The sequence below is a fragment of the Eumetopias jubatus genome, unplaced genomic scaffold (assembly GCF_037043125.1).
Source record: "Eumetopias jubatus isolate StellerSeaLion01/CBP00866 unplaced genomic scaffold, mEumJub1_p1.0 scaffold_4, whole genome shotgun sequence".
Taxonomy (NCBI): domain Eukaryota; kingdom Metazoa; phylum Chordata; class Mammalia; order Carnivora; family Otariidae; genus Eumetopias; species Eumetopias jubatus.
Genome location: NW_028274810.1, coordinates 2,987,286 through 3,048,233, shown reverse-complemented (window position 1 = coordinate 3,048,233; position 60,948 = coordinate 2,987,286). Strand labels below are relative to the sequence as shown.

Here is a 60,948-nt window from a genome sequence, read left to right as displayed (position 1 = left end):
TTTAAATAAATCTAACCTCCCCACACCTACTGTACTTTTAGCCACTTGTCCAGTTCTCTGGGCTTCAAAAGCATTTGGTGACAGTGACAGAAACCTTTCTTTATATATTTTACCCTCTTAAATTTCTCTTTTTTACCTCTGGCATCTTTACTTCTTAGGTGCAGGGAAATTTTGTGAAGAGCTAAGATTTTGAGGTATATGTTGATCCTGATGACAAGTGGAAATGTACTTTACCTTCAGTGGAGAGCGTTCTTACATACAGTTTAGGAATATAAAAATAATACCTGTTCAACCAAAGCTTTAGCTAACTTGTGATGTTTATTCTAAAGGTAGAGTAAAGCTGAGGATTTCCCAAAGTGTGACCAATGGTCTAGCATACCCTTAACTGAGGATTGCCTTTTCTCTGGACTTCTCTGAAATCTGCTGGCATGATTTCCTAAACACTTAATTTTCCTTAACTTTGGTTAGAGAAAATCTTTTCTTGGCTTTTTATGAGACCCCTCCTTTCACCCTATATTAAAGGACTCTTTGGCCCTACAAGTGATGTACCCTGCAGAGAAAACGGGAACTCTGCTACCAAACATGATGCATTAGGACTATTCTGGTTGCTGAAAGGCAGCATGGCATAACAGGCTTTGGATTCAGATGGGCTAGGGCTTGACTTCTCTGAGGATCATTTTCCATGTTTTAAAGGGAGCATAAGAAGAGCTATTACTTGTCAGGGTTGTTCTTGGAATTAAATAAGATAGGGCGTAGCATTTGGCACATAGCAGGTGTTTGGTGATATTCTGGGTGGAAGGTAAGAGCAGTTTTAGGGATTGATGATTCCCAGACAGACTAATGGGTTAAAATTCCCTGAGGCTGAGACATGGTAGTCACAAATCAGAAATTGTAGAACTAGTGATAAATGTATCGGCCCTCACTGGCTTGCTCTTCTTTGCTTGCTGGCTGGCTTGTTTCCAACAAGAAGAATAACTCCTGACACTCTTTCCTTCCTCCACTGCAACACAAGTTACAGAGGTGATGATGTAGTCGTTGATTGATGGGCATCCCATGAGCCCTCAGTCCAATGCATTGCACAAAGTAAGTCAGTACATGTTTGAGGGATGAGTGCAGGGACCTGCCGTAACAGTGTAGCCTGTTTATTCTACAATCCCTCTACTATCCTAAAAGAGGACAAGGTAGAATGATTAAAGAATGTATGTGTCAGTAAATGTATCCTTTGGAGTTTTAAGTCAATACAGTGATACATTCTGAATTCAATAATTATTGAGAACCTATCATTTTGTTACCTGTAATATAACCTTCCCATCCCTTTTGGTGCAAAGCCATGGGAAAAGTTCTGCCTGTTGTCACACTTTCTGAATATCATTTTTAAATCCTGTCTGCCTTTTTCCAACCCTCCAGACCACCCCTCCCACACACAAGTAATTTTCCTCTTCCACAGTCTTGTCTATTTATTTTTGTATTTCAGGGTGTCAGGAGATGGAACCAAGATCCGGAGTGGTGCCTGTGATTCAAGTCAACGGCTGCCTGCCCCAGAAAGAACCTCTGGCCTCTGGAAGCCTAGATTAAACAGCTTTCTCTGACAGCGCTTCCTCCACAATCCTTGATTCCACTACCATTGGAAACTTGAGAACCATCTCTTACCATCCCCATCCCCAGGTGAGGGGACGAAGGGGAGTTACTGAGAACCTTACAGCTGCCGCCAAGTCCATTTCTTCTCATACTTTACCACAAATGTGACCGTGTTTCAATTTTTACTATGTAAAAATAAATCAAATATACCTAGTCCTCTGTCCTAGATAATTCAGGGAGTGGGAAGAGAAGAGCTGAAGGAAGTGGAGAGCTGGGATGGGAATGAGAGAGGCAAGGTCTTGTGTAGGAAGCAGACGGCTAAGATTCTAGGGTCAGGCACCTCTTTCTGAAGTGATGGGGGAGTATATTGGAAGTAAACTCTTGCTAGAGAAAGCATGGTGTGATAGGAGAGTGTAAGACTTGGATTCAAAATCTAGCATCAGCACTTACTGTTTTACCTTAAGTCACTAATATTATCCTACCTTGAATTCTTCCATGTGTAAGATTAAGAGGTCTCTAAGGTCTCTCTTAAGCACTAGACTATGAAGAGATTCCATGAAGTGCCCTCTGCAGATTTTTTGCTCCAGCCTCAACGCTGTTAAATTCATTTATTCCAACAGCTTGTCGCCATTGTAGCGCATTACCCGTGTACCACGCACGATTTACATGAAATTAACTTCAACAACTGGGAGTGTTGCTAGTATTATTCCCATTTTATAGATGAAAAAATTGAAGCTTAGCAGAAGTTAAGTAATTTACCTAAAATTACACAGTGAGTGGGAGATAGATGCAGGATTTACGCTGTTTCCAAAGACTATGCTCTTACCTGCCGGTAAAGACTGTGTAAAAGAAAACCTATGGTTAAAAGGAAATGACTATTTCCTGTCCGTTTTTCTCCCACTCTCATTTCTCAAGAGTTTTCCTGCCCCAGCCCTCAAAGCTACAAGATAGGTTATTGCTACTTTGGGCTGAAACTTCAGGTCTCGGGATTGCGGGTGTGTGTAACAGTTTAGGTCTTCCGCTCACCCGGAACCACCCACACCGCTGCTCGTGCTGTGTGGGGCGTACCTCTTCGGAGTTCCTGGGGGTGGTCCCAGGCTAGAGTGGCAGCTACAGGAACCAGTAGGCATGGGAGTTGTTGGGCCGGAAGCCAATGAGGAATCCGGTGAAGGAGAAGCGACGGTAATTTGTTTAAGGATGTAGGCACGGGTTTGAAGGAACATGGGGTTTTATCAGAGGTGGCGGCAGCTGCGGTTCCCAGGCTTGCAAACCTGCGGGCTACACACGGTGCGTGAGGTACCCAAAAGTTAGGAACCGCGTCGGACCCAGTCCAGCTGAGGTCCAGGGTGTAGGCTCTCAACCGAGCCTGACACCCCAAACCGTAGCTGCCGTGAGTCCCTGGACCCGGCTACCCTAAGCCCTTAGTTGCAGCCATCTTTTTCCTAGGGTCAACAGACTGGGCAGTATAGGACTCCCAGCCCAGTATCACCCAGTCCTCTTACAGACCTAGGGTTAGGACCAAGATCCCTTCCATATTCTCACCTCCCACCAGTCCCAATCTCAGAAAGGAATGATGGGACCCGTGTTTCCTCCTAACCTCTTTCCCTCCAGGCAGCTGTGCCGACCCCTCCACACTGGTTGGCAGAGCGGTTTGGCCTTTTTGAGGAGCTATGGACTGCTCAAGCAAAGAGGTTAGCAAGCATGGCACAGAAGGAACACCGGACTATTAAGATATCACTCCCTGGAGGCCAGAAAGTGGAGGCTGTGGCATGGAACACAACCCCTTACCAACTAGCCCAGCAGATCAGGTACCAGACCCATTTTATACCTGCCAGGATTATCCTTCTTCCTCTGTACTTCGCAGGACTTGAACAGGGAATGAAAATTCTGCTTGCTTCTATTCCATCCCTATCAAGACTGCCTTTTCCTGAGGATTCATTTTTATCTGCATTAGTTTCCGTGTCTACCCTTCATTTATTATCCATCGGGAAAAGAAATGATAGGTTTTATTGCTCTGGTGACACCTTTCCCCATTTTCAAGTTTGGAGGTGTTGAGAGATTAGTCCCTCTCTTCCCCTGTGGATTGTACCCATGTCTTTTTCTTTATCCTCACCCCTCCCCTCACCCAGTTCAACACTGGCAGATACTGCAGTGGCTGCTCAGGTGAATGGAGAACTTTATGATCTGGAGCGGCCCTTGGAGACAGATTCTGACCTCAGGTTTCTGACATTCAATTCTGCAGAGGGCAAAGCAGTAAGTTTCTTCCTTTTCAGGAATACCGTGGGAACTAAACTAAGGGATATGTATATATTTTTTTAATATTTAAAAAGATTTTTATTTATTTGAAAGAGAGTGAGCGAGAGAGAGGAGTGGGAGGGGTAGAGGGAGAAGCAGCCTCCCTGCTGAGCTCGATCCTGGGATCATGATCTGAGCCAAAGGCAAGACGCTCAACTGACTGATCCACCCGGGCGCCCCTATACATATATATATATATATATGTATATATATATATATTTTTTTTTTTTAAGATTTATTTACTTATTTTAGAGAGAGTGGGGGGGGGGCTGTGGAGGGGCAGAGGGAGAGAGAGAGAGAAACCCAGCAGTCTCTGTGCAGAGCGTAACACAGGCCTCCATCTCAGGACCCTGGGTTACAACCTGAGCCGAAACCAAGAATCGGACACTTAACCAACTGCACCACCGAGGCGCTCCTAAACTAAGTGGGCATATTTCTAGTATTTCTTTTGCCTCAGTTTTTCCATTTGCAGTTGAGAGAGAGACATACCACAGACTGCTTGTCTTAACCAGCCCTGGCTAAGCTAGAACCTCATGATGAAAGTTTTCAGCCTAGGTCTATTAAGTAGACATCATTTGCCCTAGTAAAAAGAGATCATAAGCTGAAAATAGAAAAATAATATGCCAGTTCAGGGATGCCCGGGTGGCTCAGTTGGTTAAGCGTCTGCCTTCCGCTCAGGTCATGATCCCAGGGCCCTGGGATCGAGCCCCACATCGGGCTCCTTGCTCTGTGGGGAACCTGCTTCTCCCTCTGCCTCTGCTGCTCCCCTTGCTTGTGCTCGCTCTCTCTCGCTCTCTGACAAATAAATAATAAATCTTAAAAGAAAAAAAAATGAAAGCAAGATAATATGCCAGTTCAGTCCCTCAACTCTACAGACATTATAAGTCATCTGTAGCATATACTTTTTAATTCTTTTTGTTAAAGATTATTTATTTTTTTGAGAGAGAGATATAGCGAGAGAGAGCACGAGCAGGGGGAGAGAGAGAAGCAGGCTCCCTGCTGAGCTGGGAACCAGACATGGGGCTCGATCCTAGGACCCCAGGATCATGACCTGAGCCAAAGGTAGATGCTTACCCAGCTGAGCCACCCAGATGCCCCTATATTTTTTAATCCTAACTTGACTTACACAGCTGAGCACACAACTGGCCTCCTTCCCACTTTGTCTTCTTCATGTCAGCTTAGGTAATATGGACCTCATCTATTAGGAGCCAGAAAAATGGAATTTTGTCACCTCTGTATAAATGGTGACCAAATCCTAGAGGAGGGGTTGCAGCACACTAGATTCCTGGGATAGAAGAAAATAGAACTAAAAGACCAAACAGAGCCCTTAGGAACTACCATCTTAAGTAGGTAGTTTACTCTGAAGCCCTAAAAGGGGATGTTATAAGAGCAATAAAAGAAGACTGGGCTCCTGCTTCTATGCTCTAGGACTGGGAAGCACCGAGGAGTAGGGCTCGGGGCTACTCTCATCCGTGCATTGCTTGTACTAGCTTTTGTTTTCTATTCAGTTTTTGTTTTTTTCTTTTACTATTTAATGTTAACCCCCAAGGTCAGGTTCCCCATTTTGTGGTAGTTATTTGTAGAAGAACCAAACTGGTTTCACACCAGCTTCTCTGAGGAGAGGATTGGAGAGTGAGGGGTTAAAGGAGAAGGTTATGAACTCCTTTCTTGTGAACCCAGGTGTTCTGGCACTCCAGCACCCATGTCCTGGGGGCAGCAGCTGAACAACTCCTTGGTGCCGTCCTCTGCCGAGGTCCAAGTACAGAATGTGGCTTCTACCATGATTTCTTCCTGGGAAAGGAGCGGTGAGTAGTGCAAGGAAAGAGAATGATTCTGGGGTGCTTTCCTTTTTAGATATTTCACCATATTTTATTTCATTTTTCAACTTTTTGGAGTATAATTGACAAAGTAACATATTTAAAGTGTACAGTGCTCGCTTCGGCAGCACATATACTAAAGTGTACAATGTGAGGGGGCCCTGGCTGGCTCAGTCAGAAGAGCATGCGACTCTTCATCTTAGGGTCGTGAGTTCAAGCCCCATGCTGGGTGTAGAAATGACGTGAATAAATAAACTTTTAAAAATAAAAAAGCGTACAACTTGGTAATTTGGTGTTTGTATACATTGTGAAAGGATCCGCACAATTGAGTTCATTAACACATTCATCACCTCACTTCCTCGTTTTGTGTGTATGTGAACACTTAAGGTTTGCTCTTACAAATTTCAATATATATACAATATGGAATTATCAACTGTAGTCACCATGCTATACATTAGCTCGTCAAACCTAATTCATTTTATAACTGAGTGTGTACCCTTTTACTAGGGTGGTTTCTGCCCCCTTTTTCTGGGGCATCAGGCATGTTCAATTTGGAGGAGAAAGTTTGGGGAAGGGCCTCTCCAGGCCTCAATTGTGATATCGGTGCCATTTTCTCCACTAGTCCATGTCTTTCCTTTTCTGATTCAGCTTGAAACTTCTCTAGTCTTTGTGAATTAACTTTTTACTTCATCTTTCATTACTAGTGCTCTAATTTTTTCCATCCATGTTGCCTGAATCCAACTTTTAATTTCATACATAGAGCTTTTGCTCCTGCTGGAAAATTTATACCTGATTTCCTAATTATGTTTTCTCTCAGTTTGTCTGTCTTTGCCAGTAATTCTAGATGTCTCTGGAGAGCAGGATTTCACCCCCTAGCCAACAGGTTTGGCACCCAGGTCATGCTTCTCAGCAGACGCAAGCCAGCCAACTCTCATCTTTCCAGGACAGTCCGGGGCTCAGAGCTGCCTGCTTTGGAGCGGATTTGCCAGGAACTTGCAGCTGCTGCTCAACCCTTCCGGAGGTTAGAGGTGTCTCAGGATCAGCTTCGCCAGCTATTCAAGGTGGGGTGGAGGTGCACACATTTAGGAGGAAGACCCAGAAGCATGAGGGAAGGGGTAGCTCTCTCCCAGGACATCTGTATAGGAATAAAGACTTACCCTCACTCTCCTTCCAGGATAACCCCTTTAAGCTTCGCCTGATTGAGGAGAAAGTGACAGGTCCAACAGCAACAGTATATGGGTGAGAGCTGTCAAAATGGAGGGAAAGAGGGAGAGGTGGGATGCACCAAAGAAGGCCAGAAATGGAATGAGGGAAAGAAGGTAGAAGGTAATCTGTTGCTCCGGAAAAGGAATAGGACCAGGAAATAGTTTTATCTCCCATTGCTTTTGCTCTCTCTGTAGAACAGTTCTTCATTGTTTTTCTGTCTGCTGAAGGCCATGAGAGGGAGAACACTAGAAGCTCAAGGATTTGGAAACCACTAAGTGGCCTCTTCTTTCTCCCAGGTGTGGCATGCTGGTTGATCTTTGCCGGGGCCCCCATCTTCGGCATACTGGACAGATTGGAGGACTGAAGCTGCTAACGGTCAGTTGTAAGGGCAAAGTTAGGTTGAGACTCCTGTGTTCACTGTGATGAGCGGGGGAATGGGAAGATGATCTCTGTCAGCCCTTTCTCTCCTCTGATAGCTGAGCGGGGAATCCAGGAGAAAGATTTTTAGTTCCTCTCTTCTGCAAACTCCCAGTCTGATGGCAGATGCTGGGCACCCTGCCAGGGTCCAGAAGCCAATTCACATTCTGTAGTTGAACTTCAGTGGTAGGGAGATGGAGAGGGAGCGTGTGAACAGGTTGGACAGGGTCACATGGGGGAGGCTCCTGTGGAGAGAGGGTGTGTAGAACACCATTTGAAGGTACAGGAAGAATACGATAAGTCAAAGGTGTGCCTTTTATGAAAATACTGTTCCTGGGCCAGGTGAGTTATTATTAGGTGGAATGGGAGCAGGGAGCTGGGGGAGAGGCAGGTATACACAGCCAAAAGCGCTGAACTGAAAACCCAGCCATTTGTGTTTAGTCCTAGCTCTGCCATCAGTGAAGTATGTGGCCTTGGGTAAATCTTCTTTACCCACTTTCCCCATCTATAAAAGAAGGTTGTTGTTAATTCCTGTCCTGCCAGTAAATCCCCATCACAGAGACAAAGTCAGCTAACACAGGAGAAAGTGAGGAAAAACTAAAAGTGCTATAAAACATGGGCTATTTCTTGTTAAATCGTTCAAGAGAAGAGCAAGCAGAGGCATTTGAATTTCATGTGGCCAGGAGTGGGAGATTGATAAGTGGATGGGTAGACTGACATTTGACCAGAGCCTAAGGTTAACTCGGGTGAGCCATCATTGATTAGAAGTGGGGGCGGGGAGGTCCTAAGTACACGGGTGCCTGTGGGAGAATGGGTAGAAAAAGAGGTGGCAGGATAAAGTTAGGCTGGACACAAGTGGGGATTAGGAGTCTGGGCGTCTCTGAGTCTATAAATGTGGCAGGGGGCCTGGGGGGATAGTGGAATCGTGCTGGTGGAGGCAGTGGGAGACAGGATGAGCGTGAGGTGGGACACTGGGGGGCTTAAGCTCAGTATCAGATAAGCATCACTGAAGGATAGCTTAGGTACCTGCAGTCCCCCCATCTTCTCTCTGGCTCCCTGTGTCCTCCCATAGAACTCCTCATCCCTGTGGAGGTCCTCGGGTGCCTCAGAGACACTGCAGCGAGTATCAGGGATCTCCTTCCCCACAGCAAAGGAGCTGAGGGCCTGGGAAGAATGGAAGGAGGAAGCGGAGTTACGGGACCACCGGCGCATTGGGAAGGTACAGAGATTGGGAGAAGGGGAATGGATGTGAAGGAACCTGATGGTGAAGTTGGGAGCAGATTATGAATCCAAGAGATTGAGCATCTCCATCAGTTGTTTCTTCTGGGTCCCAAAGTCCCCACTTTGTTCCTTGAGTGATGTTGCCATTCCTGTACAGGCACAGGAGCTCTTCTTCTTCCATGAACTGAGCCCTGGAAGCTGCTTCTTCCTGCCTCGAGGGACAAGGGTGTATAACGCACTGGTGGCTTTTATCAGGGTAAGGGGGACCCAAATCGAGAGGAAGGAAGACCAGGGAGGAAATCAGGGCCCAGAAGATGCCAAGTGTTAAAAGAGGGGGATTAAACATAAACATTGTGAAGTGCTGGTGACCTTTAACAAGGTCCTAGGAATGTCTGGTTCACAGGGTCGGGGTGTAGAGAGAGAACATGGTACTTAACAGATTGTGGCTGACATCAGCATAACCTGAGGTCTCGGGAGAATCACACGCCTGCCACCTCTCCCCCAGTCCCTCTGACATTCTATGTCGGTACCCTCCTCTTCAGGCCGAGTACACCCGCCGTGGTTTCTCAGAAGTGAAGAGCCCCACGCTGTTTTCTACGAAACTTTGGGAGCTGTCAGGACACTGGGAACATTATCAGGAAGACATGTTTGCCCTACAGCCCCCAGGCTCTGACGGGCCCACCAGCTCCCCGAGTGACCACTCTACCAGCCATCCCACAGATACACTTGCCCTCAAGCCCATGAACTGCCCTGCGCACTGGTGAGCTAGGAGCCTGGAGTCCTGGGTCCTCCCAGGGCTGGGGGTGGGCAACCAGGTTGCCCAGTATGAAGTAATAGAAAGGACCTTGGCAGAGCACTGGGACACCTGATTTGAGTCTTGAATCTGCCCTCCAGCTAACCTGTGAATTTGGCGAAACCATCTACCTCTCTAAGCCTTAGTCTCCTTGTGTAGCATCAAGGGTTTGGAGTTGCTGTCCAAAGTTCCTCTTTCACCTCAGAACACAGAATAGGGGCGCAGTACATGCGCTGTTGTTCCTAAGAAATGTACTTTCGGTCAGGTGGGGCCTCAGTGGGAGGGCAGGCTAAGGCTGGACAGGGTGCTAGCTGATGGCACAGAGAAAATAAGCAAGCACATTGGCTAGAGGAGCAGTCTGCAGGGGCTACTTTTCCCTGTGGCCCTGACCTTTCCGTACCCCATCCTCAGCCTGATGTTCGCTCACCGGCCCAGATCCTGGCGAGAGCTGCCCCTGCGACTGGCAGACTTTGGGGCCCTGCACCGGGCCGAGGCCTCTGGCAGTCTGGGGGGACTGACCCGGCTGCGGTGTTTCCAGCAGGATGACGCGCACATCTTCTGTGCACCGGACCAGGTGGCTCTTCCCCAACTCCGCCAAAGCATTTCTTTTTTTTTTTTTTTTTTTTGGTGTGTGAGTAAAGCAATAGAAGTTTATTAAGTGAAGATACAGAAAAAGCTCTGGGGGGCGCCTGGGTGGCTCAGTCATTAAGCATCTGCCTTCGGCTCAGGTCATGATCCCAGGGTCAAGCCCTGCATTGGGCTCCCTGCTCTGTGGGAAGCCAGCTTCTTCCTCTCCCACTCCCCCTGCTTGTGTTCCCTCTCTTGCTGTGTCTCTCTCTGTCCAATAAATAAATAAAATCTTTTTTTAAAAAAAAAAAGCTCTCAAGAATGAGGGGGTCCCAACAGGTTGCCCCGCAAAAGCATTTCTAAACCACTTTCCATTCTCCATATGAACTGCCAGTGTTCCTGATTTCCAGTCTCCCTCTTCATATACTACAACTCAGTTACATGATAGCCCTAACTGTCCTCTATGTTTCTGCCTTGTGTTTCCCCCCCAAACTCCTGTCACTCCAGAGCTCTAGGTAGCATACAGCTTCACCCACTCTGTTTTCTGCCTCCAGCTTGAAGCAGAGATCCGAGGCTGTCTTGATTTCCTCCGTTCTGTCTATGCCGTCCTTGGCTTCTCGTTCCGCCTGGCACTATCCACCCGACCGTCTGGCTTCCTGGGAGAGCCTTGCCTTTGGGACCAAGCTGAACAGGTAAGTAGGTGAAGAGGTAGATAAACCACTCTCTAATGGGGATGGGGAGATGGGAATCGGGGTCCTCCTTAGAGGCATATGCTAAGCAGGTCATTTGTTGGGGACTGGAGGGATCTGTTGCTCATAAAGTCTAAGATGACACATTCCTGTCTTGTCTCATCCCCTCTTAAAGGTCCTTCAGCGGGCCCTGGAAGAATTTGGAGAACCCTGGGACCTCAGCCCTGGAGATGGTGCATTCTATGGGCCTAAGGTAAGTTGGGGACCCTGCTAAGAGTTTTATTTATTCATTTTTTGTTTTGTTTTATTAGATATTTAATAAACACAAAGGAATATTTTTAAACTCATGTAGGATATAAAGAGCAGTACATTTCCTGCCCCCATGAAGCTTGTGGTCTTGTGAAGGGTGTGGGAGGTAAATAGGCATTTTGGAGCCACTGAATCCGCACTGTGTAGGTACCAAGGGAGCACGTCACTCAGGAAGGTCAGGAAAGGCTTCTTGCAGGATTCTCTTTCTAACCTGAAAGGTCATTGTTGGCCAAGTACAGAGGAGTTCTAGGTGGGAACAGTACAGGCAGAGGCTGAGGGCAGGGTAAAAACTTGCAGGGCAAGTTGGAAGAAATGGGAGAAGTTGGGAAAAAAGGACTGGAAAGTGTCTGCTGGGTTCAATGAAAAGGCTGTTAGTTTTTTTTTTTTTTAAAGGTTTTATTTATTTATTTGACAGAGAGACACAGCGAGAGAGGGAACACAAGCAGGGGGAGTGGGAGAGGGAGAAGCAGGCTTCCCGCTGAGCAGGGAGCCCGATGCGGGGCTTGATCCTGGGACCCCAGGATCATGACCTGAGCCGAAGACAGACGCTTAACGACTGAGCCAGCCAGGTGCCCTAAGGCTGTTAGATATTGAAGGACCAGGGCACCTGGCTGGCTCAGTCGGTTAAGCGTCTGCCTTTGGCTCAGGTCATGATCCCAGGCTACTGGGATCGAACCTCACATTGGGCTCCCTGCCCAGCGGGGAGCCCGCTTCTCCCTCTGCTGCTCCCCCTGCTTGTGCTCTCTCGCTCCCTCTGTCAAATAAATAAAATCTTAAAAAAAAAAATATTGAAGGAACATTTTTGGTAAAGTGGAGGCTGGGGTAAGGGGCCTGAGTAGTCGAGAGATTCTGATGAAGGGAGAAATTTGAGAATGTTTAAATGCTCTGATGAAGAAGAGCCTGTTTGGGTCAGGGAAAAGCTGAAGTTGTAGAAGGGTTTCAGTGGAGGGAATTTCTTGGGTAGTTTTGAGGGGTAGGATTGAGAGCCCACAAGAGACTACCTTTGCCATCGTTCTGGAGGCAGGAAGAAAGATTGGGGGTACGTGCAAGGAAGTCTGTAGATGTGACAGGAAGTTGAGACATTTTTCCATCTTGTGATATCATTATCTGATTTCCCCGTGAGATGGGAGTAGGGCAGAGGAGAGTTGTCAGTGAAAACAGTGAAGATAGGAAGAGGAGAAAGCTTGAAAATCCTTGAGAACAGGACACAAAACTGACTAGGGCAGCAAAGGATTGCTGACAGCAGCAAGGGCGCAGTTAAAGTTCAAAAGAGGGACCTGCATGGTGACATCAGTCCCAACATTTATGCATCTGTGTGGTATGGGACATGTTGGGCAGCTCTGAGCGGTTCTGTTGCAGGGCCAAGGAGGTGGGAAGCCAGAGTGCCACCAGGTTGGGGTTTTGCCATGGGCATGTGACAGGAGAACAACAGTGGAAGGGAACCAGGGAGAGTGGTTCCAGCTGCATGGGGAAGGACGGAAAGGTGGTAGGGGCAGTGAATGGGAAAGAAGCTAGAAATTGAAAAGCCGTTCGTAGGAATAATTGTCAGAGCCAGAAGACCAAGAGACTGTAATCAGAGCAGGGTGTTCTGATGCACTGTTCCACAGGTGCAGCCATTCTGGGCAATGACAAGATGAAGGCTGTAGCCATGCATGAGTACATGTGAAGATCTCTTGAGATGACGAGCTCAAGGGATTCAGAGGCCACGGTGTGGGTGGGTCATTCATTGTCAGTGTTGATGTCTCTTAAAGTTACACCACTACTGAGCAGAAAGAGCCACTGCTGGAATGCCCAGTGAGTGAAGTAGAGTATTTTACAGCTATGACACGTCTCTCAAAACAGCCTGGGATATGGGTGGGTAGAAGGTGGGTGGTACGTTCAGTAGAGGCTACTGCTTCTGGTTGCTCTTATGCCCTCCCATCTGTCTCCTCCAGATTGATGTGCACCTCCATGATGCCCTGAGTCGGCCCCATCAGTGTGGGACAATCCAGCTTGACTTCCAACTGCCCCTGAGATTTGACCTCCAGTACAAGGGGTACAGAACCTTGCCCAATCCCCTTTTCCCTTGGCTGCCAGCAGAATAGGTGGAGAGCAACTTCCTCTTCTATCTTTGTCCCTAAAAATGAAACCCAAATCCTCTACACCTTTGCTGGAGCTAAATATTTCTGGAAAACCAGAAGGTGATCTTGGGTGTGCATTTTGTGACACTTCTCTATTCCATCCATCCCCCTCTTCCTCTCCAAGGCAGGCGGGAGTCCTGGAGCGTCCAGTCCTCATTCACCGAGCAGTGCTAGGTTCTGTGGAAAGGATGTTGGGAGTGCTGGCGGAAAGCTGTGGAGGAAAATGGTGAGACCTCTGGCCCCAGATTTCTATTCTGGTCCTCAGACCAGATAGTGCATGCTCCAGATCCTGGTCTCCTCAGATTCCCTCTTTTATTTTCCTCTCAAATCAACTCTCTGCAGCCACACTATGGTCAGAGCCAGAGTAATTGTTTGCCTTCCTCTTCTCTCTCCACCAGGCCATTGTGGCTGTCCCCGTTCCAGGTGGTGGTCATCCCTGTGCAAACTGAGCAAGAGGAATATGCCAGGGAGGTGAGGACAAGCTGGGCCGTGTGCACAGGGGTTGAAGCAGGACTACCTGGAGTCCAGGGCTGAGCAGTGGGTAGGAAGGGGTCACACAGCGTAGTGGAAGGGAAATAGCACTTGGAGCCACAAGACTGGGCTCAAATGGATGCCGGCCTTTATGCTGGAAATTCCACATCTGAGAAATGAGACTGAATGCCTTGCCTGTGGAGATGCGTGAAAATTAAACAAATTAACAGATGTTAAATGCTGACAACAGAGCACTTGGCACAAAAGGGGCCTGGATAAATGTTGGTTTCATGTTTCCTTTCTAGAGAGAAGTAAGGATATGGATGGTACCAGAGTCAAGTAGCTGGTTGGGTAGCACTGTGGCTAGAGCAGGCAGAGTCGGGGAATTGGTGGCTGGCTTGGCTCCAGTAGGAAGCAGACAGAAACCGGGGGGGGGGGGGCGCTGGGGAGGGGCCTCAGTGCAGAGATGAACAAGGAGGGGTTGTCAATGAGAAACGGAGAGCCTTGAAGCAGAGGATGGAGGAACAGATCCAGGGCATGGGGAAGATTGGTATCAGACTATTCTAGCTTCTTAACCTTCAGTTCCTGGCATCAGACCTCTGCCCCTCTGCCCCAGGTACAGCAGAGGCTGCAGGCTGCAGGGCTGGTCTGTGACCTGGATGCCGACTCAGGCCTGACCCTCAGCCGAAGGGTCCGCCGGGCTCAGCTCTCCCACTACAACTTTCAGTTCGGTAAGTGACCAGCAGGGCAGGCCCTCAGAGCCCTGCACTCTCCACCGACTTCCTGTGCTGTTCTTTCTTATTAAATTTGCTTATCTGTGTATTTGGGTTAATTGGGGTTCATTACCTGATCTGGATTCAGGACACCTGAGCCATTTGGGTCCTAGGTTCCTTCACCCCCTGACAAGCAGTTCTCAACCTCAGAAGAGTTTCCTTTTTTTTTCTTTTTTTCTACTACTAATTTATTCTTTGCATTTGTGCTGAGTCATAGAGAATTATGTCACAGGCACAAAAAGCACTTTTTTTTTACCAACACCTAGTACAAAATAATATTCTAAACAGAACAAAAAAAGCACAAAATCACAGACACTTGAGAAAACATTTGATGAGATTTAGGTTATTAAAACATAGGGTAGAAAGTGAGCGCCTTCAAGACTAGGGGTTTGTGTGTAGCCAGACAGTGTTTGAATTTTACCTGCTGAGCCTGTATTTTCAGACATCTCCACTAAAGTGCCCCTTGAGACTGAGGTGGGAGAGTGTGAACCACATTGGCTCTGGCGATATTGCCAAAGGTTCACAGTATTTTGATGCAAAAATAGCATTTCTTTTTAGACTCAACATTTTATCCTTATAATTTTTATATGTTTTGCCATTCCTAATTATATACGTAGTAACTTTAACGTTAATTTCTTTATTTTTTAAATTAAATTAAAAACATTTTTAATTGATGTATAGTTGACACACAATGTTACATTAATTTCAGGTATACAGCATAGTGACTTGATACTTCTATACATTACTTGGTGCTCATCACAATAAATGTAGCTACCATCTGTCACCATACAATGTTATTACAATATTATTGACTATATTCTCTATGCTGTAATTTTCATCCCTGGGACTTACTTACTTTATAAATGAACGTTTGTACCTCTAATCCCCTTCACCTATTCTGCCCATGCCCCCACCCTGCTCCCCTGTGGCAACCACCACTTTTTTTGTTCTCTGTGTTTATGAGCTTGTTTCTGGTGTACGTGTGTGTTGTCTGTTCATTTGTTGTTGTTGTTGTTTTTAAGATTTTATTTATTTGAGAGAGAGCACAAGCAGGGGGAAAGGGTAGAGGGCGAAGCAGCCTCCCCACTGAGCAGGGAGCCCGACGTGGGACTCAATCCCAGGACCCTGGAATCATGACCTGAGCTGAAGGCAGACACTTAACGGACTGAGCCACCGGGGCACCCTCATTTGTTTTTTAGATTCCACATATAAGGGAAATCATATGGGGCACCTGGCTTGCTCAGTTGGTAGAACATGTGACTCGTCGATCTCAGGGTTGTGAGTTCAAGCCCCATGTTGTGTGTAAAACTTACTTTAAAAAAAAATGAAATCATATGGTGTTTGTCTTTCTCTGACTGACTTCACTTAGCACAGTATCCTCTGGGTCCATCTATGTTGTTACACATAACAAAATCTCAACTCTTTTTTTGGCTGAGTAATATTCCATTGTGTGTGTGTGTGTTTGTACCCCCCACATCTTTATCTGTGTATCTGTTGATGGACACTTGTGTTGCTTCCATATATTGGCTATTGTTGATGATGTTACAGTAAACATAGGGGTGCATATATTTTTTTTGAATTAGTGTTTTCTTTTGGCTGGGGGTGGGGGGTGGAGGGTAAATACCATGCAGTGGAATTACTAGATCATATGGTATTTCTATTTTTAATTTTTTGAGGAACCTCCATACTGTTTTCCACAGTGGCTCTGCCAGCTTGCCTTCCCACCAACAGTGCACAAGGTTCCTTTTTCTCCCCTTGCCAATCCTTGTTATTTCTTGTCTTGATACTAGCCATTCTGACTGTTGCGAGATGATAATCTCATTGTGGTTTTGATTTGCATTTCCCTGACAGTGTTGTTAAGCATCTTTTATGTGCCTGGTGGCTATCTGTATGTCATCTTTGGAAAAATGTCTGTTTAGGCCCTTTGCCTAGTTTCAAATATGACTATTTGTTTTTTTGGTGGGTTTTTTTTTTTTTTTGGTGTTGAGTTGTTTGAGTTCTTTATACGTTTTGGATATTAACACCTTACCAGATATATCATTTATGAATATCTTCTTCCATTCAGTAGGTTGCCTTTTCATTGTGTTGATAGTTTCCTTCACTATACAAAAGCTTTTTAGTTTGATGTGGTCCCAGTAATTTATTTTTGCTTTTGTTTCCCTTGCCTGAGAAGACATATCCAGAATAAAGTTGCTAAAGCCACTGTCCAAGATAATAGCACCTATGTTTTCTTTTAGGAGTTTTATGGCTTCAGGAAAACAGTTTTCTTCTGACCCTCATCCAAGCTCTTGGTGTCTATTAGGTTAATTAACCAAATAAGCCTTAGAGAGAAAGGGACAGGAAGGATTAATAAGGTCCTAATTAGTTAGCTTTGTTTATTCTGGACCCAGATGGAGTCAGCCCTAAGGGGTGATCAGAAAGACCTAAGAAGAGTCAGGCCACCTTGTTCCTTTTTTCATTTCTCCACCCAGAGCTTTGTCTTGAAGACAAGGAGCAGAAACTCCTCATCAGATTACTCAGTTCTCTTGTTTTATACACCCACTCGCCAGTGGCATTTAGAGTAAGTTGCCCCATGGGTCTTGTACTCTTGCCACCCTCCCCTCCCTCTGATGTCCACACACACACACAGTTTCTCTCTGGGTCTGCTTCTTGGTCTGTTTGTCTCTCTGGCTGACCCTACCATCTCCGACCGTTAGGCTCCTGACTGGAAGTGATAAGGCGTGGAGAGCATGTCTGGAACATTCCCTCGTCTCATCAGCATGATGGGGACCGGAGAGCAAGAGGTGGCTAAATATACCCTTTTCCTGAACTGTATCTGGGCTGTGCTCTCACCCTTCCTAAAGACTTCGGTCTCTTGAATTTTTGCATATCCCATGTGGATAAATGTGCCCTAACAGCCCCAAACCTCCCCTCTTCCTGCAGTGGTTGGCCAGAGAGAGCAGAGTAAGAGAAAGGTGAACGTTCGGACTCGAGATAACCGCCGACTCGGGGAGCGGGACTTGACTGAGGCTGTGCAACGGCTGCTGGAGCTCCAGAACACCAGGGTCCCAGATGCTGAGGAAGTGTTCTGAGCTTTTGTGTACAGATGCGGCAGGAGCCTTCCTTCATGTGGGAGACCTTGACCCGACTGCCAGAGTCTGGAGGCCCCCAGACCCTTCAGAATTCATGTGGAGGCATGAGTTTGCTCTCCTGGAAAGACATTTGATCCGGGGGAAGCTGTAGCTCTTTGGATGTGAGGAGAGTGAAAGTATAAAGAATAAACTTGAAGCTCTCGGGTATGTGTCTTCATCTTCATCTCTGACTCCTGAGCAGGGGCTAAAAGGGAGTTTGACTCTGTCTCCGTCTCTTTTGTCCCGGGGCCCTGGGGAAACAAAGGGGGCAGCCCTGGCCTCTCACTGGTAGGGGAGCTCCTGGGGTAGCTGTCCTGTCCCCCATCCTGGACTCTTTAGTGCCCTGTTTCCCCAACCCCAATTCAGGAGGCTGTACCTCTCCACGGTAGGCAGCATGAAGACAGAGGAACTGAGGCATAAAATAAGGTCTCAACATCTGTCTTTTTTTTTTTTTTAAGATTCTATTTACTTGAGAGCACGAGCGGGGTGGAGGGGCAGAGGGAGAAGCAGACTCCCTGCTGAGCAGGGAGCCCAATGCAGGGCTCAATCCCAGGCCCCTGAGGTCATGACCTGAGCCAAAGGCAGATGCTTAACCGACTGAGCCACCCAGGCGCCCCAGGTCTCAACATCTCTTACTCCATGAGTCTCAGAATCCATTTCTCTGGGGATCATAAGAATGCTATCCTCCCCTCAGCCCTGATCTCTTCAGCCCTCTTAGGAGACTTCAGGGTGAATTTGGGAGGAGTGGCTGCCAGAGGAGGAGCAGCTGGGACTGAGTCATGGCAGGAAATAGGAGGGAGGGAGTTATCCCCAGATAGCTGTATAAAAGGAGAAGGAACCAGCCCTGAGGTTCACAACAGCCGTAACAGCAACTGGAGAAGCAGGCTCCCAGCAGCCCAGCCCTTCAAATCCAGATCTGCCTGAGACAGTCCACCTTCTGGGTGCCACTGACCAGTCTTTGCCCCAGAATGGGGACCATGTCCAGAGCAGCCTTGGTCTTGGCCTGTCTGGCTGTTACTTCTGTAGCTTCTGAGGGAGGTGAGTTGGGGTTGGAGCCAGCGCTTGGGAAGAGGCCCTGACCAGTGTGGGCCTGGGGCCGGGGTCCAGCCATCCTCTAAATGGCTCATCACCAGCAGGGTGATTGTATCCCTGGCCTTGCATTTCTGAGCAGACTGAAGGTGGGCCTGGGCACTGGAGCCTTTAAACAGGGAGGGGAGCAGGTGGACGGGAGGAGAGGGGTTCCTGGAGATTGCTGTCAGGAGACATAAAATTGGGAGTCAAATGGACAACTCTTCAGTGGGTGGGTGGATTCCCAGAGTGAAGGGGTTCTGCCTCAGGAAGATGTATATATGGGGCCTATCAAGCAGGGGAGGGAGAAAGAATGGGGCCCCCAGGCTGCTCAAAACTGGTTTGTTGACCCAGAGAGCCTTGACTGACTCCTTGTCCGGTTAGGAGAAGAGTTGAGAGGGTGTCCATCCCCAGGGGACCAGACACAGTCACTCTATCTAGCACACACACATCATCTGCTGGATGCTGGACAAAATGCTACCAAGGGATACTGTTGAGATCTGGTCTCTGTAAGTCCTGTCTCCTTGTTCCTCCTAGGCAGATGAGCTATAGGCGATTCCTTTCCCTGTGGCTGTGGGGCGATTTGCCTCAGGAGTCCTGAAACATCCCAGTCCCCAGGTCCTAAATTGAGACCTAAGCTAAGGAGGGTCTGGGACCAGCTGAAGGGGAGGCACTTTAAGTTCGAGGTGGGCTTCTTATTAGAAGGCCCACAGATGTTTAAACAGCCTGGAGGAGATGAGCAGATGAAACCCCAACCAGTTCAAAGTCCAGACTTGCTCCTCTGGAAAACTAGAGACGCATAGCAGCTGAGAGGCCGAGAGGAAGAGACCAGAAGCCCTAAGGGAGAGACACTGACAGGAGATGAGGGCCTCCACCACCCCACTCCTCCTACCCTCAGCCCCATATGTCACATTCCCTTCAGGCCTGGACTCAGGAGACCCGAGGCTTTGAGCCTGGTAGAAGAGAGGCTGTCAGAATATCATAGCTTTCTCAGAACCCAGCTGGTCACGTCCAGGTGTGTGGGGGGGAGGGGGTGGATTCATCAGGGAACATGGGACAGGAGCAATACAGAAGGGCTTCTGGTGTGTTGGTTGTGTTGCCTATACCCTTGATATCTACTGCCCCCACATCCTGTGCTTAGGGCCAAGAAAGGGCTCCTCAACCCACCCCTGACTCACCTTTCATGTTCCAGGCTTCAAGGCTCCAGGGCAGACGGAGCTGGGGCCAGAGCCCCTCACCTACCACACTCAAGAAGGTAAGAGTGTGGGGGAGCAGCATGGGATGGGGGTGCTAGGAGAAACTGTCAGCTCTGACCATCTCCCCTCTTACCTCTAGTTGGCTATGCAGCACCCCCCTCCCCACCCCGGACCAGAGACTTCCCTGTGGATCACCCTGACGCCCTTCAGCATGGCTCTCACTTTGAGGGACAGAGTGAAGGTAAGTCCACCATGCACCCTCCTCAGCCCTCCAGGTTTCTAGTCTGGCTTACTTCCCATTCTTTAGATGGGGAGGGGTGAGAAGGTCCTGCCCACTCCTTGCCCTGGCTGGGAGAAGGGGTGGTCTACTCACATACTCCCCCTTCTCTAGTGCAGCCCCCTCCTTCTCGGGAAGCCATCCCTGCCCAAGAGGAGTTGCCCCCTCCCCAACTCCCTGTGAAAAAGAAAGGTGAGTGTTGCCCATTTCTTCACCCCCAGCCCACTACAGTCTTGCTGCCATCAGTCTGATCCTTGCTTCTTTGTGCCCTCACTCCTGTCTTGTAGTGGATCCCCCTCTCCCTCAGGAAGCCATCCCCCTCCAAGAAGAGCTGCCCCCTCCCCAGGTCCCTGTTGAACAGAAAGAAAGTAAGTGACTCCCTCTCCTCGTTACCCTCCTCCTGCCTACCCATGGGCTTTGGGGGCTCTGCCATTCGCTAGCTGTGTAACATTGGGTAAGTTGTCTCTCCGAGCCTTAGTTTCCTCATCTATAAAAATGGGGAAATAAGACCTATTTTTATAAAGTTATGAGATTAAGTGGCATAAAAGTAGCATTTATTTTCACTTGCTTCTATACTGACTTCCTCCTTATGAGTGGCAGCTGGCCAGGTCCCCCCTCTTCTAGCCCATCCCAACATGGCTTCTGCTTACACATCTATCCCAGCAGACCCACCTCTCCTACATCGGGAGGAAATGACCTTCCCATCTAAGCAGAGAGAGGGTGAGTGACAGCTCTGGTCTGTCCATCCCTCTGCTTTAGTGCTCAGGACCCTGGGGAGGGAGGCAAGGAGCCTGAGCCTTGGGAAGCAGCACAGGGACCAGGCCTGATTTGTGGGGGCTATAAGGGGACACCTTTCATGCCCCTGTTCTTTCTCCTTTCCATCAGTCATTCTGAAGGTAAAAGCCACAAGTTCATTTCTATCTCTTTCCCCCCATATCGTCCCAACCCTTTCTCCTCCACTCCAAGTTCTTTCAATCCTCCCAGCTCATCCAGACTTTCTCTGTCCCTCTACTCATTCCCCTTCCCAATCTGTTTTCTCCATTCTAGAAAAGCCAGCTCCTTTCATGGACCGTAGCGCCCCTGAGCCTGAGTCTTGGAATCCAGCCCTGCACTGCCAACAGGGCAGATCCCGAGGGGGCTGGGGCCATCGGCTTGATGGCTTCCCCCCTGGGCGGCCTTCTCCAGACAATTTGGACCAGATCTGCCTTCCTAATCGTCAGCATGTGGTGTATGGTCCTTGGAACCTGCCACAGTCTGGCTTCTCCCACCTCACTCGCCAGGGTGAGACCCTCAATTTGCTGGAGACTGGATATTCCCGCTGCTGCCGCTGTCACAGCCGCATAAACCGCTTGGACTGTGCAAAACTCGTGGTAAGGGTTGGGCTCTTGATGCCAGGGGTGTCCCTTAACCTCCAGACAGTATGTGTGTGTTTGAAGGACTTCTAGGCCTGAGTATGTAGGAAACTCAGGACCTTTTTCTTGGCCCTACCTTGGGCCTCCCCAGTATGCTGGGAGGGCAGAGGACAGCCTCTACTTCTTTCTTATCTACCTGCCCAGGGTCCTTTTCTGGAGCCTGGGAGGAAGACAGGAATGTGGACAATGGGCTGCTGGGCTGATCCATCCCTCTTGCTCTAGTGGGAGGACGCAATGACCCGATTCTGTGAGGCCGAGTTCTCGGTCAAGACCCGACCCCACCGGTGCTGCAAACAGCAGGGGGAGGCTCGACTCTCCTGCTTCCAGGAGGAAGCTCCCCGGCCACACTACCAGCTCCGGGTCTGCCCCAGCCACCAGGCTGGTATATCCTCGGGCCCCGAGCTGCCTTTCCCCCCTGGGGTACCCACACTGGACAATGTCAAGAACATCTGCCACCTAAGACGCTTCCGTTCTGTGCCGCGCAACCTCCCAGCTACTGACCCCATCCAAAGACAGCTGCAGACGTTGACCCGGCTAGAGGGGGAGTTCCAGCACTGCTGCCGGCAGGGGTACAACCACACCTGTACACGGAAGGCCGTAAGTGGGCGTCCCGGTCCCACGAGCCTGTCTGCCTGCCCGCCCGTCTCCGACCTCTGACCCTGCTCATCCATTCGTCCATGCACCTCCCCAGTGTGAGCACGTCTGCCCGTTCATCTGCTGGCAAGTGTCCGTCCATCCACTGCATTCGTCATTTGAGTCTGTTCATCTTGAGCCTCCATCCTGCACTCCTGGCCTCGTCTACCCATGATCCCACACATGCACCCATGTGCCATCCATCCGTGCAGCTCTGGCCTTGTCTGACCCCCTCGTCTGCCATTGCCGCTCCTGTCCTGTGGCCGGCTCCAAGCCTCATTTGTGCTTCCATCCTTCCACCTCCCAGCACCATACATCCACAGCTGCCCATCGTTGTCCTCTGGTCCCTTGCCCTTCCCTTTCAGCACCTGTGGCCGGGTCCCTCATTTCGTAGCATAGGGCAGTAAGGGAAGCAGAGGGTCAGAAGAGAAGGGGCCAAGTGTCCAGGCTTCTGACTTCCCTCTCTCTGGCCCACAGTGGGAGGATGCCCTTGATGGGTACTGTGATCGGGAACAGTCTGTCAAGACCCACCAGCATTTGTGTTGCCACTACCCTCCTAGCCCTGCCCGCGATGAGTGCTTTGCCCGTCAGGCTCCCTACCCTAACTATGACCGGGACATCTTGACCCTTGACCTCAGCCGAGTTACCCCCAACCTCATGGGCCATCTCTGTGGAAATGGAAGAATTCTCAGCAAGCAGTGAGTCTTGCCTGGTTCTTTCCCAACTCTCTTCCCTTCCCCAGAACCTCCCTTCTGGGGCACCCTCTGGGGCACTCTTGGTAAGAGCAAAACCATGGTCTCCAAGCACCATTTTGATGCCTAGGGATGCCTAAAGACCCTGACCCCTTCCCCTTTCCCCCCAACATAGTAAACAGATTCCTGGGCTGATCCGGAACATGACTGCCCACTGCTGTGACCTGCCACTTCCAGAGCAGGCCTGCTGTGCTGAGGAGAAGGTGAGCGGTGGCAGCAGGAGGTCGTAGTCTCCAAAAAAAGGCGGGGGGGGTTGGAGAGAGGGCTAGAACTGCTGGCTACCCCTTCTCTCTAGTACCTCAGACCAGCCCACAGAAATAAAGAGGACTAGTGGGGAAGATCTTCTTTCTTGATTCCCGAAGTCTTCACTCCTTACCTGATCTGCTCCCCTACCTCTAAGTTATTTTGCCTTTTCTGGGCCTCAAGCTTCAGGCATTTCCAGATGTGCACATATGTCTCCCACAAGGAATCTAGCTGTGCAAGGCAGCCTGGAACTCTCTCTGGGCCCCAGGGAGACGGCACTGGAAGCTGAGGGAAGAGGGACTTTGAACACCCAAGTATTGATGCTTGACCTCAGACACCCCCCTCCCCATCATCTCTGCTTTACTTTTCTCCTTCAGAAATTGGCCTTCATTGAGGACCTGTGTGGTCCGCGACATAACTTCTGGCGAGACTCTGCCCTCTGCTGTAACCTGAATCCTGGAGATGAGCAGACCAACTGCTTCAACACTTATTATCTGAAGAATGTCGCTCTAGTGGCTGGAGACAATGGGGATGACAAGGGCCAGGGAGAGAAGGGCCAACCCGGGGAAGAAATACCAGCCCCACCCCTGAGCCCAAGGAAGAGTGAGTCACCCCAGAGCCTTGGAGGATCAGATTGGGGGAACCCCACCCTGCTTGAACACTCATTACAGTAAACACCTCTTGGATTTGGCATCCTCATTGTCTTTAACATCTCACATACAAACACACCCTCCTAAGCCTGCTTGGATTTTCTTGAGGGATTGGCCCCTGAGGCCCACTGCCCTGCCCCTACTGACTGAACAGAACTATTCCACAGGCTATGATGGTACCATAACTAAATGGCTTAACTTCACTATTTGTCATCTTGAATTTATTCACGTATTTGAAAAGGAGTGTCACCTTGTTAGCTATCATCATTTAAAGGAAAAAAAAATATATGGTTTAATGTCTTTGGTGAGTCCCAAAAGTACCACAGCCCAGCCTAATATTTTAATTTAGTTTAATTTAATTCTATTGGGGGAGCAGAGGGAGAGAGAGAATTTTTTTTTTTTTTAAGATTTTATTTATGTATTTGAGAGAGAGAGACACAGGAAAAGAGGGAACACAAGCAGGGGGAGTGGGAGAGGGAGAAGGTGGCTTCCCACCGAGCAGGGATCCTGATGTGGGGCTTGATCCCAGGACCCTGGGATCATGACCTGAGCTGAAGGGAGACGCTTAAGGACTGAGCCACCCAGGCGCCCCGGAGAGAGAGAATCTTAGGCAGACTCCGCACTGAGGGTGGAGCCTGATGCAGGGCTCCATCTCCCAACCCCGAGATCATGACCTTAGCTGAAATCAAGAGTCCCACACTTAACCGACTGAGCTACCCAGGCACTCCCTAGCCTGACATTTTTAAATTTTCACTTTTGATCCTTGGAGTCCACCCACACCTTGATTCATTCAAAACCCATTTACTGAACAGTTACAATGTGCACTAATGCTAGGCCAGGGGATACACATCCAGAAAACATGCAGCCCCCTTCTGTCAAGTTGCTCATATCCCAGGAGACTAGCAGGTGTGATAAGTGGTGTTGCATGGGGCTGCCAGCTTGCCAGTATTCTCGGGGTACCAGATAAGGCGGTCTGAAGTGGGAGTAGGGCTGAGGGCAATATGAGTACACTGGGAAAGCCTCTTTGGGGTTGAGGTCAGAGCTTCTCCCGGAGAAGTAGAAGGTGCAACGGGCAGGTACAGCCCAGGCAAGAAGGAGGGTTCTAAAACTGGCAGAGAAGCCCAAAGGCTGAGAGGGCCTGAGGCTTTGGTGGTCTCCTTTGGAGATGTGGCCGGAATGGTAAGCAGGAGGTCCCCACGAATGCCTCATCCGCAAGGGTTCAAAGTGGATCCCGGCGCCTCTGCCCACGAAGGCACTGGCGGCCTCAAGCAGAGGTGATGTTCAGATTTGCCTTTTCCAACCTCTAGTAGACAGCGAAGCAGGAACCTGGAAGTCCAGTTTTAAGAGTATCGCGCCCATACCTGAGGGGAGGGGGCTGGCCCACAGGGTGGCAAGACTCCTCAGCCCTTGGAGGCTGCCCCCAAGAAACCGGAGCCGAATGAATCGAAATGAAGACTCGTGAGGACAAGTCCTCTGTGATTCTGCCGCCAGGACAAGTCTCCAGAAAGCGGGATTTCCCAGGCCCCAGTTATGGCGGAGGAGGGTGAGGCAAGGACCGCCGCCCCGACCCACCTAGGAACAAGCTGAAACGCAGCAGCTCCCAGACACCTGCCACTCCCCTTTCCCTAGCCTATTATTTATCATCTACTTATTCATACTTTGCCGGACGGCTGTTTCTAACCAAGCTGCGTCTTAGCCGCTCCTTCGCCTGTCCATCAGCACGGGGCTCAATGAGCGAGTGAGAGCCGCGTGTGTCCCGCCCCTGCGCCGGCCACTGCGGCCTCGCGCTTGGGTCACATGCTCGGAGAGCGTCACCGCGCCTGCGCGGGCGTCCGGCGGAGGTCTCGCGATCCTCCGACAGCCGCTGGGACCCGGGGACTAGGCACGGAGAGGCCAGGCCCGCTCTTCCCCTCACCCCTCCCGTACCCCTGCCACGGTGCCCGGGGTTGGACTTGAGTTCGCGCGGAGAGGGCGGAGCCGCCGGCAGGGGACATCTCTAAGGGGCTCTGTCCCTTCAGGAGCTTCCCGGAGATGCTTTACGGCTGCATTTGCAAAGCGCAGCGCCTCCAAGTGCTGGTGGGGGAGTCAGAAAGGTAGGACTGCCCACCCAGCCCCTAGAAGGTTACCGTCAAAGGAATGGACCGGGAGGGGACCGGGACAGCTGTAGTAAGCTGCGATAATGAAAGACTCTCAGGTGCTAAATAGACTAAGCATCGTGAGCTGAGAGTTAAAAGAAGTAATTCTCCCTAGGAATCAGGGTAGTTGGCTGTGGATTGAGCCCAGCAGCATCGATAGGATTGCTGTTAGTTACCAAGAAAAGGGGAAAGTGTTAACATTTACGGCAGTTAGTTGTAGAAATAAAATATTAAGAAACAATTTATTAAGCTCAGGGGCAGCGAATAAAGGAGTCAGAGCCCCTAACTACTTGGAGGGACCCGGGGAAGCTTCAGGAAGGAATTCAAGCTTGAGTAGGATTTTGCAAGAACGGAAAGGGAGAGTGTACAAAGTACTGGATGTATACAGAGTTCCCCTAAAGTAAACAGAGTGTCTGTTTTGTGTTAGGCAGAGTATTCTTGGGTAGTTAGTCTAAGTATTCTGGCCATAAAGAAGACTAAAGTAACGCCCTCAAGGATTTTTATCTTTGTGGAGGCTTGTATATCTAATGATAGATATATATCCTCAGGATTCTGTGGGAGCCACCTAGCCTGGCTTTCAGGGAGGTCTTCGTGAAGGAGGCAATAAAGCAAAAAGTGTGGTTGGTATATTTGAAGTGCCAATAAGTAGTAAAAATGGTGTGGGTGAATAACTAGGCATGAGGTTGTAAATTTGGGCTTAGTCATGCTTTCTAGCAGATCTTGAAGGGCTATGGAAGTCATGCCAACCTGGGTGTAAGCACCTGTAAAAGATTGTATATGAAACTAATGATGCACTATAAGTTGGCTAATTGAATTTAAATTAAAAAAAAAAAGATTGTAAATGGAAAGTGATGTGACAGACTTTTTGCTTTTTTAAAACAGGCTCCACACCCAGCTTAGAGCCCAGCACAAAGCTTGAACTCACAACCCTGAGATCAGCACCTGAACTGAAATCAAGAGTCGGGTGGTCAATCAACTGAGCCACCCAGGCGCCCCAGTGAACAGACTTTTTAAAAAAAGTAAATTAGGTGGATAGACAGGTGGACATGAATAGATACGCCAGAGAAAGAATAGAGACGGGGACCAGTTCAGAGGTTGAAATTGTAGTTCTTTGATAGCAACACAATTTTGAGAAATTTTGAGATCCAGAACTTTAATGGTACAGGGGATGAAGATGGAGAGAATATCTTTTAAAGATATTTAAGAGAGGCACCTCGATGGCTCAGTTGGTTAAGCAGCTGCCTTTGGCTCAGGTCATGATCCCAGTGTCCTGGGATCAAGCCCCGCATCGGGCTCCTTGCTCAGCAGGGAGCCTGCTTCTCCCTCTCCCTCTGCCTGCTACTCTACCTGCTTGTGCTCTCTGTCAAATAAATAAAATCTTAAAAAAAAAAAAAAAAGATATTTAAGAGATGGGATTGACAGACCCTGCTTGCTGCTGGAGATATCTTAGGATGACTCCCAAATTTGAGATTTGGGTGCCTGTAAAGTAGAATGTACAGAAGGAGGAGCAGGTTTTACAGGAGGATGATAATGAGTTCAGTTTTGGAGTCTTCAGTAGTCAGTGGTTCTTAGTGAAAGCACCTTCAGAAGGAAGATGTTAAAAGCCACATTCTAGGGGCACCTGGGTGGCTCAGTCATTTGGGCATCTGACTTTGACTCGGGTCATGATCTCCAGGTCCTGGGATTCAACCCTGTGTCAGGCTTCCTACTCGGCAGGGAGTCTGCTTGTCCCTTTCTATTGCCCTCTGCCTTCTCCTCCTCTCCCCTGCTTGAGTTCTCTCTCTCTCTCTCTCTTTCTCTCAGATAAATAAAATCTTTAAACAAATGAAAGAGCAACATTCTAGGGGCGCCTGGCTGGCTCAGTTGGAAGAGCATGTGACTCTTGATCTTAGGGTTGTGAGTTCAAGCCCCACGTTGGGTGTGGAGATTATTTAAAAAAAAATTTTTTTTAAAGCCCAATTCTAGGGAATTGAGTATGAATGGGAGGTGAGGAAGAGGAGGCAGCATGTGCAGCCTGCTCTTTATTTTTCTTTTAAGATTTTATTTATTTATGGGCTGCCTGGGTGGCTCAGTCGGTAAAACATCTGCCTTCAGCTCAGGTCATGATCCCAGGGTCCTCAGATCGAATCCCGCATCAGGCTCCTTGCTCAGTGGGAAGCCTGCTTCTCCCTCTTCCTCTGCCACCGCTCCCCCTGCTTGTGCTCTCTCTCTCTCTGACAAATAAATAAATACAATCTTAAAAAAAAAAAAAGATTTCATTTATTTATTTGCCAGAGAGAGAGCACGCATAAGCAGGGGGAGCGGCAGGCAGAGGGAGAAGGAGCCCATTGTGGGACTCAGTCCCAGGACCCTGGGATCATGACCCGAGCCGAAGGCAGATGCTTAACTGACTGAGCCAACCAGGCATCCTGCAGCCTGCTCTTTTTTTTTTTTTTTTTTTTTTTTAAGATTTTATTTATTTGACAGAGAAAGAGAGCACAAGAGGGAAGGGGTTAGAGGGAGAAGCAGACTCCCTGCTGAGCAGGGAATCCTGACTCAGGACTTGATCTGGGAACTACAGGGTCCTGTAGTTCTGACCTGAGCCGAAGGCAGTCGCCTAACCAGCTGAGCCACCCAGGCTCCCCTGGCAGCCTGCTCTTTAAATGTGCTTCTGTACTGTGGACCAGTAGCCTACCAAATATGACACTTGGAAATCGCTTAGATACCATAAATTTAACTTATTCAAAAATGAACTCCTCTGGGTATGTGGGAAGATATGAAAAAGAAGATATAACAGTAAGTGAGTTGTAGAACCTAGGTGGTAGGTATATGGATGTTCACTATACAGTATGTCGACTTTTCTGCATTTTTGAAATTTTTCATAAAATATTGCAAAAAATAAGCTATCATCTCTACCCTCCAACTGTTGTGCCCCAGTGGGCCCATCTCAATAAGCAGAACCACCATCTACTCAGTTGTTTAGGCAAGAGATCTGGGAATACCATTCTTCAGTTAATCGCTCTCCTTCTTCCTTCTGTTAGTTGTACCTTACACCAAGGTTAGGTTCTAAAGTCAGTACAGAAAGCAAAAGTTGCATAGTCAACATAACCTTGGAAATCCCTTAAATCCCTCAGAAAATACAGTGGCCATAGTCTTGTGTGCATAACTATGTACCCAAAATGTATGTACAAGTTTACATGGTAGGATACAGTATATCATAGGATATACAGTATAACATTAAGATATTTTTAACTTCATAAAAAAATGGAAGATAGTGCTCATATAGTTGAACAGAGTTGTGAAATGAACACAAGGCATAAGGCACGATATTCCTCACCCCTCCAGTGCCTCCGTTCTAGTCCAAGCTTCCACCAACCCTCACGGTTATTGAAATGGCTTCCTAACTGGTCTGGTACTGTCCAATCCATTCTCCACAGTCCAGGCAGAATGACCTGCTAACTGGTGGGATCAGGCCACTGCTTTAAAATACCTCAGTGATAGGGCGCCGGGGTGGCTCAGTCGGTTAAGTGTCCGACTCTTGATAATGGCTCAGGTCATGATCTCAGGGTCCTGGGATCAAGGTCTGCACAGGGCTCCACACTGGGTGTGGAGCCTGCTTCAGATTCTCTCACGCTCCCTCTGCCCCTTCCCCCTGTCTCTCTCTCTTTCTCTCTCTCACTCTAAAATAAATAAATAAATATGTATATATATATATATATGCCTCACTGATATCCCACTGTTCCCTTATGACAGTGTCTGACACACTCCCATTTGGCTGCCCAACCTTCCACCATGTGGCTTCTGCAGTCCTCAGACTTCATCACACATACCTCTTCCTCCTTCTTCTCTAGACCCCCTCAGAACTCAGCTCGTTACCTTTCAGTTCCTCAGGCTTACCACATTCTTTTGTACTTGGGGGACTTTCACATGCTGTCCTCTGGATAGAACTCTCTTCCCCTCTCTGTAAGTCGGGTAAGCTCTGTACTCCTGTGGCAGACACCTCGTGTACTCAACAGGCCATCCTCTTCCAATCCCCCAATACTTTGTTCTTGATGAATTTTAAATTAAAAAAACATTGTGTAAAATAACACACATTTAAAAATTATACTGAAAATAAATGTATAGTTCAATGGATATAAAGTGAAACTCCTTGCAACAACCACCTAAGTCAAGCAAATGGACACTGCCAGCACCCAAAAGCCCACCCCTGTAAAGGAACCACTCTCCTCCTGTGATGACATTTATTGTAATCATTTACTTGCTTTTTCTTTATATTTTTACCACCTAAATATGAATCCTAAAAACAATCATTTAGGGTTTTTTGGTGGTGTTTTGTTTTATTTATTTGACAGAGAAAGAACACAAGCTGGGGGAGCGGCAGAGGGAGAAGCAGGCTCCCCGCTGAGCAGGGAGCTCCATCCCAGGACCTCAGGATCATGACCTGAGCTGAAGGTGGATGCTTAACTGACTGAGCCACTGAGGCACCCCTTTGGTTTTTTGTTGTTTTTTTTTTTAAACAATCATTTAGTGTTTGAAAAAAATTATTTTTTAGTATAACTGACACACAGTGTTACATTAATTTCAGATGTATAGCATGGTGATTTGACAAGTTTATACATTGTGCTGTGGTCACCACAAATGTAGCAACCATTTGGGTTTTTTTAAAAAAGCTTTATTGCCCACCTCCTCCCAGCCCCTGGTAACCTCTCATCCACTTTCTGTCTCTATGACTTTGCTTATTTTAGTAACCTCATGGAAGTACTTCAGTAATTGGAAGTACTTCTGTGTTTTGCTTATTTCTTTTAGCATATGTTTTCAAGGTTCATCCATGTTGTAGCATGTATCAGAGCTTCATTCCTTTTTATGGCTGAATAATATTGTGTGGATATACCACATTTTGTTTATCCATTCATCTGTTGATCGACCTTCGGGATGCTCTTGTGAAGAATGCACAGTCACTTAATTTTACCTATTTTTGAACTTATAAGAGTGGAATTACAACATTTTTTGTATGTCTGGCTTTTTAAGCATGCATTCATGTTATTCCATATACCGTAGTTCATTCATTTTCATATAGAATTCCATTTTAGAAATAAACCACAATTTATCCATTCTCCTGTTGATGGATATTTGGCTTGTTTCCAATTTTAGGCTATGTTAGCAAATATGCTAACATCAAAACAAAATTGCATGCATTTTTGTTGGGTATACAGGGCAGCTAGGAGTTGAATGTCTGGGTCAGAGTCTCTTCAGCCTGACTAGATATTGCCAAAGTGGTTGTACTAATTTTAACTCCTATCCACAGGGTTTGAGAGTTCTTGTTACACATTCTTACCAACTCTTAAGGTTGTCTGTTAAGCTATTCTGGTGGTTTATTTATATTGAGTTTAATTTGCATTTCCATGTCTATAAATGAGGTCGAACACTTTTTATATGTTGATTGGCCATTTGGATATCCTCTGTGAGATGTCTACTCAAGTCTCTTGCATATTTTTCTACTAGATTTTTCCATATTGATTTGTAGTTCTTCCAGGTATGAACTCTTTGGTAGGTAATATATTGGAAATAGTGTGCCTGTTCATTCTATTAAGAGTGTCTTTGATGAAGAGATGTTTTTAAATCGAATGTAATTGGGACACCTGGGTGGCTCAGTCGTTAAGTGTCTGCCTTCGGCTCAGTTCATGAGCCTGTGGTCCTGGGATCGAGCCCCGCATTGGGCTCCCTGCTCAGTGGAGAGTCTGCTTCTCCCTCTCCCACTCCTCCTGCTTGTGTTCCCTCTCTCGCTGTGTCTCTCTCTGTCAAATAAATAAATAAAATCTTTTAAAATAAATAAATAAATTGAATGTAATTGTCATTACGTTTAGTGCTTTTTCCATTTTCTCTCTCTTTTTATTTTTAAGTAGGTTCCACACCCAGCGTGGAGCCCAATGCAGGACTTGAACTCACCACTCTGAGATCAAGATCTGAGCTGGATCGAGGGTCAGATGCTTAACCGACTGAGGCACTCAGGTGCCCCTCCATTTGTTTTAAAAAATCTTCTCTCACCTTCATTCTATCCCATTTAAGACTAATATTCACCTGGAGTTGATTTTTATTTATACTGGAAGGTAGGGATCTTCCATCTGGAGATTGAGTTTTTCCAGCACCATTTGTTGAGGAACTGTTGTTTCCCCACTGCTCTACAGAGTCACATTTGTCATAAATCAAGTGTCCATATTTGCAGGGGTTAATTTTGGACCCTCTCTTCTATTTATTTGTTCATCCTTACACAATACTACACAGTCTGTAGCTTTACTTTTTCTTTTATTTTTGCCAGCGTGGAGCCTCACATGGTGCTTGAACTCACAACCCTGAGATTGAGACCTGAGTTGAGATCAAGAGTCAGATGCTTAACTAACTGAGCCACCCAGGTTCCCACACAGTCTGTAACTTTTTTTTTTTAAGACTTTATTTATTTATCTGAGGGAGAGCATGAGCAGGTGGGAGGGGGAGAGGGGGAGGGAGAGGCAGACTCCCTACTGAGCGCAGAGTCCCATGTGGGACTCGATCCCAGGACCCTGAGATCATGACTGGAGCCGAAGGCAGACGCTTAACGATTGAGCCACCCAGGCGCTCTGAGTCTGTAGCTTTATAACAAATTTTGTTATCTATAAGGCAAGTCCTCCTACTTAGTTCTTTTTCAAGAGTGTCTTGGCTGTTGTTTAATGATCAGTATCAAACGTTAGGAATAGTCTGTACCAATTATTTTATGTAAGTATTAAAAATAGAAAGTCCATGTTGTAATCCTTCCTGAATAGTTATTCCAGTGACTTTCCAGTTTAGTAGCTGGCCGTGCTGTCCAACACAGTAGCCACCTGTCACTGTGGGTAGTGAGTACTTGAAATATGGCTGGTTTCAGTTGTGGTGTCCTATAAGTGTAAAGAACACCAGATTTCAAAGACTCAGCATGAAAAAAGAATGCAAGGTATCTCGGATATCTCATTAATAATTTTTGTATTGATTACATGTTGACATGATATTTTGGGTATATTGTGTTAAATGAAGTAGATTATTAAAATTATTTTCACCTGTCTCATTTGACTTTTTTAATTCCAGTATAGTTAACGTAAGTGTTATATTAGTTTCAGGTGTACAGTATAGTGATTCAACAATTCTAGACATTATTCAGTGCTGATCATCATAAGTGTACTATTTTATCCATTCCCACCCACCTCCCCTCTGGTAACCATCAGTTTGTCCTCTATAGTTAAGAGTCTGTTTTTTGGCGGGGGTGCCTGGGTGGCTTAGTCAGTTAAGTGTCTGGTGCTTGATTTTGACTCAGGTCATGATCTCAGGGTTATGAAATGGAACCCTGTGTCGGGCTCTGTGCTGAGCTTGGAGCCTGCTTAAGATCCTCTCTCTCCTTCTCCACCCCCCCCACAGATAATAAAAATTTTTTTAAAAAGAGTCTCTTTTTTCTTTGTTCATTTGTTTCATAAATTCCACATAAGAGTGAAATTGCATGGTATTTGTCTTTCTCTGATTTATTTCACTTTGCTTTATATTCTGTAAAGCCATCCATGTTGTTGCACATGGCAAGATTTCATTCTTTTTTATGGCTGAGTAATATTCCAGTGTGTGTGTGTGTAAAGATACACACACACACATATCTTCATTCATCTATTTTTTTATAGAATATTCTTTTTTTAAAAGATTTTATTTATTTGAGAGAGAGAGTGTTCTCAAGCACAAGCAGGGTGAGAGGCAGAGGGAGAGAGAAAGGGAGAAGCAGACTCTCCACTGAGCAGGGAGCCTGATGTGGGGCTCAGTCCAAGGCCCCTGGGATCATGACCTGAGCTGAAGGCAGACGCTTAAGTGACTGAACCACCCAGGCACCCCTCATTCATCTATTGATGGACCCTTGGGCTGCTTCCATAATTTGGTTATTATAAATAATGCTGCAATAAACATAGGAGTACATGTATCTTTTTGAATTAGTATTTTTGTATTTTTTGGGTTGACTTTTTAAATTTTTTTTCATTTTTAAAATTTAAATTCAATTAACATATAATGTGTTACTGGTTTCAGAGGTGGAGTTTAGTGATTCATCAGTCTTATAACAGCCAGTGCTCAGTCTTATATAACATCACGTGCCCTCCTTAATGTCCATCACCCAGTTACTACATCCCCCACCCCCCTCCCCTCCAGCAACCCTCAGTTTCCTATGAATAAGAGTCTCTTATGGTTTGTCTCCCTCTCTGATTTTGTCTTGTTTTATTTTTCCTTCCCTTCCCCTATGATCCTCTGTTTTGTTTCTTGAATTCCACATGAATGAGATCATATAATTGTCTTTCTCTGATTGACTAATTTCACTTAGCATAATACCCTCTAGTTCTATCCACACCATTGCATATGGCAAGATTTCAGCTTTTTGATGGCTGAGGAGTATTCCATGTTTGACTTTTTTTAATGTGACTACTAAAATATTTGGAATTATAAATGTGGCTTGTATTTGTGACTCACATTGTACTATATTTGTATTGGAGAGTGTGGTGGGCTGATGAATGGCCCCCAAAGATATCCAGGTCCTAATTTCTGGAACCTGGGAGTGTTACCTTTACATGGCATAACTTTGAGATGGGGAGATTATCTTGGATTATCTGAACAGACCCTAAATGTAAATCACAAAGGTCCTCATAAGAAGGAGGCAGGGTGGGGCACCTGGGTGGCTCAGTCAGTTAAGCATCCGCCTTGGCTCAGGTCATGATCTCAGTGTCCTGGGATCCAGCCCTGCATCGGGCTCCCTGCTCGGCAGGGAGTCTGCTTCTCCCTCTCACTCTGCCTGCCACTCCCCCTGCTTGTGCTCTCTCACTTTCTATCAAATAAATAAATAAAATCTTTTAAAAAACTTTTTAAAAAAAGGAGGCAGGGTGAGATATGACATCAAAAGGGGAAAAGGCATTTGACTATCGAAACTGAGATTGGAGTTGATGTGAGCAGCTACCAGAAACGGGAAGGAAGAAGCAAAAGATTCTTCCCTGGAGCCTCCAGAAGGAACCAGCCCTGCTGGTTGCCCCTAGAATTTGTCTCTTAAAGCCAACTATACTCTCGTCTTGGATCTCCCTCTCAGAATGGTGTGCTGTCCTTCACATCTTTGACAGTGGTAGTTTAGTTTTTCCTAATACCTTTGATAATGTGCTATGAAAGCCTGAAAATTTTTGAGTAGATGGTGTGTATAATATTAACATTTAAATAAAAATTTAGAGGGGCACGTGAGTGGTGCAGTTGGTTAAGTGTCAGACTCTTGGTTTTAGCTCAGGTTGTGATCTCTGGATTGTGAGATCAAGCCCCACATCGGGCTCTATGCTCAGCATAGAGTCTGCTTAAGATTCTGTCTCCCTCTCCCTTTACCCCTCCCCACTGTGCTCTCTGTGTTTCTAACATAAATTTAAAAATATTTTTTAGGGGCTCCTGGGTGGCTCACTCTGTTAAGCGTCTGCCGTTGCCTTGGGTCATTGATCCCAGGGTCCTGGGATCGAGCCCCGCATCAGGCTCCCTGCTCAGCGGGGAGTCTGCTTCTCCCTCTGACCCTACCCCCTCTCACGCTCTCTCTCTCTCTCTCTCATTCTCTCAAATAAATAAATAAAATCTTAAAAAAAAAATCTTTAAAAAAAATTTAGTGGCTAAAAGGGACGCCTGGGTGGCTTAGTCATTTAAGCATCCAAATCTTGATTTCGGCTCAGGTCATGATCTCAGGGTCATAAGATCGAGCACCACGTTGCGCTCCATGCTGGGCATGGAGCCTGCTTAGGATTCTCTCTCTGCTGCTCCTCTGCCCCTCCCTCTGCACTGCTCGCTCTGTCACTCTCAAAAAAAAGGGGGGGGGGAGAGACAATTCTACTGAAAAACAACATGGGTGTATATCCAGAAGAAAATATCAGAACTCTTACACCTCAATAAAAAGAAAACAAACAATCCAATCAAAACTTGGGCAAAAGGGCAAAAGGTGTGAATAGACATTTCACCTAAAAAGATATAAAAATTGCTGATAAGCATATGATGAGATACTCAATATCATTAATGATAGGGACATACAAATCCAAACCACATGCAAACCTTGTCACACCCACCCAAATGGCTATAATAGAAAAATCAGACAATAACAAATGTTGGCAAGGTGTGAAGAAATGGGAAGCCTCCGACTTTGCTGGCAGGAATAAAAAATGATAGAGTCACTTTGGAAAACTGACAGTTTCTGAAAAGGTTAAACATATTTTTACCATATGACCCAGCAATTCTATTTGGTATCTACCCAAGAGAAATGAAAACATATCCACATAAGGCCTTGCACAAAAAAAATTTTTTTTTAACATTTTATTTATTTGAGAGAGCACAAGCACGGGGAGTGGCAGGCAGAGAGAGAGGGAGAAGCAGGCTCCCCACTGAGCAGGGAGCCCAATGTGGTACTCGATCCTAGGACCCTGGGATCATGGGATCATGACCTGAGCCAAAGGCAGACGCTTAACTGACTGAGCCACCTGGTGCCCCGCACATAAATGTTCTTAGCATCCTTATTCATAATAACCAAAATGGAAACCAAATTGGAAACATCCTAAGTGTCCATCAGTTGGAGAATGGATAGACCAAATGTATGTCCATACAATGAACTACAATTAAAAGGAACAAAATACAGATACATGCTATGGTATGGATGAACATCAAAGCCATTCTGCTCAGTGAAAGAAGTCAAGAGACTTCATATTGTATGCTTCTGTGTATATAAAATATCCAGAAAAGGCAAAAGTCTCCCCTAATTCAATATGCCCCTAATTTATGGTTGTACAGAACAAATCAATAGCCTCATAATAAACCAAGTTTACATTTACGTAGATTTGTAAGAAATCATGAGGTGAGGTAGAATTTCCCCCTTGAAAATTTCGTTTTTAGCTACTAAACCCTAAAATTTCATTTCTAGGGCTACTAAAAACATGCATTTACAAAGTTTCTAAACTATTTCAAAGGGAGATACAAGGACCACCAAAAACCATGATGTAAAATGTCCCAGATTTGGCTTCCTATCTCTTGCTTGGGCATCCTGGGGTTGGCTGTGAGAGGGGAAGATGTGTCTTAGCTGTAGAGTCTTTGGGATTTTCTATGCATACAGTCATTCTCTGTAAATACCAATAGTTTTGTTTCTTCATTCTAATTGTTTTGCCTTTTTTTTTTTTTTTAAGTAGACTCCATGCCCAATGTGGGGCTTGAATTCATGACCCTGATATCAAGAGTCGCATGCTGTACTGACTGAGTCAGCCAGGCACCCCAAACATTTTGCCTTTTATTTCTTTTTCTTTTTCACTACTCTGGATAGACCTCCAAGTAATGTTGATGGGAAGTGGAGACAGAGGGCATCCTGACCTGGTCTTGTTCCTGACTGTGGTAGCCTGCCTCCAAGATGGCCCTCAATGTCAGTATCTCCTACTGGTCTTCACACCCTAGCGTAGTGCCTCTCATATTGTTTGTGTGACCAATTGAGAGCATGGTATAAGTAAGGGTATGTCACTTCTGAGACTAGGACATACAAGAAATGGGGACATTTGCCTCCCTCTCTCGGAAGCTAGTTCTAGGGGAAGCCACCTACCATCTTGTGAGGAGAGGTCCATGTGGTGAGAAACTGAGGACTCCCAACCAACAAGTAAAGATCTGTGGCCTCCTGCTAACAGTCATGTGAGTGGCCTTGAAGTGATCCTCTGACCCCACTCAAGTCTTCAGATGACTATAGCCCCAGCTCACTTCTCAACTGTGAGACGCTGAGCCAGAGCCACTCAGTTAAGCCACTTCCAAATTCCTAATGCACAGAATCCATGAGATAATATATATTTGTTGTTTTAGTCCACTAAGTGTTGAGGTAATTTGCTACACAGCAATAAATTGCTGATCTCAAAGGAAAAGCTTTCAACATTTCACCATTTACATGATGTTTGCTACTGGTGCTTTGTAGTATCCTTTGTCATATTAAGAAAGTCCCCTTTTAGTCCTAGTTCACTAAGAGTTTTGTTTTGTTTATTTTTTTTAAAGAAATCTCTATCCCCAACATAAGAGTTTGAACTCATGACCCCGAGATACAGAGTCACATGCTCTACCAACTGAGCCAGCCAGGCACCCTCGCTAAGAGTTTTGTATCATAAATATGTGTCAGTTTTTTTAAAGATTTTATTAATTTGACAGGGAGAGACATCAGAGAGAGAGGGAACACAAGCAGGGGGAGTGGGAGAGGGAGAAGCGGGCTTCCCGCCAAGCAGGGAGCCCGATGCGGGGCTCGATCCCAGGACCCTGGGATCATGACCTGAGCCGAAGGCAGACACTTAACAACTGAGACACCCAGGTGCCCCTACGTCAGTTTTTTTATTAAATATTTTTCCTGCAGCTATGGAGATGACCTATGATTTTTTTTGTTTGGTTTGTTAATGTGGTGAATTCATTAATTGATATTTTAAAAAGTTAAACTTAGCTTGCATTACTAAAATCATAATAAACACAACTTGGACATGATGTGTCATTCTTTTTTACATATTGCTGAATTCAACTTCCTAATATTTTCTTTAGAATTTTTGTGTCACTGTTCATGAATGAGATTTACCTGTAATTTTCCATCCTCATAGTGTCTTTATCAGGTTTTGGTATTGAGATTACATATTTTGTGGTTTTTATGAGGTGGTCGGTCAGGTGCAGCCACAGAGGAGACAGAAAAGAGCAGAGGGGGAAAAAACCCAAAAAACACACAGGTCCTAGAGACAGGAGACACAAACCCATTTTTGCTGATTAAAAAAAAAATTTACAGAGCCACGTTGGAAAGACACCAGGGTGGTCAGGAGGCAGAAGAAAAGATGTGGGAAGATTTAGGCCTTTATTGGGTTTTCTGGGGAAAAGGCAAGGCTGGGAAGGGTTTAGGACTGGCTAGTTTGAGTAATTTTGGCTGCCTTTGGGTTACAGGGTTGGTCCCTAGTTGCCTGGCACCTGGCCCTGGGATGATTAAGGCAGAGGAGTATTGCCTCCCGGGATGCAGGGGCCGGACAGAGGAGGGACCGCCCTGGATGACGCTCCCAGCTGGGCCCTTTGCCATCTCTTAAGAATTGTCTCTCCCAAGCCAGGAAAGGTTTTTTTAGGATGTCAAAACATAGTAATATATAGAAAGTTTCAGGTTATTTACACTGATGTGTTACCTAATTGTATCTGTGGGACAAGGTGAGCTTAAGGGTCCTCCTACTCCTCCATCCTCCCTTTCTTCGAAAATTTAAATTTAAATTATATATTTACAGTACATTGTACTAGGCTCAAAATGAGTTGGCAAAAACTCTCTGAAAGAGTTTGTACAATATTAACTTATATCTTGCATAAATATTTGATAGAAGTTGCTGATCAAGCCGTGTGGGCCTAGAACCTGCTTTGTAGGAAAAATTTTTTCCACCTTTATTTATTTGTTTGTTTGTTTTACGATTTACTTATTATTTTGAGAGAGAGAGAGTGAGAGAAGAAAGCACAATTGGGGGGCGGAGTAGAGGGAGAAGCAGGCTCCCCAGTGAGCAGGAAGCCTGATGGGGGGCTCCATCCCAGGACCCTAGGATCATGACCTGAGTGGAAGGCAGACACTCAACCCACTGAGCCAGCCACACACCCCTGTAGGAAAATTTTAAATTAGTGTTTCAGTTCTTTTGAGTTTTTGGTCTATTCAGAATTCCTATTTCTTCTTTGGTATTTTATAAACTGTCTTTTTCCTCCTTGGGAATTTATTCATTCCATAAAAATTTTCCAATGCTTTAGCGTAAAGTTCATAATATTCTCTTGGTTTCTTCTGAAGGTCTGCAGGGACTATAGTAATGCCCTGTTTTTCATTCCTGACAGGGTTCATTCCAGCCTTCTCTCTCTCTTTTTTCTATTCCATTTCACCAAAGGTTTATCAGTTTTATTAGTCTTCTCAAAGTGCCAACTTGTTTTATTTTTATTCTATTGTGTGTGTGTATGCTTTCAATTATCTTTATTATTTCCTTATTTCTAATTTCAAGTTTAATTTGCTATTCTTTTTCTACTTTTTGATGCATGTTTAGTTCATTAATGTTTGTATTTTCTTCTTTTCTGATTTAACTATGTAAGGCTGTAAATTTCCATCAAGAGAATAGCTTGTATCCCACAACTTTTGATATGTAGTGTTTTTAAATTATTTATTTCAGACTTTGTAATTTCATTATAATTTCTTCTTTGATTCATGAATTATTAAAAAAAATTTTTTTCAATTCATGAAATACTTAGAAATATATTGTTTTATTTCCAAACATCTGGGGTTTTCTAGCTGTCCTTTTGCTTTTTAATTCCACCGTAATTGCATTGTGACTAAAGATTAGCTCTGAATGATTTTAATCCTTTGGATTTGTTGAAACTAGCTTTATGGCTTAGTATATGGTCGATTATCTTAAATAATAAACTCTACCTCCAACATGGGGCTCGAACTCATGACCCTGAGATCAAGGGTTGCTTACCCTACTGACTGAACCAGCCGGGTGCCCTTTCTTTTCACTTTCTTGATGGTATCCTTTGAAGCACAAAAGCTTTAAATTTTCATATAGTCTAATTAATCTATTTTTTCTTTAGTTGTTTATGCTTTTGGTGTCCTATCTAGAAAACCAGTGCCTAACCTAAGGTCACAAAGATTTACTCCTATGTTTGTTTTCTTCTAAGATTTTTATATTTTTAGCTCTTACACTTAGGTCTTTGTCCCATTTTGAGTTAATATTTGTATATTACATGAGGTCGGGGTCCACTTTTACTTATTTGTATGTGGATATACAATTGTCCCAGAACTGTTTGTTGAAAAGACTATTTTTTCCCTGTTGAATTTTTGGCACTGGGGTTGAAAATCAGTTGACCATCAATATGAGGATTTTTCTGGACTCTGAATTCTATTCCATTGACCTGTATGTTTACCCTTATCCAGTGCCACACTGTCTTAATTACTGTAGCTCTTAGCTTGCATTACATTGCATAGTAAGTTATTTTTGGGATTTTTTTTTTTTAAGACACTGACTTTTTTTCTTTTTTTAAAAGATTTTATTTATTTATTTGACAGTGAAAGAGTGCACAAGTAGGCAGAGCAGCAGGCAGAGGGACAGACAGACTCCCCACTGAGCAGGGAGCCCCATGCAGGACTCGATCCCAGGACCGTAGGCTCATGGACTGAGCCGAAGGCAGACACTTAACTGACTGAGCCACGCAGGCGCCCCTGTAGTAAGTTCTGAAATAGGGAAGTGTGGGTCCTCTGAATGTTGTGGCTTTTACAGGTAGTTTGTCTGTTTTACTCTGACTGCTTTTACTATTTTCTCATTGTCTTTGGTTTTCTGCAGTTTCACTATGTATAAGACAGTGAGTTTCTTTCTTATTTATCCTGCTTAGGATTTGTTAGATTCTTAAATGTATGATTTAATGTGTTTCATCAATTCTGGAAATTTTTGAGCCATTTTTTCCCAAATGTTGCCTATGTCCATTCTTTCCTTTCCTTATGGACTCTTCTTAGACCTTTTCATTGTGACATCCGTGTTTCTTACCCGCTCCTTTGCGTTTTCTTTCTCTTTACTCCCATTACGCATCATTGTGGGTATTTTCTTCTGGCCTGTATATTCCAGTTCATTAATTTTCTTTTTTTCATAGGTAATTTTTTTTTTATTTAAAAGATTTTATTTATTTATTTGAGAGAGAGAGAGAGAAACAGCATGAGAGGGGAGAGGGTCAGAGGGAGAAGCAGGCTCCCCACTGAGCCGGGAGCCCGATGCGGGACTCGATCCCAGGACTCCGTGATCATGACCTGAGCCGAAGGCAGTCGCTTAACCAACTGAGCCACCCAGGCGCCCCTAGGTAATTTTTTTTAAAGATTTTATTTATTTATTTGACACAGAGAGAGAACAAGTAGGCAGAGAGGCAGGCAGAGGCAGAGGGAGAGGCAGGCTCCCCGTGGAGCAGGAGCCCGACGCGGGACTCGATCCCAGGACCCCGGGGTCATGACCTGAGCCGAAGGCAGACACTTAACCGGCTGAGCCACCCAGGCGCCCCTGGTTCATTAATTTTCATTAATTTTCTCTTCTGTTATTTCTAATTTGCTGATAAAACTCTCAGTTCTCAATTTTGATTATTGTGTTTTAAGTTCCAGAATTTACATTTTTTTCCCATTGAACATTTACAATATCATTTTTAAAAATTTCTATTCCCAACCAAATTTTCCATTTTTGGCTTGTGTTCCTTGAATATAACAAGCATAATTGTTTTATAATCTATGCTGATCATTTCAGTACTGGAGACCCTGTTAGTCTATTTCTATTACCTATTGTACCTACTGTTCTTATTTGTGCTGTCTGATATCCTTGGATTATGTTTGTGTACTGGATATTGTTTTAGAAAATTATTTATAGAAATACCCTGACGTTCAAGATAATATTGTCTTCCTCTAAAGAGAACTTATTCTTTTGCCAGCTCTTGAGGGCACTAGCAGTGGGAACCACCTGGCTTTGAAATTTCCACCCCAGCCCCTGGAGCCTGCCAGAATTGCAGCTCAGCCTTTTCCAGAACAAAGCCCCAAGGCATAGGCCGCCTTCAGAGCAGGCTTCACTTCTCCACTTTCCCATGTCTTCAGTATCTCAGCATCTCATTTCAGCAGTTCCTCAAATCTTGTTACTTCTCTGATTCTTTTAAGATGACTTTTATAAGTTTGTTTTTATTGGTATGAAGGTTTATTTATTATCTAGGAGTCCATATCCAGAATTGGTGGACCCTTTGATTCTCATTTGAAGGATCTAATAGGCAGCAATATCTTCAGGAGAGGTAGGGTCCTCACTGTGCTGTGGGATCAATCCTGATTGGTCTTTGTCAATCATGGTAACCCCTTCTCTCTATGCCTAAGGTGGGCATATGACCCACTTTTGGGAGAAAAGACACAAGAGGAAAACTCCTGGGAATTTGTGGATGAATTTTTGTGCCCATTTGAAAGAGAGCTGCTTGGGAACTAGAGCCCTTTCTCTTCTTTGTCCTCTAAGAAGATGTTATGTAAGGAAATCACACTTGAATCTTTGGCAACCCTCTTACGACTAAAGGAAAAACCAAGAAAATTGTAGGGATATCAACTCATGGCTCTTGATATTGTTGAGCCACCTAAAAGCCCTGGAACTCTTTGCTTCCAGGCTTCTTAAGGAAATAATAAACATCCTTATGGTTTCACTGTTGGTCAGATTTTCTGTTGTGTGCAGCCCAAAGCATTCCAAACTGACATATCATCCTTCGGGACTCAGCTTGAAATGCCACTTCCTCAGGGAGGCCTTCCTGAAACCTCCACATCAACTCATTTGATATAATCTCTCTACTTTCCTTTTAGTGTCCCTCATCATATTTGTAATTATTTGTGGAATGATAGTCTTTCTCTCTGGGCTCTACACTCCATGGGAACAGAGACTATGGCAGGGTCCTAGAGCCCATCCCAGTGCCAGGCATGGTAGCCTCTAAATCAGTAATTATTCAAATAAACAAAAGAAAGGGTCAAGAGCCCAAGTAGAGGGAGATACTGGATAAAAGTCCTGGCGGATGTGAATTAAAATTTGTGCAGTTGTGCCTATAACACATGAAAACTTTTAAAGCTCAAAGAATCATTACAGAAGGGTTGGAGTGGCCATTGTGAGCATGAGTGTGAATGTTTATCTGGCACAAGTAAGAGCTGCCAAGTTGTGTTAAAGACCCAGCTGGGATTAGACCCCATAAATGTGTGTTGGCATAAATCGGCAGAATTATGAGATTTTCTCCAGCAGTGTTCAGCTGACTAGATGTGTGAGACATGTTGGGTAATTAAGTTGATCCAAAGATGAGGACTCTCAAGACAGGCTGCTTTCTTTCTTTTTTTAAAAGATTTTATTTATTTATATGAGAGAGAGAGAGAGCACAAGCGGGGGGAGGTGGAGGAGCAGAGGGGGAAGGAGAAGCAGGCTCTCCACCGAGCAGGGAGCCCAACTCAGGGCTCCATCCCAGGCCCCCGGGATCATGACCTGAGCCGAAGGCAGACGCTTAACTGACTGAGCCACCCAGGCGCCGTGGACAGGCTGCTTTCTGTTCTGTTTTCTAGTGAAGTAAATAAAAGTAGCTATGGAATTTTATTTCCACTCTCAATAAAGTAAATCTCTTAGAATTCAAAGTCTTTTGACTTTTTGTTGACCTTTTGTTCCAGACTGGAGAATATCCCCTGGCTGAAACACTCACGCCAGGAGTCTTCCCCCATCACCCACTTGCCGTGGAAAGGCTTGAGGGGGTGTCTGAATTTCCTAAGGGGTGTCGGTGTCTGTGCATGTTTTTCTGGGGAGAGTGTCCAGAAAGGCAAGAAGCACTGACTTGGGGCTGGCTCCTAGCCGTGGAGCACTGTGTGGGTCAGGGCTTGATGGAGGGGGAGTCATGGCCCTGCTTGTTGACAAGAGGCGGCGGCACAGTGGGAGGTGCGCAGACTCTAAGGACAGAGGTATAGGCTACGCCACGTAGCTCTTGAGTTTTCTCCTCCATAAAATGGAAATGATAATCACAGTTCCTCACCTCAGAGGGCTGATACTAAGATTAAATGAGTTAATACATACAAATGCTTAGGGCCATGTCTCACACTTCGTAAGAGCTGATTTTTATTATAGCTAATTGTTAGTGATGCATCGGGATGCACATCATGGCCAAAGACATTGAATCAGGAGCAGCAACTGAGGGTGCACGGTTGTTGCTGATGTTGTGCAAAGCACACAATCTAAGCATTTTCTCCCCTCCAGCACTTAGGGCAAATTCCTTAACTGGCCTGTGTGTCTGGGATCTCACCTGCTATGGAGATGATAATAGTAACTAGCTCACAGGACTGTGGTAGGGGTTCCAGGCAGGCTCAGAGCAGTGACTCCAACTCAGTAGATGATAGTATTGTTTTGTTTTGTTTTAATTTTTAAGTAGGCTCCAACGTGGGGCTTGAACTCACAACCCTGAGATTAAGGGTCACATGCTCTATGACTGAGCCAGCCGGGTGCCCCTCTGCTGCCTAGGTACGTTCAGTCTCCTCATTTTGATGAGAGAGGCCCCTTCCAGGCGATTCCCACAGCCTTCCCTCATGCCGAAACCTTCACAACTCACCCAGCACCTTCATGCTCACCATGTCCGCCTCCTAGTGGCCCTAAGCAGAGAGGAAGTGACTAATCTAGGCCCCTCCACCTGCCCCCTGCCTCGCCGTATTCCCTTCCAAGAGTCTTCCCCATCTCTCCTCAGTTCCCATCTGTAGCAAACGCACTCCTGAAACCCCACACCGACCACCAAGCCTTCCCAGCTGAGAATCCCTGTGCCGAACCAGTCCTGCGAGATGTGTGCGTCCCTCCTCCCGGCCAGTCCTGCTCCACTGCCTGCACCTCTCTCCGTGACTCCGTGCATAGCCAAGCCCTTCGCCAGACAGCTGCTGAATGAAGGAAATCAGGCACGGGATGATTCTACTACCCCAGGATGTGCACATATTGAAGGGAAGAAAGGAGGAGCCACCGAGAGACTGATCTGCACTGTAGACTAAGACTGAACACACAGGCAGTGGCCAGAGCAGATGGAAAGACAGAGCTCCGACGCAGGTCCTGCAGAAACCTGCCCAGCAAACCAACTCCTCCTCATCAACAAGAAAACACCCAGGCCGTAGGTCACATTTGTAAGAAGACAATCTCTAGTAACAATTCAGAAAAGTGAAACACCAACTTTCTGGAACAATTGGCTCAAAACGGCCAGAACTGACAACTTCCCCAAGTTTTGTCCACATTGCACCTTAGGACCAACCATCGAAAGTCAAATATGCACCCCCAACCAGTCATACAGGACGCCCAGCTTCTAGGTACCTGCCTTACAGCTTCCCCACGCCTGCAGCTTCCAGAGAAGGCACATCCGAATCCTTCCCTTTTTCCTGCTATAAATAAAGCTTTCCCGCCCCTCTGCCCTTGAGTCTCTTTGACAACAAGTGACCAAGGCTGACTGACTCCCTTGCTGTAGCAAGCTTTGAATAAATAGCCTTTGCTCTTCTCTCATTTGGTTGGTCTTGATTTATTTCCCCAAGACCCAGGAACGGCAGCTCAGGGAGCGAGGCTCAGACTATCCTCTGTCAGTACCCTCGCTCCCCCTGGGGTGGAGCTCGAGCCCTCAGACGGCAGAGTTGCTGGCTGATCCACTGGAAATGCTGATCAGACCTTTGGACTCAGCTGAGCCGGAGCTGGAGAAGCCAAATTGACTCAGATTAAATCCCCCAGGCATAAAATCACAAAAGAGTTTTTTGTTAGATGCTAATTGGGAAGGAGGGGCCCCAGAGATCTGGGGAAAGGGTAGGACATCTGGGAATAGAGAAATGAGGGAGAGGCAGGAACTTCGGGCCTCGAACAGGAGCCAGGGATCGTCTGGAGCTGCTTTGGTGGGATGGAGAAGTGAGTCCAGATTCTTATCTAACCTCCACCAAGATCCTTTACTCAGTCCACAGACATTTACTGAGCGCCTAGGGTGTACCAGGCCCAGTTCTGGGTGCTGGAGATGGGAACTCACACCCTAGTGGGGGAAGACAGTAAATGGCTAAAGAAGTAAGATAACTTCAGAGTGGTAAGTGCCCTGAGGACAATGGGATGGGATGTGCCTGGAGAGGACACGCCCTGCCCTTAGGAGGGGCAGCTGGGGAGGGCCTCCCGGAGCAATGACCTGGGCGGCTGACACCAGAGAGAACCAGCGGTGCAGCTATCCAGGGAACCGGTTTTCCAGGCAGAGGGAGGCGCTGACGCACAGACCCTGAGTGGAGACCTGGCTCTGACACGTTCAATAAGGAACAGAAAGAAGGTCGCTGTGGCCAGAGCTGCGTGGGCAGGGGGTGAGCATGGTGGGATAAGACCAGGAGGGATGTTCAGGGACACGGGGAGTGAAGGGCCTTCCAAGTCATTCTAAGAGTTGAGATTTTATTTTGGTCTCAATAAAATAGGAAGTCACTGAATGGCTGGCTTGCTGAGGCTATCTTGTCAAGGCCTTCGAAGCTCTCCTTTGTTGAAATCTTGCCCAGATCCGGGCAGGTAGGGGGGTGTGTGAATGTGGGGAGACAGCGTTAAGGAGGGAAAATGTGGGTCAGACCCAGTTGCTACAAGTCACAACCAGAATCCCTTGCTGAGCAGGACAAAAGTGGCCATGGAGTAAACCCCTGAAATTATACACTTGTGTGTGTGTGTGTGTGTGTACCCTATTTTAGGGAGGAACCCAGAGATTTTCCAGATTCTCAGAGGAGTCTGCCACCAAAAAAGTCCAGAAAAGGAGAATATTGACCTATATGCCTGCATATGCATGTGCCCCCTCAGTAAGGACCTGCGTGAGGGGGGAAGAGGGCAGGGCAGGGCAGGGAACTTCACTGTGTACCACGTGCTTTACCTATTTTTAAAAGTCCACTTCAGTGTAAAGGACCGAAGCTGGAGAGGAACAGATGGGGGTGGGGAAGAAGGTGCCAAAGTCTTGGTGTGGCCCGGGAGGGGCAGAGACATATATGGGCTGATCCTAACTTGACTCCCCCAGCCCTGGCCTGTGCACCCACGCCTCACACACGCTCACACCGACCGACCGACCGTAGGCAGGAGGGCCTCACCCTGAGCCCACAGAGGGCTCAGCCGCCCGGTGAGCACCAACTGCATGTCCTGGGAGAGTGAAAGGAACAGGTCTCCTGGAGATGCCCTTTGCTCAGGTCACCGGAGTCACTGTCCTCCTCCGCCCTTGCCCCAGGCTCCTCGGATCCCCACACCCTCAGAGAAAGAGGCCCCAGGCCTCCTAGGCACCCTGCTGGGCCCCCCAGGAGCTCTTGGCTCAGATCCGAGCAACTTCCGTTCCCTACGCCTTGGTTGGTCAATTTGCTTTGAGTAAAAGTTCCCTGGCTCTGCCTGGGTGATGGAAGCTGAGATGGGGCTGTTTTCTCGAATTCTCTCCAACATCTCAGCTTGGATATGCTTTGCCTCCCCACAAATAGGTCTGGCCGGGCCTTCAGGACCCAGCTGTTCTCAACCATCAGCCAGGGGGTAGGGACCAGCCTCCCCTGGGTATTCTGATCCCCAGTAATCCTGGGCCACGAGTCAGGGAGTGGAGTCAGACGCTGATGACAGGTCACTGGCAGGACACAGAGCAGGCCGGGGCGTCCTGGTCCACACTTGGGGAGGGTACCAGGGTGGCCCTGTGCAGGTCTGTTAAACCCCAGAGCTCCTCTTCTGCTGTGGAACAATTCAGACCGTTCCATACCTTCCTCCTGAGGCCTTTGGACCACACCGGGAACCAGCACAGCCACTTCCACTTGCAGAGCCAAACAGAATTTTATGGCCCCTTCTTCTAACTCTAGAATAAGTACATAATAACGTCAACCAATATTTGTGGGGAGTCACTGTAGCAGGGCACGATTCAGTGAAAGACTTTATGTATATCACCTCAAAAATCCCGCAGAGGGGCGCCTGGGTGGCTCAGTCAGTTAAGCATCTGCCTTCAGCTCAGGTTGTGATCCCAGGGTCCTGGGATCAAGCCCTGCATTGGGCTCCTTGCTTGGCAGGGAGTCTGCTTCTCCCTCTGCTGCTCCTCCTGCTTGTGCTCTCTCTCGCTCTCTCAGACGAATAAATAAAATCTTAAAAAAATCCCGCCGAACCCCGAGGCAGTGGCATGGGGATGCCCCCTGGGCACATAGCCAGTCAGCCAAGCTGTGATGTGAACTCAGGCAGTCTGGGCACACTGCACCGGGGGCTGCTCGCAAATGAAAGCAAAAGGATCTGCAGAAGGGCCCCACAACCTCGCACCAGGATCCAATCTGCAGCCCAGGAACCAGGGAACAAAAGCACGGGTCCTTGACAGTTCCACACACTGAGCTCGGAGCATGCAGTGTGGGGCGCCTACCAGCCTGGAGTAAGAGCCCCTGGGCTGCCCCACCTGCTCTGCACTCTGGGACCTTATGGCCCAGGGCAGCACACAACCTCCTGGGCCCTTTCTTCTGTGTGAAATAAGGGGACAGCCTGTACTTCTCCGGCCCTCCCAGCTCCCAAAGGCTGCTCATCACTTTGGATGACAGTGTCCATCGGCCCCTCCTGCAGGGGTGCTCCTAGCTAGAAATCCTCCAAGCCTCCTCCCTGCCCCGTGTGCCGGGCAGGAGCCAGGCAGGTGCTGGGCCGGCGGGGCGGGAGACCTGAGGCTGGGCTCCAGTTCTGCTTGGCGGAGTGCTTGGCATCTCCTGCCTCATTCTTCCCATCTGATACATGGAAGGAATGTCCACCAGCACGCCCCCACTTTATAAGCTTTTGGGGGAAGATTAGATGAGATGATGCAGCTGAAAACCCTGTGGAGACCATGAGGCCCAGGACGTGTTCAAGAGTTTGGGCATGCGGTGTGCCTCTTAGCCTCTCCCTGCCGGCCTCTGAGGTGGGACAGGAGGTGCAGGGAGAGGACAGAGGCAGGGCTGGGCATCACCGCCCCTCCATCACCTGCCTCTGCCCGGTAGCAGACCCTTCCCGCGGGTGGAGGAAAGCAAGACAGCCGGTGCAAGTGCCTTTGGGAGGCCAGGGTGAGGTGCAGACACTGAGGAGGGCTGAGGAGGAGCTTGGACACAGGGTTTTCCTCCTGACACCTGCCCCTGGGCTCACTCCCAAGGCTTCCAAGGAAGAGCCTCAGGATGCTGGCCCTAAATAAGGCAACTCGGTTTCAAACACTGTAGTCCTGGAGGTGCTAGGTACCCGGCACACGAAAGCAAGCTGCAAACTGTCCAGGGTGGAAGGCCTGCTGCCGACGTTAGCGGCACAGGGGCACTGAGCCTGTGGGGACAGGGAGGGAGCAGCCAGCAGAGGTCAGAGCGGGAAGGCCGCGGAGCCTGGCTGAAGTCCGCAGCCAACAGGAGGCCGCTGAGCAGAGGCTGCTCAGCCCCAGGAAGGGCAGTGGTCACCTGAGAGCCCTGGAAATCCCCTGGGGGCAGTGGCACATCCAAATCCGGGTGCACCTGTGCATCTGTGGGTGGGTAACCCAGGCCCCAGGCCACAGGAGCTGACCTATGTCCCCCCGCAGCAAGCCTCCACCCTCCTGGCTCTGCCTTTCCGTCCTCAACGTGTTCAGTCATCCCTCCTCTTCTGCAACGCCTGCCAGACTGATGCACCCCTTCTTTCCGCCCAGAAAGCTTCCACCACTCTTGGAGCTCGCTCACCTCACACAGCAAACACTTCCTTCTCAGTGTGTGTCCCCGGTTCTTTCGGACTAATGTCTCTGTGACCATTCCGAAGCATTTTGCCAAAGTTTCTCCTCAGCATACGCCACACACAAGAGGTGACTGAGAGTTTATCACGTATCCTCAATGCTGGGCCCTGCAGGGGAAACCAAGAAGTCTAAGGCAAAGCCCCTGCCCTGAGCACCGGATAAGCCAGTTACTGGAAAGCCAACAGCATAAAGACACAGCCTGCTTTCCGTCCGGCGGGGCCGGGAGCTGCAGGGACTAGCAGAGCCCAATGCTGCGAGCGGGAGAGAGGTCAGACCGGACCAGCACTGGCTTCCTGGGAGAGGTGCAGTTTGAGCTGAACTTGAAGAAGCATCGGGTGCGAGGAAAGGGGAGGCAAGAAGGCATTCTGTGGATGCTGTCTATGAGCACAGTGTCACGCTTCTGTGTTGATCATCCGTGTAGCAGGTGAGGGGAACTTGATGAGGTGGTGGCCACGGAAAGGGCGAGAACACATAACTATGCGAAGGACAGGAAGTCAGTCTTCGGGCTCAGAGCACTGGATTTCGTTTGTGACATGACCTGAGGTCTAACTCTGGGTTTGCCACAGCTCTTCACATGTAAAACGAAGGACTGGGCAAAACAGCTCGAAGGTTCCACACTATTCTAGAGCAAGGAGAGAAAGGACTAAGATGAGTCTAGGATTTTGAAGGACAGTCCCGGCAACAGGAGGTGAGAAGTCGGGAGAGGAAGCAGGTGTGGGGAGAAGGCTTCAGTTTTGAGTGAACGGAGGGGACCCCACCATGACCCTTCCTTCCACTGGGTTCTCAGTCACCCTGCCATCAGCTGACCCGGTCTGTCCTGCCCGTGCATCTGCAGCGCCCCTCCTCTGGGAGCATGACCCTGACGGTAGCAAGGTCAGAGCAAGGAGGAGGAACTAGCCTTTGCTCCAGGAGATTTGTCAGCTTCTCCTGTGGTGAATAAACACCCTGTCATCACCAGCACTGTCATCTAGAAGAGGGGCCAGTGCTGTTGAGTGCCCGAAGCCCAGGGTGGGATCCCCTAAATTGACAGTTAAGTTTCCATCACCCTAGGGTTAAGGGAAGCTTGAACAAGAAATTATTGAGAAATAAACTGAAATGTGGTTCCTCCATACCTGGGTTCCTGCACCCACATTCGTACCTGGTTCACAGGCAAACCTCCCAATGTGTGGTTTAGACGGGGATGACACGCTTGGGCGTGCACACAACCCCTGTGGAGTTCAGGAACAAGATCCCCCAGGCTGGGGCCGCAGCCCCTGTAATTTAATAATCGCCACAAGCAACTGTCAGGGGACCTAGGTGAGAGGCTCCCCGGCCTGGAGAGAACCGCCATGGCCAGGGGTTTGGGCCAGGAGAGAGATGGATGGAGATGGTCCTGGGAGACAAGGAGTTGGCTCAGAGAGACTGAGCTGGGGCTTGGGGGGTGGATGCTCCAAGCGCAGAGGGGAGGGAGGGCAGAGGGCACTCCAGGCAAGGAGACACACAGGCCCTGGCTAAGGGGCTCAGCCTGTCTGGGGGGGCGGCAAAGCTGGAGAAGCAGGCTGCGGCCACAGGGCAAGGCTCTGAATGCCAAGCTCAGAGCCAGAATAGATCCTGAAGCTGCCAAGAGCAGGGAAGGCTGTGAGCAAACAGGGGAGACCCTCTCCAGCACCAGGCACAGACGTGGCCCTTGTTTGTCCACTCAGGGCCCTTGGGGTCCCCAAATGAGCCGAGGCCTGTGGTCAGAGGGCAAGCCCACACTACCTCCTGCCTCAACTCGCCTTGCCTTCACATCATGCCCCGACTTTTCTATTTCTGACTTCAAGGCCTTGGTATGTATGAAATTCTTGCCTCTCCTTTGGCAGCCCTGCCTGCCTCTCTGGCCACAGTTTTGAGTTTGTACCCTTATTCTTACCCTTTTATGTCTGCCTTTCTTGGGCCTTCAGCACAGTCTGTCAAGATTAATTTGACACCAAACTGGCTTTCTCTAGAAAGGCAGGGAAACTTCTAGGCACGAGAGCAAATTCATGTGGGAAGAATTACCATGGCCCCTTCCATAAGGCAGTTAGAGTCCTCTGTGTCCAGTGACAACCCATTGGAGAAAGAAGCCATTTCTTGAGGTGCAGGTAGGAGAAATAACTTATTTGGATTCTGGCCCATAGAACCTGATGCTCCACCAGACCTTCCCTGCTCTGCTCTGTAACTTCCTCAAACCATGAATAGGACCCCCGTTACTTCCAGAACCTGCATTCTCTGTCTACCTCTGCCCTGCTTGGAAAATTCTTAATTTACTTCTGGAATTAGGTGAGGGGTTGGTAACTGGGTCCAATTATCACATGGACCTTTATTCTCTTGTAGGAGCCTCTTTGGGCTGGGAAGATGGGTTTCTGTCACCTTCGTTACTTGGGACAACATGCACTATTTCCTGCTCTTAATTCACATCTGTAGTTGATCTTGGAATTGGTCACAGTACTCTGTGTGGCCAGGACACTGAGTGCACTTCCAGACTCAAGAACGAAACAATAGATTGCTCTGTTTTCTCAGAACGCTGGGAGTCCTGAAGCCTTGTCCCCACCACCACTAGGCGTGCCTGCCCTTCTTTCTGTGCCCTGGCCCGTCTGCCCCGAGCATCTTTGCCCTCAGCTGCCGCTGAGCCCACACAGCCCACTGCACCTCACGCTCTTGTCCAGGAGCGCCAAGATAGCAAGGAGCCTGCCAAGCCGGGAAGACGTCACAGAGTCAGTCCTGGTCGTGGCTCTGCTGCCAGATGTCTCAGGAAGGAAGACAGCTTCTGCCCAGACAGCAACATCACTGTTTTCCCCAATCCCTGACGCAGAGGCTGGGCCCCGGTCTCAAGCTGCTGTGAAATCACACGATTATGTCCACTCTGTGTCTGGCAAGTCCTTGCTGAGTCCTGCTGGGCCCCAGGAGCCCCTGCACAGAGAAGTCCGGGCATCCCGACGGGGCAGCTTCTAAGTCTTCACACAGTGCAGAGTCTTGATCTATGTGGCACATCAGCTGAAGAGCAATTTGAACAGCATCATTAACCATAACACTGACCGACTTTCCTAAGGGGCTCTGTGCTTTCACACACATGCTACCATCTTTATTTTGGTTTTCACGATAACCTAGGAAGTAGATAAGCTGGGTACTGTTGTTAGTCCATTTTTAGAGATGACAAAGCTGAAGCTGAGCATTCCTGAGGCCACACGGGTCCCCAAATGGCAAAACGGGGACCGGAGTCTGGATCGGTGCTGGTTCTCCCGCACTTTGTCTCTGCAGGACCCAGGGCTGAGCGTCCCCACCTCGTGGTAACAGCAACAGCTCGGACCACCATGGCTCCCCGGGGCCTGGTAGCTGCAAGGGCATGTGGGTACTTTTGAATGTTCCCTAAGATCCTAAAGACAAGGCTGAGTGGAAGCTTGTGTCACAGGGACAGGCCCTGGCCAATTTTTCCCATCCCTGGGGAGAGGTACCATTTTATTAAACCTGTTAAATCAGTTGTGTGGAGACTATAACAGAGGGTATGGCCTGAGAGATCTTCCAATTTAGGAGACAGTGAATATCACAAACATCTCGGAGGCCTAATCCAGAAGCCCTAGCGTTATGACCATGTCTCGCAAACACATATGGAAGAAGATATGCACATGATCCCAAACCACATTACACAGTTGTCAAAGTACTGACGATATTGTAAACCTAATGGCTGCCGAAGTTGTGTCCAATCAATTCACTCGATTCCGTTGTTTACCGAGTGCATCCTATCTGCGGAATGCTGGTGGACACACAGACACATGCTCAGGGAGGTACTGAGGTAAAGTCTGTCACCAAGGACCCCAGGACCTGCCTGAGGGGCACTATTAGATTGAAATGTGGAGATCAAATCGAGAAGAATTCTGATTTCGGGAGTTTCTGACCACATTTAATGTGTCCAGAGCAGTGACCAGGAAACGAGAGCATCCCATCGTGTCTTGGTCCTCATTTACCAGACAGGTCACATTCTGTTTCTGCATCATTTTACTACCCTAGAGCCAGCGGAGCCACGCTAGGACACGGCAACCACCAGAAAGTGCTGGAATGTGGCCAGAGCTGAGACAGTGCTCCCTACTTCTCATTCATGGGCTCATCGCATAAGCTTTTTTTTTTTTAAGATTTTATTTATTTATTTGACAGAGAGAGACACAGAGAGAGAGGGAACACAAGCAGGGGGAGTGGGAGAAGGAGAAGCAGGCTTCCCGCGGAGCAGGGAGCCTGATATGGGTCTTGATCCCAGGACCCTTGGATCATGACCCGAGCTGAAGGCAGACGCTTAAGGACTGAGTCACCCGGGTGCCTCTAAATTTTTATTTTGTTTGCAAACATTCTGTAATCTCATTACCTTGTTTTTTCTTTTTCTTAAGATTTATTTGAGAGAGAGAGAGAGAGCACGAGAGGGAAGGGAGAAAGTGGGAGCAGCAGACGCCCCGCTGAGCAGGGAGCCTGATGTGGGACTCAATCCCAGGACCCCGGGATCACGACCAGAGCCAAAGGCAGACGCTTAATGACTGAGCCACCCAGGCGCCCCACATCCCAAAAACGTTTATTAAATGCCCACTATGGGCAAGGTGAGGTGGTGGATACAAAGGTAAACATGGCCAGTGGTCCCCACCCTCCAGGTTCCTGGCAGAGAACAGGTCACAATAGGCTGTTTTAATAACTTGTGGGAAGTGAGCTAACCGGGCCAAGGCAAAGCCTAATGGTCAAAAGAATGGCATCAGTGAAAGAAAACAGTGTGAACCAATGTGACAGGACATTGGGAATCAACAGCTGGAGACCAACCTGGTGTGTAGCGATTGAGAAAAGAGTGGCTCTTCTGGAACAAAGGAGTTGAGCAAACCATGATTCCGAGAGGCAGAAAAGCCAACACCAGGCTTTCTGAAAATGGTTTCTATGACCACAAACCAAAAGACAGACGGTTTCATACGGGTTCCTGGGCCCCACCTGTACACATCAGCATTATCTGAAATAGGGACAATGTCTCACAGGAAACATTAGTTCAAAATGTTACTTAATTCAACACAAAACTCCCTTAACCCACTACCAGAAAGAAAAGAAAATGATTAAGCAAACTCAGCTAAATTTCTCAAAAATCTGTACATACATACATATACAGATAATAGCTTCTACCTGTGAGATTTGGGGCAAAGTACTGCATTTCTCTTTGTGTCTTTGTTTCCAAATCTGTTGAGATGAGCCCTGTGCACAGAGTAAGTCCTGTATACACACATGTTGGCTATATTATCACTGAACGGCTGTGTTAAGTTCAAAGTCAGACGAATGCTCAGCCTGTCCCCCTCTTTTTCTTTCATCTGTCCTATCTCTAGAGATACTTTTGGGTGAAATCTAATTATCACATAACATTTGAAAAACACTTCTTTTTATCCTTGAGGCAGTGTCCACAGATTTAATCTGGTACTTCACAAGTTGCTGAGGCCTAGGAAATTCTTTGCTTTGTACGGTATATGCAGACCACCGAGTCACGGGAGATGACAGCTGTAGTAATCTTGCGTGCTCTTCAGTCCACTGCCACTTCTGAACGGAAAGGACTATTTCTGACCTTCAGTTCATGGCAGTAGCAAATGTCAAAGGCAGACCTTTTCCCTTCTCCCAGGCTCCCTCCGGCTCGGCTGCGCTCTGTGGCACCTTCCTGTTCGGCAGTTTGCCTCCTCCTAGATAAATGAATGCTGATGGCATATCATTCCCTGGGCACTGAAAGGTCCCAGACCTAAAATATCTTCTTCTGGTCCTGTGGGCTGGGCGTTTCGTCACCTGCATTGTGCTCTGAGGTCTGAGCAAAGGGGCTTCCCCTCCAAACTGAGGACTATAAATATGCCTCTGGGTGGGGGCTGTATCAGCAACAGTCCCTAGATAAACTAGCCCTCCTGGGGGGGCAGCATTAACCCATTATCTCCCCAAGCTCTCTAGGAACACAGGACCATCGCTAAAGATGTTTTAAGGAGAGGCACAAACTCGAGGCTTGTAGACAAGTCTGATCGATAGTCATGTTTTGTGGAGTGTACTTACTGTCCTAAGAAATTTTTTAGTGACTTTTCCATATATCCAAACCAGGGCATAACTTCTGAAAAACAAAAGCAAAATATAGATACTCTAGCAACATTGTCTTGCATCCCCAGAAAAATCACAGGGGTCCCTGGTGTCCCCAGCCTGCTTACCTACTTGCCCACAGGCCTCTGAGCTTGGGTGGAAAAGTTGGGAGAGCAGGCCTGGGCACCTGGGACTCATTTATCTGTTCTCTAACATTCTAATTCAAATATTTATTTTAACCCTACAAATACAAACAAAAACAAAAACAAAGCACAAATACAAAGTATGAAAAAAATACAGATGATACAAAGTAGCCTAAATAGTCTTTGGAAAGAATGTAAGGATTTATTGAGAAAACAAAATATGCATGCTGAACTTCAAATAAGGAAATAATTCTTGCATTTTAAGAGCACTTTATATTTTCACTTCCCTCATCTTTTCCAGATAACATTTACTTCTGTTGAATCCAAGTGCTTAGTTCCCCATGGCTAGCTGTCTCCAACTAGACCCAACTCTTTGAAGCCATAGACTGTCTTCTGTGTCCTAAGCACCAAGTGCAAAAAGGTGCTTCAGAATCGTTAGGTGGGAGTGTCTGAGACCCTGTGATTTCGTGGGGATGCAGGACGATGTTGCTAGAGCTTCCGTTTTTATGTTTTTGTTTTTCAAGAGAAGCTATGAAATATCTGGTTTTAAAATATTGACAATTCAATGTAAAAAACAAAAGCTTGAAAATACTGAGCACCTGGGTGGTGCAGTCAGTTAAGCCTTGGACTCTTGGTTTCCGCTCAGGTCAGGATCTCAGGGTCCTGAGAGAGAGCCTGGAGTCCAGCTCTGCACTCAGCACGGACCCTGCCTGAGTTTCTTTCTCCCTCTCCTTCTGGCCCTCCCACTCAGGCTGTCTGTCTCTCTCTCAAATAAATAACTAAATCTAAAAAAAAAAGGAAGAAGAAGAAAGAAAATACTGAGTAGACCCAACAGTGCATGACTGTGGTTCATGAGCAGATGGCAATTAAAATTTTTATTTTATTTTTTTTAAAGATTTTATTTATTTATTTGAGAGAGAGAGAGCACGAGAGGGAAGAGGGTCAGAGGGAGAAGCAGACCCCCCCCCCCCCCGCCCCGCTGAGCAGGGAGCCCGATGTGGGACTCGATCCCGGGACTCCAGGATCATGACCTGAGCCGAAGGCAGTCTTTTAACCAACTGAGCCACCAGGCGCCCCTATTTTATTTTATTTTTAAAGATTTTATTTATTTGAGACAGAGAGAATGAGAGAGAGACAGAGAGAGAGCACATGAGAGGGGGGAGGGTCAGAGGGAGAAGCAGACTCCCTGCCCAGCAGGAAGCTCGATGCGGGACTCGATCCAGGGACTCCAGGATCATGACCTGAGCGGAAGGCAGTTGCTTAACCAACTGAGCCACCCAGGCGCCCAGCAATTAAAAATTTTAAATAGTAGTGATCATTTATTATGCACTCTATGTCAGCCATTTTGTATAAACTATTTATTAACATAACTAATAACATAGATAACGCTTCTGGGTGAAAATTCAAACAATATATAGGCATATGGAGTAAAAAGCATTTTTTCCTCCCCAGGTGTCGCCACCCATTCCGAGTTTGGGGTGCATTCCTCCAGATACGGATAGACAGACCTATCTCCAACCTTATCATGTGTATCAGATTAGTCCCACTTTACAGATGAGAAAACTGCAGCACAGAAAAGGTTGAAGCCTTCATCCAAGACCAAGACCTGGTACGGGAAGGAGCTAAGATTCAAATCCAGATCCTCTGACTCACAAATCAACGCATTCCTTCTGCTATGCCCCGCGTGTAAAATTTTATGGATAAAGAAACCGAGGCTCACAGAGGTCCCTGAGCTGTCACACCGCACAGTTCACAGCCCCATCCCGGAGAGGCAGGGGTGACCGGGCTCGCACAAGGGCTGCGGGGAGCCGAGCGCAAGGACTGCCGCGGGCCCGGGGTCCGACGGCTCCGCTCGCAGCCGCGCGCCTCCCCTCCCCGCGCGGGGCTCGCCCACGCCTCTCCTGTGCAGGTGCCCCCCCTCCCTCGCCCCCTGGCGCCCCTGGTGCCGCCCGCGCCGACCCGGTCGGGATGCCGGGGTCCCTGAGTCCTGAAGCCCCAGCCGGGCCCAGCGCACTGGCCCCAGGGACCGTGCCCAGAGCGACGGCTGCCTCCGAAGCGGGCAGGGACCGCCGCGGCTTCGCCCGAGCCGTCGTCCGGCGCCCGGCACGCAGGGGTGGTCGAGGCCCGCAGCCCCGGGGTGGGTGGCCCCGGCGAGCAGGGGGTGGGGGGCCGCCGAGGGGCGCGGGCCGGGCGCGTGGCGGGCGGGGCGCCGGCGGGCGGGGGCGGGCGCGGGGGCGGAGCCGCGGCCAGAGGCGGCCGTGTCCCGAGCCCGGCTCAGGGGCCGGAGTGGCCGCCGCGGAGCCAGGCTGCCTCCAGGGAGCGCCCGGGCACAGAAGGGTTAACGGGCCGCCGGGGCCCGCGCAGAGCAGGTACAGACCCCTCCGGGACCACCCCCCTCCCCGGCCCCGGCCGCCCTCTCTCCCCGGTCCCGTTAGAGCCCCCGCCGCGCGCGCCCGCGCCGCCCCCCACCCCCGCTCCCCGCGCCCCGCGGTCGTGCCCCAGCCGCGACCCCGGCCCCAGCTCTGTAGCCTCGGAAGATCTTCCAGTTCCTGGGGTCGAATTCCTGGGGAGGGGGCTCTGATCCCGTGGAACTGTGGCCGCATCACCCGGGCGGAGAATCAGCCAAAATTCCTACTAAGTCACGGAGTAAAGTTGGAAAACATACCCAGGACCTCCCCGCACGCGCCGGCGCCTCCTGCCCTCCTCCTCTAGGAGGGTGCTCCTTCGAGGATGTGGGCCCCTGCCACCCCCTTAAGTCCTGGAGTTGCGGCCAGGGACGCTGGGAGGGTTGCCGAGGGGTGCCTTTGATCCAGCTCAGCCTGATGACTAGAAAGGAAGGACACCTGTTTGGATGGTCCTCCAGGACCCAGGAATGGAGGGCACGGTGAGGACCAAGGAGTTCTGACCCAGGACAGGGACTCTCCAACCAGCCCTGAAACATGCCGTCCCACCCCCTCCCCCTGCAGCAGCAACCCATTTCCCAGGAGTGGGTCCCTCTGGGGGTGAAGGGGTTAGCCCTGCCCAGGCCTCTCCTCCTTGATCCTCACCAGCCAGTGTGGAGGTATGGCCAGGAGGAGCCCAGGTTTGTCCAGACCAGTGTCCAGCCTGGCAGCGGGGTGACCACTTCTCACCTCTCCTTTCCTCACCCTGGGCAGTGAGACACACCAGATGAGGAACATGAAAAGGGGTGAGGAGCACAAATGTGTGTCTGTTTCTGCAGTGGAGGGGGTATCAGCCCCCTGCCCAGCTGTGCAGGGGGTGGCATAGGACTTTTCCAGAGAGGGAGCCAGGCCTGGCCAGGGCTCCAGGAGTTCACGTCACCCCCACCCCCCACCCCTCACTTCTCCAGGGAACTGCCAAAGCCAAACCCAGATCAGGACAGGATTATGTGTACTGGGTAGACCCATAGAGAGAGACAGCAAGATACAGACCCCGGGGGGGGGGGCGGGGGGGGCAGAGAAAAGCAGAGGCCGGGAGGGAGTGGAGAGGGTACCCAGCAGTAGAGAAGGGGAAGACAGTGACCATCACCGCCATCTCTCCTCTTCAGCCTCAAGCAACAGAGTCAGGCAGAGAGCTGAAGGTTTGGGTGGACCGTTGGCCCTTCTCTGGAGCCCCTACGCCCCCATCAGGGTGGAGCTGCTGACCTCAGTGGCCAGCCCAGCCAGGGGAAGGAGCGGCCATCAGCAACCCCTTCCCAACCCAAAACAGCTGAGGTGACCCTGTGCATTCAGATGCAACCTCTGCAAACCCTCCCTCAAACTTCCAAGTCTTGGGGTCTCAGAGAGGGGAGTGGGGCTGAGAGTGTTGCTACCCCCAAGTACATTCCTGCCCTTCGCTCTGTCATTTTCCTGCCCCTGAGCTGGCCCACCTCGGCATTAGCTCCTTGGATTCCTCTCCCGGGTGCCTTTCAGATCCAACAGAAACATTTTTTTTTTTCCTGGAAAGCAGAATTGAGAGCGGGTTGGGGAGTGCGTGTGGGAAGGGCTCACGCTGAGCAGCAGGGGGCTTTGAGACCAGGGTTGGGCTCCCAGCTCCACTTCCCTGATGATGAAAGCTAGACTTGAGGATGGACTTCCTGGCTCCCCAGAATGATAGGCCTGTGGTTGGGGAGCAAGGGCAGCTCTAGCTGCATCTCTCCTTCCCAGGTTCCCCCAGCCCATCATCACTGGGCCTGAAATAAGCCTCATTGAACCAATGCCCAGGGACTCTGGCCCCTAGAGGGAGGTTAAATAAAATGGGAAAATCACCTGCTTCTCTAGAGATTAAACCATCAGCCCATTTAGTTTATTTCTTGCTAGAAAGTGTTTCGAGGCGGGCAGAGATGCGCCTGAGTGTTCCAGAAAGAGCTTAGTTAAAAAAGGGAAGAAAAGCCTGGGAGTCAAGTAAGAAAAGGAAAGCCGAAGGGGGTTCCGGTCAGCTCCTCAGAGTGGGTATCGGCATGTCCTCACCCATGCCTCCCTCAACTGTCCAGGACCTCTGGAAGGGCAGGAGGCAAACCAGAGGAAAAATCATCTTAAGGAAGACGCGTGTGCCTGTGTGGCCTGAGCCGGCCTGGAAGCAGGCCCCAGTGGGGATGAGGGAGGAGCTGAGGAGTTCCTGCAGGCTGAGGGGAGGGGACTGTGCCCCCGTCGGGAGGCTGAGGTCAGACCCCCACCCTCTAGCCTCAGCGGTCGGGAAAGGGCAGCATTCCTTCCCGCTCTCACCCTTAGGGTCATAAAGGGGTGGGCCACACTTCCCCCACCCCTCCATCCTCACTCGGAG

At 48.2% G+C, this 60,948-nt stretch overlaps 3 protein-coding genes and 1 long non-coding RNA gene across 9 annotated transcripts in view; all 4 read left to right on the top strand.

Moving 5' to 3' along the window:
• The first annotated feature begins 2,751 nt into the window (after positions 1-2,751).
• Positions 2,752-17,534, top strand: TARS2 (threonyl-tRNA synthetase 2, mitochondrial). 6 transcript variants are annotated; one of them, XR_003606879.2, is made up of 20 exons: positions 2,753-2,865; positions 3,190-3,386; positions 3,708-3,831; positions 5,554-5,678; positions 6,634-6,751; positions 6,865-6,929; positions 7,193-7,271; positions 8,386-8,532; positions 8,692-8,790; positions 9,077-9,294; positions 9,739-9,901; positions 10,449-10,586; positions 10,759-10,836; positions 12,827-12,927; positions 13,137-13,238; positions 13,411-13,483; positions 14,100-14,214; positions 16,728-16,816; positions 16,953-17,039; positions 17,179-17,264. XR_003606879.2 is itself a non-coding variant. In XM_028088261.2 (18 exons), the coding sequence occupies exons 1-18, from the start codon at positions 2,800-2,802 to the stop codon at positions 16,928-16,930; spliced, it is 2,211 nt and encodes a 736-aa protein (XP_027944062.1). In that variant the 5' UTR covers positions 2,753-2,799; the 3' UTR covers positions 16,931-16,946. The 6 variants fall into 6 exon arrangements, 4 of the variants coding, with proteins under 4 accessions (XP_027944064.1, XP_027944062.1, XP_027944065.1 ...); XM_028088261.2 differs by lacking the exons at positions 16,953-17,039; positions 17,179-17,264 and having other exon boundaries at positions 16,728-16,946; XM_028088264.2 differs by lacking the exons at positions 16,728-16,816; positions 17,179-17,264 and having other exon boundaries at positions 2,754-2,865; positions 16,953-17,034.
• Positions 17,535-18,202: 668 nt separating this feature from the next.
• Positions 18,203-23,800, top strand: ECM1 (extracellular matrix protein 1). Its single transcript, XM_088022286.1, is given in 12 exon segments — positions 18,203-18,404; positions 19,627-19,689; positions 19,770-19,871; positions 20,022-20,099; positions 20,195-20,275; positions 20,571-20,627; positions 20,955-21,277; positions 21,542-21,916; positions 22,430-22,650; positions 22,820-22,907; positions 23,325-23,496; positions 23,499-23,800. Coding segments are annotated over 12 exon segments (1,686 nt in total). The 5' UTR covers positions 18,203-18,334; the 3' UTR covers positions 23,555-23,800.
• A 1,613-nt stretch (positions 23,801-25,413) lies between these two features.
• On the top strand, positions 25,414-45,786 carry LOC114197318 (uncharacterized). Its single transcript, XR_003606884.2, has 2 exons — positions 25,414-25,690; positions 44,996-45,786. It is a non-coding gene; the product is annotated as an uncharacterized LOC114197318 (long non-coding RNA).
• Positions 45,787-58,450: 12,664 nt separating this feature from the next.
• ADAMTSL4 (ADAMTS like 4) overlaps positions 58,451-60,948 on the top strand; it is a 10,929-nt gene continuing 8,431 nt past the window's right edge. The window contains exon 1 of the mRNA XM_028088251.2: positions 58,451-58,556. The gene's annotated coding sequence lies outside the window, so the exon portion shown is untranslated. The remainder of the gene's footprint in view (positions 58,557-60,948) is intronic.

Excerpts from the sequence above, each read along its gene's own strand:
- TARS2 (XM_028088261.2), top strand. The coding sequence starts at position 2,800 with ATGGGGTTTTATCAGAGGTGGCGGCAGCTGCGGTTCCCAGGCTTGCAA. Across the intron at positions 7,272-8,385 it reads GAGGACTGAAGCTGCTAACG|AACTCCTCATCCCTGTGGAG; the intron begins GTCAGTTGTAAG and ends GTCCTCCCATAG. Across the intron at positions 13,484-14,099 it reads AAGAGGAATATGCCAGGGAG|GTACAGCAGAGGCTGCAGGC; the intron begins GTGAGGACAAGC and ends CCTCTGCCCCAG.